The sequence below is a fragment of the Gopherus flavomarginatus genome, chromosome 14 (assembly GCF_025201925.1).
Source record: "Gopherus flavomarginatus isolate rGopFla2 chromosome 14, rGopFla2.mat.asm, whole genome shotgun sequence".
Lineage (NCBI taxonomy): Eukaryota > Metazoa > Chordata > Testudines > Testudinidae > Gopherus > Gopherus flavomarginatus.
This window is the reverse complement of record NC_066630.1, coordinates 23,538,323-23,610,411: the sequence shown is the minus strand read 5'-3', so window position 1 is coordinate 23,610,411 and position 72,089 is coordinate 23,538,323. Positions and strand designations below refer to the sequence as shown.

At 43.6% G+C, this 72,089-nt stretch overlaps 1 protein-coding gene and 1 pseudogene across 3 annotated transcripts; both read left to right on the top strand.

The window, feature by feature from the left end:
• Nucleotides 1-23,705: 23,705 nt before the first annotated feature.
• Nucleotides 23,706-24,912, top strand: LOC127034484 (zinc finger BED domain-containing protein 5-like; annotated as a pseudogene).
• Nucleotides 24,913-26,645: 1,733 nt separating this feature from the next.
• VSTM2B (V-set and transmembrane domain containing 2B) lies at nt 26,646-64,711 on the top strand. 3 transcript variants are annotated; one of them, XM_050923120.1, is made up of 6 exons: nt 26,646-26,769; nt 28,307-29,020; nt 29,825-30,009; nt 31,625-31,654; nt 37,112-37,514; nt 64,090-64,711. In XM_050923120.1, exons 2-6 carry the CDS (start codon nt 28,948-28,950, stop codon nt 64,176-64,178), a joined length of 780 nt encoding a protein of 259 aa, XP_050779077.1. In that variant the 5' UTR covers nt 26,646-26,769; nt 28,307-28,947; the 3' UTR covers nt 64,179-64,711. The 3 variants fall into 3 exon arrangements, with proteins under 3 accessions (XP_050779077.1, XP_050779076.1, XP_050779075.1); XM_050923119.1 differs by lacking the exon at nt 26,646-26,769 and adding an exon at nt 27,683-27,749; XM_050923118.1 differs by lacking the exon at nt 26,646-26,769 and having other exon boundaries at nt 27,864-29,020.
• Nucleotides 64,712-72,089: the final 7,378 nt, after the last annotated feature.

The window sequence follows — 72,089 nt, the reverse complement described above, 5'->3', positions numbered from 1 at the left end:
GAACCTTGCGATGATGGAGGGATGATAAACGGGAATGTGGATATGGAAGTGGATATTACTGCAACTGAGGTAGAGGCCGTACTTGAACAGCTCGATGGGTCGAAGTCGGAGGGCCCGGACAATCTCCACCCGAGGATATTAAAGGAACTGGCGCGTGAAATTGCGAGCCCGTTAGCGAGAATTTTTAAGCGATCGATAATCTCGGGTGTTGTGCCGTATGACTGGAGGATTGCTAATGTAGTTCCTATTTTTAAGAAAGGGAAAAAGAGTGATCCGGGTAATTATAGGCCTGTTAGCTTGACGTCTGTAGTATGTAAGGTCTTGGAAAAAATTTTAAGGGAGAAAGTAGTTAAGGACATAGAGGTCAATGGTAATTGTGACGAATTGCAACACGGATTTACTAAAGGTAGATCGTGCCAAACCAATCTGATCTCCTTCTTTGAGAAGGTGACGGATTACTTAGATAAAGGAAATGCGGTAGATATAATTTACCTAGATTTCAGTAAGGCGTTCGACACGGTTCCGCACGGGGAGCTGTTAGTTAAATTGGAAAAGCTGGGAGTGAATATGAAAGTTGTAAGGTGGATAAGGAACTGGTTAAAGGGGAGACTCCAGAGGGTCGTATTGAAAGGTGAACTGTCGGACTGGAAGGAGGTCACCAGTGGAGTCCCTCAAGGATCGGTTTTGGGACCGATCTTATTTAACCTTTTTATTACTGACCTTGGCACAAAGAGCGGGAATGTGCTAATAAAGTTCGCGGATGACACGAAGCTGGGGGGTATTGCTAACACGGAGAAGGACAGGGATGCTATTCAAGAAGATCTGAACCACCTTGTAAACTGGAGTAATAGAAATAGGATGAAATACAATAGTGAGAAGTGCAAGGTCATGCATTTAGGAACTAATAATAAGAAGTTTGGATATACGTTGGGGGCGCATCAGTTGGAAGCGACGGAAGAAGAGAAGGACCTTGGGGTACTGGTTGATAGCAGGATGACTATGAGTCGCCAATGTGATACGGCTGTTAAAAAAGCAAATGCGATTTTGGGATGCATCAGGCGGGGTATTTCCTGCAAGGATAAGGAGGTGTTAGTACCGTTGTATACGGCGTTGGTGAGACCCCATCTGGAATACTGTGTGCAGTTCTGGTGTCCCATGTTCAAGAAGGATGAATTCAAACTGGAACAGGTTCAGAGACGGGCTACGAGGATGATCCGAGGAATGGAAAAACTGCCTTATGAAAGGAGACTCAAAGAGCTTGGCTTGTTTAGCCTGGCCAAAAGAAGGCTGAGGGGGGATATGCTCGCCCTATATAAATATATCAAGGGGGTTAACGTTAGGGAGGGAGAGGAATTATTTAAGTTTAGTACTAATGTAACCACGAGGACGAATGGGTATAAACTGGATATTAGGAAGTTTAGGCTTGAAATTAGACGAAGGTTTCTGACCATTAGGGGAGTGAAGTTCTGGAATAGCCTTCCGAGGGAAGTAGTAGGGGCAAAAGACTTTCCTGGCTTTAAGACAAAGCTTGATAAATATATGGAGGGGATGTTATGATAGGATCGTTAATTTGGGCAATTGATCTTGAATTACCACCAGACAGGTCTGCTCAATGGTCTGCGGGGAGATGTTGCATGCGATGGGTACTGAGTTGCTGCGGAGAACTCCTTCTTGGGTGCTGGCTGGTGACTCTTGCCCACATGCTCAGGGTTTAGCTGATCGCCATATTTGGGGTCGGGAAGGAATTTTCCTCCAGGGCGGATTGGCAGGTGCCCTGGAGGTTTTTCGCCTTCCCCTGCAGCGTGGGGCACGGGTCGCTTGCTGGTGGTGTCTCTGCAGCTTGAGGTCTTCAAACCATTTTTGAGGATTTCAAAAACTCAATCCTGGGATAGGGGTTGTATAAAATTGGATGGGTGGGGTTCTGTGGCCTGCCTTGTGCAGGAGGTCAGACTAGATGATCAGATTGGTCCCTTCTGACCTATGAGTCTATGAGTCTATGAGTCTATGAGGTTTCTCTCCAATCTCCCTGATACAGGTTCTTATAGATTCAAAATAGTAAGTACTAGGTAGATAAAGCGAGTTAGGCTTATGGTTGTTTTCTTTATTTGCAAACGTGTATTTGGTTGGAAGGAGTTCAAATTGGTATTTTGCTGAAAAGATTTTAATTTGTACTTGTGTACTTAGGCTGGGAGGGTGTTCCCAGTGTCTACACCTGAAAGAGCCTGTACCTATTCCATTTTAAATTTACAAAGATAATTTTTACTGTTTTTTTTTCTTTAATTAAAAGCTTTTCTTGTTTAAGAACCTGATTGTGAGACCCCAGGGGACTGGGTCTGGATCCACCAGGGAATTGGTGGGGAGAAAGGAGGGAAGGGGGAGAGAGAGGCTAATTTCTCTCTGTGTTAGGATTACTGTCTCTCTCAGGGAGAATCTGGGAGGGGAAAAGAGAAGGAGGGAGGAAGGTGAATTGTCCTCTCTGTTTTGTGATTCAAGGAGTTGAATCACACAGTGATCTTCCAGGGTAACCCAGGGAGGGGAAGCCTGGGAGAGGCAACAGTGAGGGAAAGGGTTTAATTTCCTTGTGTTAAGATCCAGAGGGACTGGGTCTTGGGGGTCCCCGGGCAAGGTTTTGTGGGGATCAGAGTGTACCAGGCACTGGAATTCCTGGTTGGTGGCAGCTCTACAGGTTCTAAGCCAGTAATTAGCTTAGAGGAATTCATGCTGGTACCCCATCTTTTGAACGCTAAGGTTCAGAGTGGGGAATTGTACCATGACATGGTAGACAGCGTGTGGGACCAGGATCAATAAGCCAGTGAGGTTTTTATTTCTCTCCTTGCTAGCTATCTGCAGGCAGACTGAGAGGTTTGGGTTTAAAAGCAAAAGCCAGTAGGATTTTTTCTTTCTCTTTCCCTGCTAGCTGTGGGTAAAGCAGGCTAGGGGAGATTGTGTTAAAAGCAAAGGTCTGCAGGTTTTTTGGTCTCTCCCTTATGAGTACTCTGAAGGCAGAGGCACTAGGGTTTAACAAGGATCTTTGTTAAACAAAGGGACTCCAGTTGTGAGTCACCATACACCAGCAAAACAAATTTGCAAATGAATTTTTTTTTCTTTCTAACTCTGTCGGGAATAGCTAGGTAGAAGGAGTTAAAAAAAAACGACTCTGTTACTAAGCAACCCTAAGGAGGCAACAGAGAAGCAGCATTTCAGGCAGTAAACAGCAGAGGGTGCCCCAGCACAAGAAAGCAGAAACCATGACTACCAAAGACACCCTGAAACAGGAACGAGCGAAACTGGAGGCAGAAGAACAAATCAAAGACGCAGACCATACGCGAGACATGGAAAAGAAACAACAAGAACTAGAAATAAAACAAAAAGAAATGGAGCTGAGAGAAAAAGAAATGGAGCTGAGAGAAAGAGAAAGAGTGGCTGCCCACAGGAGAGAGCTGGAGATAAAAGACAGAGAGAGGGAAGAGAAGGAACGACAGAGAAAGCATGAACTGGAATTAGCGCAGGCTAGGCAGCATGCTCCAGTCAACCCTAACAACCCTTCTCCAGTTATTGTTCCACATCCAAAGAAATTTCCCACCTACAAGGCAGGTGATGACACTGAGGCCTTCCTAGAAAATTTTGAAAGGACCTGCCATGGGTACAGCATCTCTGAAGACCAGTAGATGATAGAGCTGAGGCCACTGCTCAGTGGACCCCTAGCAGAGGTGGCGGCTGAAATGCCTAAGGAGAACATGAACGATTATAAACTTTTTCAAACCAAGGCCAGAATCAGAATGGGGCTAACACCTGAGCTTGCCCGTCAAAGGTTCAGAGCCCTAAGGTGGAAACCAGAGGTGTCATTCACCCGACACGCCTATCACATTGGAAAGAATTGTAATGCCTGGATATCAGGAGCCAATGTTAACTCTCTGGATGACATGCACCTCCTAATACAATTGGAGCAGTTCTTAGAGGGTGTTCCTGAAGAAATAGAAAGGTACATCCTAAATGGGAAGCCCAAAACTGTAACTGAGGTGGGGGAGATTGGAGCCAGATGGGTGGAAGTGGCAGAAAAGAAAAAAGCTACTATCAAGGGGAGCGAATATCACAGGAGTCACACCGACAATAAACCCTATACCCAAGGACAACCCAAGACCCCACCTGCAACCCCAGGAAAGCCGCCGACTCCCTATTCTCTCACCTCACCAATCTCCAGTAACCCACCTCGGCCCAGTGACCAGTCAGCTGGGAGATGCTTCAAGTGTAATGAACTGGGACATATAAAGGCTAACTGCCCCAAGAACCCAACCGAGTACAGTTCATTATATCTCCATCACTCCAAAGATCCCCAGGCCCAGATGCCTCTCAAATACCCCTGGAGCGAAGGGAAATTTTGAGAGTGGGCGGAAAGAAGGTTATCGCGTGGAGAGACACGGGGGCACAAGTGTCAGCTATCCACCAATCCTTCGTCGACCCCAAATTCATCAACCCAAAGGCCCAAGTAACAATTTACCCCTTCATATCACAAGTGGTAAACTTGCCTACAGCTAAACTGCCTGTCCAGTACAAAGGCTGGTCAGGAATGTGGACTTTTGCAGTCTATAACAATTATCACATCCCCATGCTACTGGGGGAAGACTTGGCCAACCAGGTAAAGTGGGCCAAGAGGGTGGGAATGGTTACACGCAGCCAAGCCAGGCAATCTTCCAGACCTATCCCTGTTCCCGAACCATCCACAGAGGCCCCGTCTGTGTTAGCAAAGACCCAGACAGAGGTAGTGGACCCGGATTCCCTGCCAACGACTGCAACAGCCACAGTACTTCCAGTCCCAGACCCGGACCTGGAAACACAACCAGCACCAGAACCATTGCCAGCACTGACGCCAGCGCTTGCAAACACATCTTCAACCCCAACGCCAGAGGGCGCCAACGAGCCTGAACTGGCAGAAGCAGCAAACAACCAGACCCCAGAGGCTCAGCCAAAGCCTGAAATACCACCTGGTGCACCAGCGGAGAGCGGTTCACCAGCCACGAAAACAATCCCATCACCTACATTGCTTCCCGAAGGACCAAGCCGAAGTCCACAGTCTGAGGAGGAACTGGTGTCTCAAACCTCCAGGAAACAGTTCCAGACTGAGCAGGAAGCAGATGACAGCCTTCAGAAAGCTTGGGCGGTGGCACGGAGCACCTCACCGCCTCTCAGTTCTTCTAACAAATCTCGGTTTGTTATAGAACAAGGACTTTTATATAGAGAGACTCTTTCTGGTGGACACCGGGAAGACTGGCATCCACAAAAAGAGTTGGTGGTTCCAACTAAGTACCGGGGGAAGCTCTTAAGCTTAGCCCATGATCATCACAGTGGCCATGCTGGGGTGAACAGAACCAAAGACAAGTTGGGGAAGTCCTTCCACTGGGAGGGGATGGGCAAGGATGTTGCCAAGTATGTCCGGTATTGTGAGGTGTGCCAAAGAGTGGGAAAGCCCCAAGACCAGGTCAAGGCCCCTCTCCAGCCACTCCCCATAATAGAGGTCCCATTTCAGCGAGTAGCTGTGGATATTCTGGGTCCTTTCCCAAAAAAGACCCCCAGAGGAAAGCAGTACATACTGACTTTCGTGGACTTTGCTACCCGATGGCCAGAAGCAGTAGCTCTAGGCAACACTAGGGCTAAAACTGTGTGCCAGGCCCTAATAGACATTTTTGCCAGGGTAGGTTGGCCCTCCGATATCCTTATGGATTCAGGGACAAATTTCCTGGCAGGGACCATGAAAGAACTATGGGAAACTCATGGGGTGAATCACTTGGTTGCCAACTCGTACCACCATCAAACCAATGGCCTGGTGGAAAGGTTTATTGGAACTTTGGGGGCCATGATACGTAAATTCGTAAATGAACACTCCAATGACTGGGATCTAGTGTTGCAGCAGTTGCTCTTTGCTTACAGGGCTGTACCACATCCCAGTTTAGGGTTCTCACCATTTGAGCTTGTGTATGACCACAAGGCTAAAGGGCCATTACAGCTGGTAAAGCAGCAATGGGAGGGGTTTACACCCACTCTAGGATCTAACATTCTGGACTTTGTGAGCAACCTGCAGGATACCCTCCGACACTCTTTAGCCCTTGCTAAAGAAAACCTAAAGGATGCTCAAAAAGAGCAAAAGGCCTGGTATGATAGACATACCAGAGAGCATTCCTTCAAGGTAGGAGACCAGGTTATGGTCTTAAAGGCGCAACAGGCCTATAAAATGGAAGCATCATGGGAAGGGCCATTCACGGTCCAAGAGCGCCTAGGAGCTGTTAACTACCTCATAGCATTTCCCAATTCCTCCCTAAAGCCCCGAGTGTACCACGTTAATTCTCTCAAGCCCTTTTATTACAGAAACTTACAGGTTTGTTAGTTCACAGCCCATGGAGGAGATAACGCTGAGTGGCCTGACGGTGTCTACAATAAAGGGAAAAGTAACGGTGGCGTGGGAGAGGTGACCCTCTCCACAACCGGAAAAGGTCTGCAGTGGCAACAGATCAAGAAGTTGATGCACTCTCCTGTGAAAGTTTCCCACAATCAACTGGTTAAACATTGTCCTTACAATGTAAAAAATCTTGTAGTTGTACATAATTAGTAGCATATGTAAGGGTGCATGTGGTTATTGATCTGTTTATTTTAAAGTTCTAGGGAGAAATCACTGCCAGCGTGGTTCCACACTGTCAGTGATTTGGGGGGCGTGTCATAAACAGATAAAAAATGTTAATAGCACAGAAGTACTTTATATCTCTGACTGTAAAGGGTTAACAAGTTCAGTAAGCCTGGCTGTCACCTGACCCGAGGACCAGTCAGGAGACAGGATACTTTCAAATCTTGAGGGAGGGAAGTTTCTGTGTGTGCTGTTAGAATTTGGTTGTTGTTCACTCTGGGGGCTCAGAGGGACCAGACGTGCAACCAGGTTTCTCTCCAATCTCCCTGATACAGGTTCTTATAGATTCAAAATAGTAAGTACTAGGTAGATAAAACGAGTAAGGCATATGTTTGTTTTCTTTATTTGCAAATGTGTATTTGGCTGGAAGGAGTTCAAATTGGTATTTTGCTGAAAAGATTTTAATTTGTACTTGTATACGTAGGCTGGGAGGGTGTTCCCAGTGTCTACAGCTGAAAGAGCCTGTACCTATTCCATTTTAAATTTACAAAGATAATTTTTACTGTTTTTTTTTCTTTAATTAAAAGCTTTTCTTGTTTAAGAACCTGATTGGTTTTTTTTTATTCTGGTGAGACCCCAGGGGACTGGGTCTGTATTCACCAGGGAATTGGCGGGGAGAAAGGAGGGAAGGGGGAGAGAGAGGTTAATTTCTCTCTGTGTCAGGATTACGTTCTCTCTCAGGGAAAGTCTGGGAGGGGGAGAGAGAAGGAGGGAGGAAGGTGAATTGTCCTCTCTGTTTTGTGATTCAAGGAGTTGAATCACACAGTGATCTTCCAGGGTAACTCAGGGAGAGGAAGCCTGGGAGAGGCAACGGTGAGGGAAAGGGTTTACTTTCCTTGTGTTAAGATCCAGAGGGACTGGGTCTTGGGGGTCCCTGGGCAAGGTTTTGTGGGGACCAGAGTGCACCAGGCACTGGAATTCCTGGTTGGTGGCAGCGCTACAGGTTCTAAGCTGGTAATTAGCTTAGAGGAATTCATGCTGGTACTCCATCTTTTGAACGCTAAGGTTCAGAGTGGGGAATTGTACCATGACAGGTACCTGAGACAGCAGTCTCAGTTCGCCTCATCATATGGCCAGCCCTGGGGGATGGAGTGAGCGGGGACAGGGACAGGGCTTTGGAGAAGTGGCAGGGGTGTCACTTCGGAGAAGAGGGCGGAGCAAGTGCTGTGCAGGTGGCCTTGGGGGTCCCTGAAAAATTTTAAATCAAAAGGGGGTTCCTCGGGTTGCTAAATTTTGAGAACCACTGTCCTATTGTATTATGCCTCACACCATCTAATACAGTGTTGGCTGGGAGACTGTTTCACATCCAATATCAGCAAATGTCGGATAGGCTTTAGAACAAAAATCTGGGTAAAATTAATAATGTACATAGAAACAATCTGGCATCATTACACTACCGATTTCAATCCCCATCAAATTTTAATAGTAATAGGAAGAGGGGGTGCTATGGAATTATTAAAAAAAACCCATAATTATATAGGCACCCATGGAGTCACCAGGAGATGTTTGGATTATACTTTCTATAGTTGGGATGATAAAATTTATTCATGAAAATATTGTGCAGTTCAGTTATCAGCTAGAAATTGTGGTTTTGATTTAACTGGGAATTTATCTAAATGGCTCCATCTTTTTATACTAAAAGTGTTGAATCAATAAATATTGTAGTAATCAGTTGGTTAATAACAATATTGTCACCTAGTAGGAGAGTGAGACAAATCACATACTGTTGTTTTGAAAAACATAAGCCCCTTCAAAATGGATCTCTCATTTCAGGAAAAAAATCATACATACCTCCATTCAATTGTCAGGTGTTCCCTATGGTAATGTACTGCAGTCGCAGGGAAAACACATTCTTTATCCGTTTCTCAGTACTGGCACAAGTCAGATATTGAAATGATGATAATTCATGACTGCAATCAGGCCTGCTTTTGGCTTATTTTCACTATCTAGTATTTAACTGAATTTACAGAAGTCTGATGAATCTAACTAGTCGTTAAAATGTGTAATAACAATAACAAAAATGCATGGTTTGAGTGAGCATGCACAAATGTAGATGATGAAGAAAAATAAGTTGAATTTCTAACTCACAGTGAAGCAATTGTGAATAATCTGGCTAGACAGTTTTAGTAATTCGTCATTTATTCATTAACTTATACTGTAACATTCCCTTTACTTATTTTTTAGCATAATGGCAAAGTACAGATGCACAGAATGCAAGCATAATGCTATCTAAAAGATAGCTTTAGGACAGATGGTATCCTAGATTTGTAAGAAGGCTTTTCTATAATTAACAGTTGCACTCATTACATCCAAAAACATTCACTCATGTAATGTGCTTTTGCATATTATCAGTAATATACTAAAACCCATCAATTACATTGCCGTATTTGTAAAAACACAAGAGTTCTGACATGTTTAAAGAGTAAAATACAAGTCATTAGCTCCAACTTTAATTTAACAAGTCTAATTTTATAAATGAGTGAATTTTTCCCAGGCTATAATTTCTAATTATGTATTTACATAAATTCATGATATATGATTGATGAAATATTAATACTAACGGCAATTTTCTGTTGGTGTGGAGCACTGAGGAAAAACTTTTTTCACAGTACAACTTAATATCATATGGAATTATAATCTCAGCACTTGTTCCATGTGTTTATAAGTGGATCAGTATCAAAAGTGCAGCTCTTCTTTTAGCCACTGAAACCACCAGCTAAGTATAGGCAGGTGAACATTTTGGTCTCATCTTAATTTCAGCCATAAGACAACAGTTTGGAAAATCATTCGCTGTTACGTAAGAAAAGGTCAAGAATAAAAGCTGTCAAAAAGCTTGAAGTCCTTGGTGCTGAATATGAAGGTCAATCCAAGTGCAGCCAAAAACAAAATAAACTTTGGGGAAAAAAAGAAATAAGTAGTATTTTTTCTTCTTAAGGTAGAGATATTTGGAGGTGTGGGGAGAAATCCATCCACTTTGATAATACTCCTGTGGACTGGATTCTGTTCTCATTAAAGCTAAGAGGTGGATCACACCCTTCAGGGATACTGCACAGTACGAGTGTCACAATGGTAGGGGTAAAATTCCACATCCTCACAACAGGAAAACTAGCTGAACTAAACCACAGGCTATTACTTTGGTTCTTTTATACTGCACCATTACATGCACTGCCATCTTTGGATTGCTGTCTTCTGATTGTTGCCCAGGATGTTTTAAACTACCCCTAGCAGCGCCAGAATTTGCCCAAAAGTGAACTGCTGTTGGATTCCCACTCAATGGGATATTGTTCTTCCCCCATGAACACCAGTGGGGCAGCTAAGGCCACACTGGTTCCAGGCAGTTGCTGAGCCTGCTTGGTAACTAGCAACACCTGCAGCTGGTTGAAATTTTCCAGACAATTTTTCTTCTTGGGAATTTGTCTTTTCTCTAAAATGAACATATTTCATATAAAACTTGCCTTTTTTCATCATTTCTCATTGTTTCTTGTAACGTTTTTTTAAATCAAAATTATAATAATTTTTTTATTGACAAGTTTTATCACAATTTTTTGTTTGCTAAAAATCCCACATTGGGATAAACCAAAAAAAAATGTCTAACGGGTTCAATTTGGAAAAGAATGTTGAAACATTTACCTCCCCACCCCTACCAAGAAAACCCCACTGCATCCGGCGAAATGAAAACAAGTTCAAAATTGTGATTATTTTATTATTATTATTTATTAACAACCTACTTTACTGCCATTCTCTCTTCTGGGTAGCTCTGAGTACGTATAGTTGTGTTCCCAGCTCTGTTCTCTGTGCATATGCGAAACCACAGATGACTCTGACATGTCCCTTTTTCTCCCCACTGCTGCTCTCCCCTTATTAGACTTAAACAAGCAAACAAAAACCACTGTAGTTAAGACAGGGCTATGCATGGCAAGGCTGAGATTTCAAAGCCAGCTAGGGGATTTAGTCACTCTGAAATGAATGGGAGTTGTGTGGCTAAATCCCCTAGCTGATTTGAAAATCTCTACCACAGAATTAACATCAAAAGCACAGTGTGCAATTCATCAAGAAAATATTCTAGGGCCCTGTAACAGGGTGTACGCACTCAGGAGCTAACTCAGCACCCTGTCACTCAAATCCCCACCAATTTATATCAATTGGGCAGTGACTGAAAGGCAGTTGGCAGAGGAGGCCAATTAACGGAGTGGAGATACAGTTGAGGGGCTAATCAGGTTGCCAGCAGCTAGGGCTATATAAGTAATCAGGAAGCAGTGGTGCTGGAACAATGTTATAGCAGGGGTGCTGATGATGGAACCCATGGATTTGGGGTTTGTTATTACTTCAAGCTGGGAGGGGGGGATGGGCGGTAGCACCCCCAGTACACCGAGTTCCTGCACTATTGCCAAGAAGGAAGTGCTGGGAGGAGAGTTGGGAGCCTGAAGCGATGCAAAAGTAAGCTGGACTAGCTGTTGTGATTGTACCCTTCCCCAGCAGTAAGGGGAGTAGCTGACTATTGACTATCACATATAATAAAGCCTAGTGGTGGTTGAGAACACCTGGAGCGGTTGTGGTCTATGATTAAGGCCTGAAAGGACTCTTGGGACCACCCTGTGACAAGTCCTATCATGCTTTGTCCAGAGCACAGCTTGGGGTGGAAGGGGAATTTAGAGGACAGTTCCTGGAGGCACAGCCTAGCAGACTGCCTCAAGTCGGGCTGGATGAAGTGCTCTCCAGTGATTCCACTTTCTTGCTGGCGATGTAGCACCTTTATTTAACAGTCCACGACCCAGTGCTGAAAGAGAAAAGGCCATGCAACTCCCTAGCCCTGTGAGCTACTGATGGCCCCAACTGTGCCCATCCTTTGAAGTACAAGGAATGGTACTGTTGCTGCTCCCTGTGCAGGCAAGCAAAGACCCTTGTGATGCCTCACCCCATTTGCAACTGCCACATCTGCCACTGCTGCCATTGCTGCTGGTGGAGGGTGGTCCAGGACCACCACTGCTGCTAGGGAACCAGTGCAGCTGGCCCCGGGGCCACCTGAGCTGCTCAGGCGCCCCTGTGGTCAGGCGCCCCGGCAGGCTACAGAAGTCACAGAGGTCATGGAGAGTCACGGAATCCGTGACCTCCGTGATAGGCTCTGTGTAAGGCTGTGAGTCTTTCACAAATAGAAATATTCTAAGGCATAATATACTGATCTTCCACAGAAACTGGTAGAAGTTCAACGCGCTGAGTACAGAACCTGAATGCATCCGCAGCTGTAACAAAATATTATTTTAGTCAGAAAGCTTTGATCAATATTCTATTTTGATTTCTTCTTGTAGAGTTCACCTGCTGAATAACATTGACTGGGTTAATTCTGGTTACCACATCTCTCAATGTCTTCATCACTACCTTCTGGTTTTCTCCTCTTTCCATGATCCCTGAAGACTCTGTAACTGCAGCAACCACTGCTGAGTGCTAGTCAGATCATTTCTATGTGCAAAGTACTCTAAGGGAGAAAACTTATTGCAGTCTACAAGATGATGAGGCTTAACTCCTATAACAGATCAAAATAAAACTTACTCCTTTTGAAGAGTGGAAATCTGTCTCCAGTTAGCAATGTCAGCATATGCAATTTACAAATAATAAATATCTGTTTTGTATGGTTGATTAATCTCTGTTGCTTACTATGTTAAGGGTTTTGCCTTAATATTTATGATGTAGATTTTAAATTATAACATTTTTCTTCAGTAGGGTTGTTTGTTTCCTGCATGTCACAGCTTATCATTACAATTTATACCCTGACTGGTGCTTTTTTGATTCCCTACTTTGTTAGTTGTGATATGTATGAACATGTGTAGCGTTCAAGATTGCTAGAGGCTGGTGGAATCAAAGTACAATTCCTATTGGTACAGTTGAGTTGGACTCAAAATACCACATACTACTTCTGAATACCTGTAATCAGTGGATAACCTTCCTACCAAGTAAACTACGTGACAAATGTTGTCCCTGGGATTTGACACACAGTAACACAAATGAATTCCTAGGACCATGTGAAACTTGTCAGTTTAAATTCATTTGGATCCCTGCACTTTAAATTCACATGAATAAACACAATGAGCTTTTTGTGACTAATCTGTAGATGAAGTATTGATCACTATGGGTGAAATTCACCCCCTGTGCAGAGGTTTAAATGAGACTTACATGATGCAATTTACTGAAAATTTGCAAACCGAATAGGTCTGATTTGTCTGACCAATGGTGTGTTGTGAATTATTGCTCATCTCTAATAATTCATTGGATCCTTTCTTAGAGCATCTTTTGCAACACTGTTTTGAGAATCAACTGCTAAACCCCACTAGTGTAACAGGGATGATAGGAAAGTGTATTAATATTTTATATTGAATTTCTAGCAAGGCATCAACAGCCAATGTATTGTCTGGTTTTCAATTAATTCTTCTTTCCATATGTTCACGAAGTTTCCTGCACTTAACTGGAGTGTCCAGGTTTGTCTGTGATCAGTATTTTTTACCCACTAGCTTTCTAATTTGAAAGCTCCCCTTTATACTGTAATGACTAGTCAATTGTTGTAGCACAAATCTCCTAATCTACACATATTGGTTGTAGGTGAAGTTTTGGTAGTTCCAATTTTTATATGGTGAAAGCATCAAGAAAGTCAGGCCAGAAAACATTCGTCAGAAGGTAACTAACTGATTTTTTTTCCGTCTTGTTTTCATATTAATGCTGATGGGGGGGAAACTGCCATTTCCCCAAATGGGAACACATGAGTGTGATCCACTCTTCAATTTATGTCTCTTCTTTGTTCCTGTTCACCTGGCCTAGCCTGACTGCAAAACACCTCACTGGGAGAGGACATCTCTACTAAAGCCCTTAAACCAAGACTGACTGAGTGGTTTAAGTCCCATGAAGCCTTTATCCTTCAGCATCTCTCCTTTGAGGTTGCAGGAGTCTTTTCTCCTTTGGAAAGAGCAATTAGACACATCTATCCAACCAAAGAATTCCTTCAAATGAGGTTTATTAAAAACATAAAAACCTGATTTAAAATAACAGAAAGTTTGCTTTTCATGACTAGATTTAGCATAAGGCATTGTCAGCTTAGTTACAAAAAGGATGAGAGAACATTATCCGTTCAACGAGCAGGTCCTGCTGACCTCTCCTGCCTTGTGTCTGGGGTCCTTGTGTTTCTTGCCACAGTTCCAGGCCAGAGAGAGAGAAAAACCCCTCTTTTACCAAGAACTCTTTTATTATGTGGTTTAATATACAGAATTGGTGAAGTCAGTTCCTATCAAACGATAACACAAAATATGAACTGGAAACTTTTTTTTTTAAGTATTCTCAAATATGGGCCAGCCCATATGTGGTTGGACTAACAGTCCTTTTGCTCCTAATGTCGTTTATGGTATACGTAAAATCTGCGTAACTTTTTGGTTATGCCTGAAACTTCTTTTTCCCTTAGTCTCTCTCCTTTCCTTTACCAACTAACGCTCATACTGAGAAGTGGGACTACTGCATGTTTTCTTACTTCACTGCTCTAAGGAAGCCAGCTATGACTTGAGCTATATCAGTTAATCAAACTCCCTCCAGCCTTAACAGATGCTTCTTCTCTTGCTATCTCTCTCACTCCCATGAGATATTACAAGAGCAACACATCTAATTAACACATCGTGAACCAAACGCTCAGCAGTGAGGTTTGTTGCATAATCAAATCCCAATTTGGCCAGCGGTTGCAACAAGCTGCACTCATTCACATCATTAACTCCCCCTCCTCTGCACCACTCAAATTGCATTTCTGAAGGTATTTACAACATAGAATCTAACCAAACATTTAAAGAACAATAAACAATGATCAGGCTATGGCAGAGAGCTACTCTGCTTTAACACTGAAAAAATTAAAACAAAACACTTCACTTGTGGTTTGGAAAATGAAGCCAAACATGTGACAGGTTTCCCCTGGGGTCCCACCTGGAACTGGGGTAGCACTGAGCCCTCTGACCCACCAGCCTGAGATCCCTCTCCGACTGTGCTGCTGTGATAAGCTGCAGACCTATTCCCAGTCTTACACTTCCAACAGCATACACACAAGTAGGGACATACCCAGCTGCAGTTTCATGCAGGCTTTCTGATCAGCCGCTGCATGAGCCAACAATAGAGAGGCTACAGCCAAAATAACCCCCAGCTTCCCAGCCTAGGACACTCCCCTTGAAGTATAAACCCAAAATTATACCATCTTGCACTGCACAGGGAACTGTACAGCATAAGCTCACAGTTTGCCACTCCTTCAGTGTGGAGAGGAACTGTAACAGCCCCCCAAGCTGAAGTTCCCAAGAACTTCACTCTAAACTTACTGGTTTAGATTGAAACATAAAATAAGTTTATTAATTAGAAAAAGATAGATTTTAAGTGATTATAAGTGATAGCGAACAGATCAAAGCAGATTACTTAGTAAATAAACAAAAATGCAAACTAAGCTAAACATACTAGAAAGATAGGATTGAATTAACAGTTTCTCATCCTGAGAGATGGTACAAGCAGGCTGCAGATTCTTAAGGGACAAGCTGCACTTTCTATACAGCTTGGAATCCCCAGGTCTTTCATAAACAGGCTAGAAATCCCTTTAACGTGGGTCCAGCACTTCCCCCAGTTCAGTCTTTGTTCCTCAGATGTTTCCAGGAGTGTTCATGTGTGGGGAGTGAAGAACAGCAGATGATGTCATTCCCTACCTTATATAGCTTCAGCATAGGTCAGGAACCCTCTGGTCCCAAACTCAGTTTGTGGAAAAACATTGACATCTCAAGATGAAGTCCAGCGTCATGTGGCCTGGTCACAGGCCCTGGCGTACCTTGCTGAGTCATAGCAGCTATTATGGGCTGTCTGGAACCTTTACAAGAAGGTTCACTGGGTGATGGATAAGCTGCTCCTAAGACCTATTGTTTTCCCTAATGGCTCATTACCCTGAATAGGCCCTTCCCCACCCATTCTTAAGCCTGAAAACATCTTGCCTAGTGGGTGTCACCCAGATGTCACTACATTTGAAATACAGATACATAGTCAATATTCATAACTTGAGACACAAAAATGATACATGCATACAAATAGACTAATCATATTCTGCAAATCATAACGTTTCTGATGACACCTTACATGACCCATCTTGCATAAAATGCATCATAATTATGCTCTAATCATATAATAATATTACTGTGAAGAATATGGGGTGTAATAGCACAAAACTGACAGATCCTGGCAACGTGACCACAAGCCATGGTAGCAGGGATAGTGGTATGTACTTGGATAACCAGTAAACAATAAATCCTGCTGTCACAGGACAAGACATCATGCTGGCTCAGCTCATTTTTCACCACTCCTTTCTGCAGGAGCAATGTTCTCACTGCTATGGGGCCAGTTTGCATTGGCTAGATAGCAACATGGAGACTAACATAATTTTGGGCAAACCACTTCCGTTTTATTCCCTCAAACTAGGGCCGGCTCCAGGCACCAGCATTCCAAGCTGGTGCTTGGGGCAGCAATCTTCAAGGGGCGGCAGTCCCTGTTGTTTTGCCCCCAGCAGCGTGCGGAATTGTCGCTGCAGACGGCGGGGGCAGTCTGCATGCTCTTAGGCCAGCATGTGCGTTTCCGCGGTGGTGGCAATTCGGCAGCAGCTTCTATATTTAGCTGTCCGCTGCGGCTTCAGCTAAACATAGGAGCTGCCGCTGAATTGCCACCGCTGCAGAAACGCTCCTGCCGCCCTAAGGGCACATGGACTGTCCTCGCTGCCTGCGCCGGCAATTCGGTGTACTGCTTGGGGCAGTGAAAACTGTAGAGCTGGTCCTGCCTCAAACAGCACCCTTGTGCCACAAGTACTCCTGTTCTTTTTGCAGATACAGACTAACACGGCTGCTACTCTGAAACCTGTCATTATGAACATTGTATCTGAGGGAAAGATCAGTCCTCGAGCCCCAGATCAGGATATCTTCTGCATACCACAAGCATGTCTTTGCCCTTCAGATACTTGTTATTCTCAAGTCTGAACATGGAGATCTATCTTCCAGGTCTCCAGTTTTATAAACAAGGTATTGTCATCTATTCTGAACTCCCTGTAACTCTCTGATGCTAGAGCCCTTAGCATGAAGCAGCGTGTATGTGGTGGGGTGTTTGAGTTTGTGACGATTTTCTGTTTTTAGTGATGTATAAAGAAGGCTAGCGGGTGGGGAGGAGACTGTGTTTTAAAAGGGGGTTGCTTATTTTTTTTAACCTTAGAAATATCCAATCTGTTTTCCCTGGTTTTGCTGCAGATGTTCTGGGAAGACTCAGAAATATAGATTGGAAGCTGCATCAGCACTTGAATGAAGCAAGATGAACGGTGAGTCTTTAATAGTGACATATTGTCTTCTAATAGTTTTATAGGGCATTTTGAGTTAACAAAAACAAACACTGAATTTTAAGTAACAAATAAAAATCGCCTCTCTACCCCCAATGAATTGGAGGGGTTTTGTACAGCTCCTCCGCACGGTATGGCTTAAACCTCCTCCCTGGTTCTTTCTACTTAGTGGCTTCTCCCCTCTCCTCACATGGGTTGGGTCCTGAGTTGTTTGTGATGCCTGGTGCCTCTCCACAATGTGACTCCTCACTGGGACTAGCCCAGAAGGGGTGCTGGCCCTTGGGAAAACGAATAATGCTACCACTGTTGGCAAGGACTATAAAACCCAGTACACCAGAAACAATATAGTCCATCAACATAAACCCCAGCACCGAAATGACACACTCAAAAATAAGAATAGAGCAAACAGGGACTTTACTGGAAGCAGAAAAATAGGCTCTGGGGAACAGGTTAAAGGTAATTACTATCTCCCACCACTCTCAACTCTTCCCAACCCCAGCACCCTCCCTGGCACCTTCCCAGCTAGCTGGTACACAGAGCATGGGGCTGGAAGCAAGTAATGCAGAGCTGTGAATGCTGGCCAGTTAAACAAACAAAGGGATCCTCTTCATGTCTTCACCACAGGATGCTCTAGAGTCCTATAGGGGTCTCAGCTGGCCCTTGGTAGCTGGTGCCAGGTTGGATCTGCAGTGCTGGAAGGAACTGTCTGACCCTTGCACAAGATCCCGCAGCAGTTCAAAGCCTCCTTTTATGGGAAGGGGAAGTTAGTCAGATTCCCTGAGCTGTTCTGTTTCTCCCTCCGTTCCCACACTCAAAGCTACTCAACCAGTCTCTTTGTCTCTGAGTCAAGCTCTCCCCTCTATTGCGGGGCAGAGCAGCCCTGGCTCATCACTGGCCCAGTAAACTGCCTGACTACATCATCCTATTGAGAAGCCTCCCTATTGGCCTCAGCTGGAGTTTCTAGTCCATTCTGTCACCACAACTGACTCCAAGCATGCTGGGAAATGGTGTCAGAGGGCTCTTGTAGCCACCATTGCTGTTGTCCATAGGGTAGGATGCCCTAGAGGCTCAGTCCAGAATACAGGAGCAAACTCCAAGGGTACAAGAGGGTACATTTGCATGGTATGTGTGGTGTTCCAGTAATTACACTAGTTCTCCCATCATCCAGAGTGTCTTTCTGGCCAAAAGAGAAGGCGTAACCTGAATTTCTAATGCATTTGGAGCAGGAACTGTTGGTACAGCACCTAGCACAAAGGGGTCCCAACAATATTAATAGTAATAACACAAGCCAAACATTAGTTTTTAAAAAACAAAACAAAACGTACTTTCATGCATCTTCATACATCACAGGAAACAAAGAAAAGGGGCACAAAAGAAATCTGTTTTCTATTGCAGGTGACTTTTAAAATCCCGTAGAGATGTTCCCTTCAAGCTCTGCAATTTTAGCAGTACTTTTCTCTAGCTTAGTGTTCAGTGGGCCTACACATGGAGACCAAGAATTCAGTCATTAAGGATTTTCAGGAAGGATTGTCAAGGATCAACCTCCCCACAATCAAATCCAAAAGAACAAAAGGAATTAACTTAATCCTTAAGTACCAACTTTATAAGATCTTATAATGATAAAGAAACATAATAAATAATAACTTCCTTTCTACAGCATAACATGGCTACTTTATAATCCACATACATTATTTTCACAGTTACACATACATAAACAAAGACAAATTAAATCTAAATAGGTCAGTCCACACAGAAACAGTGAGAAGTAAGTCAGAATTCCTAACAGCTTAGGTTGAGTTCATCTGAATCTCCATTAAAGTCTTTGATCCCCAAAATCTATACAGTCTGTTGAGTCAAAAGCACTGCAACTATACTTCTCTCCTCTTGCTTGTAGAAACCTTCATCTGGAATCCATGCAGACTATTCCTCCTCCTCTGCTGAAATCGCTTAGTTAGCTAGTCAGCTAACTAATTAACCAACCACTCAGTTTAAGTATATAGATTAAAAAAACTCCTGCAAAATGCTTCAGAGTTAGGGGAAACAGCCTGCTTTTTCTCATCTTCTCCCAACCCACACAGGGCACATGGCTATTAGTAAAACAGCTGCACTGACTACTTGCCCTCCTGGTTTCTGAGTCCAGCATCAGGGAACTTGTTCAATATACTCAAAACTACTACACCCAATTCCAGAAACTTCTGGCTATGAGTGCTAATGGTACATCTGCCTAGAAACACTGACCTAGCTACAACTCATTCCTACCACTCTCCCACTAATAGATCTCTTAAAGACATATCTTCCTATTAGTTATTTGTGTTACAGTACTTCTTGCAGGCAATGCTTCCCACAGTGGCATTAAAATCTGGCTGACTCTATGCATTTAGCATATTTTTGCAAAGCACGGTGCACTATAAGACACATTACTATTGCCTCATGATAAGCATATGTTGCCGCCTTCTTCCACAAGCTCTTAAAGTGTGCATCTTGTCTTATAACTTTAGATCTTACATTTATTAACAAAGAGCAGATGAGGAAAGCCTGAATGAGATGGAAATGAAAGCCAATAAAAAAATACATTTACTATATAAAGCAAAAATGTAGCTCACCAACTGCAGGAAAGCTCTGTCTTAAGTACCTTGTGTTGAAAGTAAAACAAAACCTAGCACTGAACATTTGATTTGTCTAAAGTGAGAAGATGCTTCATAAATAAACCCACTAAGAAACGCATGGTTTTCTCATTGTTTTAACTCCACTGTGCCAAAACAGGAATAATCAATTGCAGCTAGGAGAATTTTAGATTTCTACCTATTTTCTAAATCCTGGAATTGCTTCAAGACAATGCGGCCCACTGTTTGCTAATAGGAAATAAGAAAATACTCGTGTATATTGAAAATAATGTGGACCCTTTGAACTTGCTGAATTTATGACCTTTTACAAATTTCTTATGGGAATACAAATATCCGGTCACTTTGGTTTTGGTTTGATTGGAATTGAAATCTCATTGGTGAGGGGGAATGAAATAAAGTCTCCTGAATTGATGTTAAACCACTGACATTTTAAAAAGAACCATGCTGGCAGTTGTCAGTCTATTATGAGCTACAGTGAAGCAGAAACTCCACAGTGAAGGTCACAGTGCTGGAAGCAAAGATGTGAACATTTTAGCATCACTTTTTTGGTGGTGGTGTTTGTATCCAGTACAAACTTTTTTGCTCCTCACCTATTTTCTCAAGATAATAGCCTGCAGAAACTTATTAAAATACACTATTGGAGTATTCATATTCCTGGGGACAAACATCAAGTACTAAAGTTTCCTATGAAACCTGTGTCTAAGCTACAGTGGTGCTAGACTGAGTAGTCTGCAAGTGTCTTTCTCACATCAGGGGGTGAGGGCTATATATGAATGGGGCTGCCATTACCAGTATTTGGAATCACCTGGAAAACTAACCTCTCTAGCAATAGCAAAATAGGTCCTTTGTGACTGTAGGGGAAAAAACTTGAGTCTCTAATGAGAAAAAGCCCATAATACAAGTCTAAGGAAAGGGGCTCTAAGGAACAGGACCTATTTCTGACTTCGGGAGAGTGATGGGTGAGGGCAGATTCGATTCGATGAGGTACTACAGGGATGGGCAAACCCAGAGACAAACAGATCTGGGATTTCACATTAAGACAAAAAATGTGATTCACTGTATATGCTGTGGGCATGAGCAATAACTGGGAAAAACTTTGCAGTTTTACTCCTTGTATAGGATGGCCTACTCGCTTTTTTTTTTTCTTCAATGAGTTAACCCCAAACAGCAGAGTGATCTGTTAAACCACAAGGCTCCTGAGCCAGTCGTTTGAAAGTATTTTGAATATTTAAATAATGGACTTGCTGGCTATTAAAAATTTGGGGTGAGGGAGAGGAGAAATGGCCTTAAATGTTATCAGCTACAGATTACTGGTGTCTTTTAATGGGATTTCATATGTTTCTATAAAACACGGTCCAGCAACAGCAAAGGCAAATAATTCACATTAATAATCTTTTTAAAGGGCCAGATACTCAGCTTGTGTTAATCAGCATAGAAAAAGGATGAAAGCACAGGGTCCAATTGAAATCTAATATGGTCCTATAGAAATTATTCTAAAAACTGTTTTCTATGTTTTTGAACCACTTGTAGAATTATACGGCAGGGATGTAATTCTCTATTAAAATCTAATCATTGATTCAGAAAAAAAATCCTATGGAAAAACTGTAGGACGTTTCTATAGAAGCAAGTCATTTCCATTTACTCAGTGGTAACATAGTATGATTATAGTCATGTTTATATTAATATTCACCTACCGCACAAGAGTGCTGTGAGGTTCAACTAATAATTATGAAGTGATTCCTTGCATGGAAAGTACTGTGGGGCCGTGATCTAGTAAGGTACCTAAACACATGCTTCACTTTAAGCATGTGAAAGGGTTGCATTGGGATTTGTTCGAGGGGATCCCACTGAAGGATCCATGCCTAAGTGTGCAGTATATGTTCACAGCTTCTTGTTCCAAGCAATGGCATTCTTGGCTTTCATCACCTGCGTGGTGTAGACATAAGCAGGAAAATGATGGATTTCAGGCTCTGGCAAACCTATTTAGTGGCAGGGTCCAATCAATAGCTAACTCCAAAACTTGTTGACACCATAGAAGCACAATGATGTGCAATAAAATGCTTGCTCCTCAGATTAATATATAATAGTATTATTATTGTTTAGTATTGGATAAATCTCTTCACGTTTGGACTTTTTCCTAGATTAATAATTGTGAAAAATGATACTTGAGTCCACGTTTTCTGTTCTAATTGTATGGAATGATAACGTAACTAGAGCACTCAGTTGTTACATATAAAATCAGATTGGCTGGGTGTGTTACAAACAGGATATCCTAGAGGAGTGTTTTTAATCCAAGGGACACTGTCAATACAAAAGGACATTGCAAATTGTGTCTGTTACTAATAACATTAGATTTATTGCAAATAAAAGGTTCTTTTAAAATTTACATTGCCTTTTTGCTTTTCATATTCTTATTTTTTGTCTGTCTAAGGAGTGAAACTAAATTAATATAGCCTGTTTAGAGTTAATTTAATGCTGCAGTGTTTGAATTGTAAATATTTTGAGGAATACTTTAAATATATTTTTTAATAAAAATCTACGTTTTGGGTAAAACTACTTTATAAATGTCCCTTATAAATATGAAATGTTTGCCATGTTTTCATTAATGCATTTGGCAGTCTGATATGTAAAAATACAGATAAAATCTGAAGACAACTGGATCTGCCAGCCAATGGAGCTTCCTTGGCTAAGTACTGAGGATAAGAAAACAGAAGAAGTTGATTGTAAAGTCAGGGTCATCAGCTACAAAATGCTGCAGCTTTCTCAGTTCTGCAAGGAATTCAAGTAAGTAACTTCTTCCAAGTTATGGAAGATATTTATTTTGAATCTGAATTATAATCTGACGTGACACACTGTTGTCTTGCTAGGTGTTTAATCACCACACTTGTTGGTAAGCGATAAAGCAAGTCATGGAGTTGTACCAATCTATTCCTGCTGAGGATTTCATGCATGTACTATAAAGTCCAACCTACCTACTTCCTAGGATTTGGTTTTATTAGTAACTTGAGTAACAACAACAACACAAACTTTCTCTCCAAACTTACTTTGTCCTAAATTTTCCTTGCAGGATCTATGTGTCCTAAACCATGGTTATCTTTTTTCCTAAGGGAAGCAACATGGCTTAGTGGATACTGGGACCAGACTAGGACTCCCAAGAGCAGGGGAGGGATCTATTCCCAGCAGTGCCACTGGATTGCTGGGTGACTTTGAACAAGTCATTTCACTTCCCTGATACATCCTTAATCTGGGAAATAATGCTTATCTCCTTCACAAAGACCTTGGAGATCAATGGAAGCAAAGTGTTGTGCAAGATTATTGTATTATTATTTATTAGATGGGCTCTTATATCATGGTTGGAGCTAACTGACTCCACCTGCTAGTATAATTCACTGTACTGACAGGAATGGTTCAAGCACCTGATGAACAGGATGACTACAAAGAGGGGCCATGTATTACTATTATATACAGGGTCTTAGATGCTGCCAGCTGTTAGAGGTGTTTTACAAACTTTGTAAATAGCTAAGGTTTACATTGGTATGTGATTAATTGAGCAGGTTAAAAAATTTCCAGTGAATCTAAACAGTCTGTGGGATCATGTTGAGTCCATCAAATCTTTCAGCACAAACCAGACAGGCAGGTTTGATTTCCTGCCATCCTGTCCACCAGCTAGCCAGCTGAAGGAAAGGCAGAGTGATGGGCAATCCAGTTCCCAGGGCTGTCCATCCAGCGGCCAGGTAGGCTACCTGTTCACCAGCCACCCAGCTGATTTGCTGATACCAGTCAGGAAACTAACTGATCAGCCAGCTCAGAAACCATATAGCGCTTGCCAGAGAAGCTCACACTATTGGAGAAACACTTATTAAGCCTTTTGTGAAAGATATTGTAATGTGAATGTTGAGCGAGCAGTCTGGTAAGAAAAAACAAAATTGATGCTGTGCAGTTGTCAAATACTGTTGCATGCCACATTGAAGATCTTGCCGATGACATAGAAAAAGAGCTAGTTTGTCGACTGAAAATTTGCCATGAGTATTAATTGCAGCTAGATATGTCCACAGGACTTGCTGTGCTACTAGTATTTGTCCGATATAGATTTTATAATAATATTGAAGAGGACCTTCACTTATGTGAATCTCTGCTTATCAGAAAGCATGAAATTAGTTGGGGAAAATGTATTGATGTATGTACTGACAGTGCTCGGGCAATGATTGGGAAGGTGAAGGGGGCTGTAACGCAAATCGTAAGTATAGCACCAGAAAGCACTAAGATCCATTGTGTTCTACACAGACAAGCACTTGCAGTTAAAAAAATACCAGCATATCTGAAAATTGTGCTCGATGAAGCAGTACAAATAATCAATTTTGTCAAATCTCGACCACTTCAATCAAGGTTATTTAAAATTTTGTGTGAGGAAATGGGCAGTCAGCACAAAACGCTTCATTTACATATGGAAGCGAGGTGGCTATCCAGAGGAAAAGTGCTTGTGAGGCTTTTTGAGCTTCGTAGTGAACTACTGGTATTCTTCACGTCAGATAATTCTGGTCGAAAATTTAATGACTGTCTGACAAATTCCTTGTGGCTAATGAGACTTGCTTATTTTGCAGATATTTTTGCAAAATTAAATGTAATTAATGTGTCACTGTAAGGAAAGAATGTGACCATTTTTACTACAATGGATAAAATTTCATCATTAAAAAAGAAACCGGAATTCTGGGCATATTCTATAGAACAGAATAACTTTTTGACTGCTTCCCTACAGTACATGAATTTCTGACTGAAATAAATTCTACAATCCATGAAGAAGTTTCCAGCACCATTTTACAGCACTTACGTGACTTGCAGGCCTCTTTACTGGAATATTTTTCTACAACTACTGATGATAATGCTTGGGTTCGAAATCCCTTTGTAACTACAGCCAAACCAGTTGGCTTTTTCTGCGCATGATTATGAAAGCCTAATTGACTTAATTTCTGATTCTGATTTGAAACAGAAGTTTAAGGATCTTCCGCTGAATAATTTTTGGAGCAGCTTAATAGAACAGTACCTTAATGTGGCTAAATGTGCAGTTCGAGTGCTCCTTCCTTTTGCTACAATTTATTTGTGTGAGATAGGATTTTCGTATTATACTGCAAAAAAAAACCAAATATAGGAATAGACTTGATGCTGCGCCTGACATGAGGATTCAACTTTCCAGCATTATTCCTAATATTAAGCGAATTTGTGATAGAAAAATGCAGAAACACCAATCCCATTAAATCCAAATTTGGATTTGTTTATAAAAATAGATTTTCCTAGTAAAAATCTAATTTGTTTGGTGTTTGTGTATATATATAAAACAGTTTTTTTAAGAACACTGTTTTTAATTTTGACTCTTGCACTTGATTTTTGTACTACTTTATACGTGCTTTCCAGTTAGAAATTGTTAGTTCAAGTTATTTTAAATTTGTATTTTTGCATTGTTTTATAAAATATATTTGAGCATAAATAATGCAATTTTTTATTTGAAAACCAAAAAAAAGACTACAAAATAATATTATAGGTGTTCTGTAATAGGCTAAAAAGTGTTCCATGGCCAAAAAGGGTTTGGGAAACGCTGCTATACACTAAGCTTTTGTACTAACAACTTTCTCAGAGTTCCTATGATTGATTCAGTTGTATCAACAATGTAGAAGCTTCTGTACACAGAGCTCTGGTGGCTGCCACTGCTGGTGTCAGCTACTGTGTCTTCAAGATCTGCTCTGAGCAGGGTTAGACGACATCATGGCTGAAACCCTTCCAGCCACTGGAGTCCTGTCTATAGCAGCTCTCCCACTCATGCTACCGAAGTTGAAGATTAACTAGCGGTAGCACCAGTGGGAATTTTTTGGCAAAAAAGAGCTTTGTGTGCATCACCTTTTTCAGACAAACTTCTGTCTGAAAAGAGCCTATATATTGAAAAAACTTGTTCCACCTTTATTAAAAGTGATGACCAGTTTTTTTTTTTTAGTTCCTTTTGTGGTCACTTCATGCAGCTTTTAAATTATTCTTTCCAGCTGGAAATGCAGGGCAAATTTGAATACACAAAATACAATTACTGAGGTACAGTCTGAGTGGGTCCTTCCTCTTTTTTTGTTTTTTTTAAGTCATGGCAAATTTAATGAGTACAGGTGCCCAGATCATCAGTTTCACCTCTCATATGAAAGACACCACCTTCAGCAGCAGAGTGCACCAAGCCACCATTGAGTACTGATTAATCATTGACACAGAAAGAAGAGTGCCACCTGCTGAATTCCCAAAGCAGCTTTCTGCAGCTACTTGGGAGTCTCCCATTCTGACCAAACCGACCATGAAAGATTAGAGAGTGAGCCGTACTAAACTGCATTCAAACCACCATGGTCTCTGCCAATGACAGAGATACAAAGATGCTTCATGCTTAAAAAAACCCTACTGTCAGTTATGAGTTAGTAGTGTGTCCTCTATATCATTCCTTGCACTGGTTGATTACTGCCCTCACAACTCACCACTCACACACATACAGCAGCCATAACCACCTCACCTTCTCTTATCATGCAGGTAGCTGGGGGAAAACTTTTGACTGACAAATATTTAATCAGAAATATCAGTATAATATTAACATTGGGATGTTCCCATTAATTCCGTAATAATAACTGGCTCCTCAAGTAAAAAACTCCAGGCCCCAGCTGTGTGTTAGCCAAAGAAATGTTTATGACCGAGTTGAGAGAGCACTCTGAGGCTATTTGCCAGGTAGTCTCCAACATTTCATGAAAATGGAAGTTTATTGATTAGTACCAATGCAGAAAATCTTCTGAGGCTGCAAATGCACAATAAAAATATTTAAGGTAAATTTTACTAACTCAATAGATGGACAGTCATCTTTTCAGTTAATAAAAAAAATAAAGGATTAAAAAAATTAAGCTTAATGTCTCTAAGAAATAACCTTTCCTGTGACCGCTTTGCCAACACCTTCTATTTCACTTTTTAGTTTGTAGCAAATTTTCAGTGCCAGCTGAAAAGCTCCCTGGAAGTGCGTTTTCTAATGAAGACTGCTGTGAAAGCACTTGTATGGATGACCATATAACGTTGACCAGCACTGGAAAATGCTGCAGATAGAGGTAAGTGGTGTGTGTTGTAATTTATTTAGCAAAATAATTATACTGTCCACAGTACTACAGAGGAGGAGGAGGGGACAAATATAGTCTCTGTCTGGGGCGAGGTAGAGGGTGGAATTCCTTGTCTTTCATCACTCCCGTCTCTTCCAAACACATCCCCACTCCTACTTCCTCGGAATCGCATGAACCAGAACACGCCTAATTCCAGAGAGACTCTGGCCCGGCACTTTATGCTGAGTATCAAGCGTTGTGTAGAGCCAGGGACTCTGATCCCCTCGTTCCTCTCCTGCAGGCAGGTGAAATACACCGCTGGCTGGCCCTGGGCTCGCAGCCTTGCACGCTGTGACATGCCGGGGAAGAGCAGCTAGGCTAGTTCCGTGTGAGCCGCCCGGCCAGCCCCGAAGTGAATGAAGCGCCCGCAGAGATCTGGGAGCCCGGGTCAGTCCCTGGCACCGCCATCGTTATTTCACTTCCCGGAGGTGTTTGCGGCAGGGGCGTTTCTCTGCCCCTGACCGGGCAGGCGAGGCTCGCTCCGGCGAGTCTGTTGGGCTCTTGGCCGCTGCAGGGGGCGAGGGGCGGCTCTGCGCCGCCGGGGACCCGAGTGTGCCCGGGCCAGGCGCCGGAGGGGGCGGACGGCGGGAGGGGGCGCGGGGCCGGGCTGTCTCCCTAGACGAGGGCAGGAAACACCCCCTCCCGCCCGGGGGCCCAACCGGAAATCTGGCTTGTTGCGAATCCACTAGTCTCCCCAGCCCCCGCTCCAGCCCCCGCTCCGGCCCCCGGCTCCGAGCGCGGCACCTGGGCAGGGCAGCGGCTGGGACCCCCGGGCGCCCTCGGGCACCGCTCGCTCGGTCTGTGCGCCCCGGGTCACCGCTGCTGGCTCCGCCGGGCACTTCGGCTGCGTGTTCGCCCCGCCGAGCTTTGCCCAGCATGGGGGGGCAGCAGCCGCGCCGGGCTGGCAGCGGGCGAGGCGGCGGGAGCCCCAGGTAAGGCGGGGGAGACGGGGATTGCGGAGGCTGCGGCTGCCCGGCGGCACCGCCCGGGGGTGCGCGGAGAGAGTGACGGACCAGGCGCCGGGCCGGGGAGTTATTTCTGCCCATTACGGATCCCAGGGGAGTGGGTGTTCAGCGGCGTCCAGGCTGGGCCGGGAGCTTGCCGGGCCTGGTGAACAGCCGCCCAGATGTTGTTCACTTGAAGTCCAGCTGTTCCGGGGGCCCAGCTGCGCCCGGTATTCGCAGGCGATCTGCTCGGCTCGGGGGTAGAGGGGGGACCTGGCTCAATCCTGGAGCGGAGGGAACATCCCCCAGCCGGAGCCCGGCACCCGCGCTAGCAAAGTGTAACTAGACCCGAAGGCGCCTCGGGGGGGGGGGGGATCCTGGTTTTGTCCTGCCTTGTTTGGGGAATTGTCAACACAAACTGCGGGCGCTTTCCGCTGCGCTGCTTGGCTGCAGGGACGGGAGCACAACCCAAGCGGTCTGACTCTCTTTGTGTGTTCGGGGCTGCATTACGCGGGGACGTCAGATCCTGAAATTCCCTCTCATAGGTCGAAGCGCGTGTTGGTGTGAGAGTGGCGGGGGGGAAGCCTGTGGTTTCGTGCCCGGGCCGGGCTGCACAGCGCACCAGAAGCAGGCAGTGGATTTGGACCTGCCATCCCCACCGCCGAAAGAGACACCCCGGGCCACAAACAGGAAAGGCTCGATTGCTCCCCAGATTTAGAGTGAAGCGAATAATCCCCTGCCGCCGCCTCGGACCTTCCTTGAAAATCGAGCTCAGACTGGCCATTGGGATGGGTCTTGGAGAGGAGCTCGGGATCCGGCCCCTGCTTCTGGACGGCAAAAAATCCTGTTCAACACAAGGAAGTTGAATCCCGTTTAGTGTTGGGGAGAATCCGGTGGGGGGAAATACCGGAGACAAGATTTACAATTTCATCCTCAGGAACTACACTTCCTCCTGACAGCACATTCCATCAGCCGGCTGTGGATTTTATACTTGCTTCCAAATTTATTTATTTTTGTAAAGTTAGCTGGGTGGCTGTTGGCTTTTTGGTTTTTGGGAAGAGTCTGACCCCTGCACTAGTGTCGGAGACGCGGCTTCTCTTTGCAATGGGATTGCAGATTTCTTAGCTGTGGTGTGGTCACGCTACATTCCCGACTTGCCCTCCACCCTGAAGTTTCCATATATGAAATGGAAAATCGAGGGCTGTTCGGCGCCCTTGGTTACCTGATGTTCAATGCACCCCTGCTGTTCATAGTCAACGGTAAGTAGCAAACTTTCACTTCTTCCTACAGCAAATCGCCACCCCACATACAGCTTGCTAGAAAGGAAGCCAGTAGAACCGTGCGGGGAGAAATGGAAGGGGGCTAGGAAGGGTTAGTGGCCAGGGGAACCGTGTGTTTGACTCGGTAAAACCTCATTCTCCTTCAGCTAGCAAGCTGTGTTCTGCTATCAGATCCGAGGTTCCTGTCACCGGTCGCTATTGAGCGCAATAGACGTAGTTGGTTTGCACCTTTGTGGTGTAAGAACTTTACTGTTTGTGTAGCGTATGTTGGGGGGGGGTACACAGAAGAGGAGAACGAGGTGACGCTGTGGCTATAGCAGGTGGTCACTGGGGGGTTAGTTCTCTGAAGCCAGGTGGCACAGGGCACGCACCAGGATCTGCGGGACTCCAGCCTTCCTGCGCTCGGCTGCAAGCGCTAGCGGGCTGGCGGGAGGAGAGCGATTTGACACCTGCAGGTGTTGGCTGGCGATTTGTGTGACAGAAACATCCGTCTCCTCATATTCGGAGAGGAGCTTTTCTGTCCAACGCTCCCCAGACTCGTCTCCGTTGTCACTGGCGCGGGTGCACCAGTCCGTGCCCAGGCTGCGGGGTGAAGGAGAACCGAGCTCGCCTGTGTTCTCACTGAGCCAGGCTGCCGAGCTCGGGCTTGAGACGCGAGACGCTCATTTACCCGACAGCGCTTAGCCCTCGAGTTAAGGCAGATCAGATAACGACTAACCGGACTGATTTTGTCTCTTAATCTCTCCTGTTAACCAGCCCTTGTAATTCTATCTTCTCCCCCAGCTACATTTACCGAAGTCCCCAAAGATGTGACTGTTAGGGAGGGAGATGATATTGAGATGCCTTGTGCTTTTCGGGCGAGCGGATCCACCTCTTACTCCTTGGAAATCCAGTGGTGGTACCTTAAAGAACCAGCCAGAGAACTTGCCCATGAATTAGCCATCAGTGCCCCTGGCAGCAGAAGCAAGGTAACGTGCCTATTCATTAAGTGCAACACGCGCAGAGAGAACAGACACTGCCGGGGAAAGGAGCTTCCCCTGTTACATCCCGTAAAGTAGGTAGGAATCCCCGGGTGTCCTAAACTCTCCCGTGGAATGGGAGAATTTGGTGATCATGCGCCCCAGAAAATCTGACAGCACGTTGGGGATTGTAAACATTCTTAGAGAATGGTAAATATCCGTCACACTGCAAACCCCATCGCAGAGAGCAGCTTTAAACTGGTTTATTGTATTACATTACAAAGGGGGGAGAAACAGGAGGCAACTGTGGTAGTCTGAACCGAGCTGGAAATCACCACGAACAAACGTGGGAGAGGTTGATTAAACAAGATGAGCTCCTCTATGTAGATGATTAATAAGAGCAGATGGAGGAGAGAGGGATATGTTCCTAGCTGGAGATCCTGCAGGACAATTCTGCAGTGGGATGATTTATTTACATACTCAAATGAAGTGATTAACATGCCTTAAGGAAAGAAGGTTAAATCTTGTGTATTCTTTCTCAATCCGCAGAAGACCTCTTGGCTTCAATATCGGCCCCAGTCTTAATGTCTAGGCTGCATTTCCCTGACACCCAGTTTATTCTGCAGCCTAGATCTTGGCGCAACACGCTTTATTGGCAGCATAATGCTGCCCACTATATAAACAAGGTTAAACATCAGAGGAGAAGTCTTGAGCAGGAGTTCCAAGATGTGTCTTTCTAAAGTATATACAGCTTCTGACCTTTTCCTAAGACAGAGCCATTAAGCCTGATGATACTCCCTGAGGAGCCTCTGATGCCTACACCAGGTCCTAGCTATATTGCAGGCTTGTTTTCCTGCAAGGCTCAAATATAGATGCAAAGCATATAGACTCCGAACTAATGTGATGCTGTCTAGCGGGGAGAAATGTACGTCTGTTGTCAGAGAGGGAAATAAATCGCTTGGATTTAAATGTCTTCTTTAACCTTATATAAAACTGTGAGCTGCTTTTACAATAAGTGGTGACAGAGAATGCCCAGAAAATGACTATCTCCTTGGGAGGCGCATCAGAGAGATCAGAGGCATCATTTCTTTTTACAAGAAAGTTGATTGTAACAAGGAGATAAATCCGATTCAAAAACTGACGAGCTGCATCTGATCTTGTGCTGTTTAGGGACCTCATCCCTGCACTAAAGCAACTCAGGATCTGGCTTTCCCAAGTCATTTCCATGCGCAACTCTGCCCTGCCATAGCAAACAACCACCCCTACCTACATTGGTTATTTCAAATTTAATTGGGCTTTTTACAATTACCCTGGCTCTGTTTATGCAACAAGTAAACACTCTTCTGCAGATATATATCCCTTAGCAAGGCAAAACTTTCACTACAGGCATCTAATAAGCCCAGTTACATTTTACCAAAGCAATCCTGTTCCTTAAGCACTAATTGATTAAATCAAATCCAAATTCTCCCAATAGTCACGCACAATCAGTTTGAAACAAGTTATGAAAGTTGCGCTGAAGATCTGTCTGTCCTACCATCTGTTTAGCTGGGGATGTGGGTGCTTATAATAATGTTAATATGCTTTAGGAGTCTAATCTAACATATTTCCTTCTCTGCTTTTTTAGGTAGCAAATAAGGATGCAACTAAAATCAGCGTAAGTGCAGATCAAACTGAGTGATGCACAATTTCTATATGTGCATGCTGGTTTTGTAACACCCCAACACATGATTTCAGGCAGTTTAACCCTCTAGAGCAATGGAAATGGTGGAGCACAGTGGGCATGTACATCTTTTCCTCTCCTTGGTGTGCCATATCTCCATCAAAATGTTACCATCTGTTGCTATTTTAACTGTCAAGTTTTATTACTTGCAAATCCAGGCAAGAAGTATTTGTTTTTTCTGCCCTTCTTTGATCTCACCTGGAAAGTACTGGAAGTCAGGTCAAGTGATAATTCTGCTTTTCATTTGGCTGCTTCCAGTACTGAAAACCCACCACTCCCCCCAGAAATGTCAAATTTCTTTATAGCACATTATATCCAATTTCTGTTGATTTCGGGCCAGATCCAGTCACTGATTTCACTGGGAGCATGAGCAGGCCCGTTTGTTTGTTTGGCTTTAATCCCATCACTGTTACTCTTCTGTCTCCATCTGTGCAGGCTAGTGGGAGTAAGAAAAGGGTGTAAGGAAGGTAGGGAGAAGCTTGTAGAGATTAAACACTGCAGTTGGGAGTAAAGATAGATGAGATCTTTTAATTCACTCAGGCTATTAGTCCCACTGAAATTAAAGGCAATCAGTAAAGACAGCAGAATTTGATCCTTCATTCTGTGTTTATAATGGGGTATCTGAGGGTAGAAGGCACTAGATAATAGCTAGGGAGATGGTGTGTGCAGTCTGGCCATCACATAGGAAGGTATTTGGGTATTCTGTGTTGGATTGGGGGTAGGGAGAGATGTATTAGTTAAGGCGTGTATTTTTAGAAGGGAGGGGAAAGGTTGGCTGGGTGGTTTGTAGGGGGTAAGAGAGAGGAAATGCATTATTTTTAGCAGGCTAGGTGTTGGAGTTGGGAGGGGCTGTGTTTCATTTTGGGGGAAGATTATTACTCAGATTTATTTTTAGAAAGGCAATTGGAAGGTTAGTGGCTGACCATTGGTTTTAGATGGGAGATGCCTTTAGTTTTGGAAGGGCAGGATTAGTGGCTTTTTAAAAATAAATGTAGAAAGAAGATGGCATGTTTAATGTATTAACTTTGGGAAGAGGGAGGGACAGAATTAGTGGCTGGTTATTTGAGTGCTGTGGAGAGGTGCATTTAGTTTGGAAGGGAAGAACTGGAATTGGTGGCTGGGTTTTTGACTTAGATGGGGAGATGCAGTGCTGAAAGTGTTTATTTATAGAAGATAATGGAGTAGGAGCAATGGTTGTGTGTTTTTGTGTTTGATTTCCGGGGGGTGGGGGAGAAAGAGATGCATTTACTTCTGGAGCTGAGGGTGGATAAGGCCATGGGTGGGTGCACTGTTGAGTACATTGGAAGTGGTGGATTCGGTAGCTTGGTACTTGACTAGAGTATGCATCACTTACTGCATTTAATTTTGGAAGGGCTGGGATAGGTTCAGTGACTTGGTAATTTTTTGGGGGGGGTCATTTATTTTGAGGAGGAACTGGATGGTTGGGTTATAGAACTAGAGAGATTTGATTATGGAGAGGAGCTGGGGTGGTCTCAGATAATTATACAACCCACAGCACTACAGAGAAGAGGAGGAGGGGACAAATATAGTCTGCTTGGGACGAGGTAGAAGGTGGAATTCTTTGCTGCATGTTTGGTTATTGGGGTGGCGGGGGAGAAGATCCTCCAATTTCTTAAAGATGGTGAAGCAGGTGAGAGGGGAGGTGCATTAATTTCTGGGAGGAGCAGGCTCGAGGCTGGAGCAGGAGGGAAAGGTCAGGTGCACTGGGGCAGGCTTGGGGGCAGAGAGAGGTGCGTTGGGCAGACTCAGGGAGATGCATTGGGGCAGACCCAAGGAGGAAATCAGAGGGGAGGTACACTGGGACGGTGGAGGTACATTGGGGCAGGCCTGGGGAGGTGCATTAGGATGGGGGGATGTGCACTGGGGCAGGACTGGGGAGGTGCACTGGGACGGGTCTGGGGAAGAGATGCGGGGGAGGTACATTGGGGCAGGCTCGAGGAGGTGCACTGGGACAGGCCTGGGGAGGAGATCCAGAGGGAAGGTGCACTGGGGCAGGCTTGGAAGAGATGCATTGGGACGGGGGAGGTGCATCGGGATGGGGGGATGCGCACTGAGGCCGCCCAAGGAGGTGCACTGGGTCGGGGACAGGTGCATGGGGGCAGGCCCAGGGAGGTGCACTGGGATGGGCCCCGAGAGGAGATCAGAGGGGAGATGCACTGGGATGGGGGGACATGCACTGGGGCAGGCCTGGGGAGGTGCACTGGGATGAGCCCAGGGAGGAGATCAGAGGGGAGATGCACTGAGACAGGGGAGGTGCACTGGGATGGGACAGGGAGGAGATCAGAGGGGAGGTGCATTGGGGCAGGCCTGGGGAGGCGATGTGAGGGAGGTGCATTGGGATGGGAGCAGGCCTGGGGAGGTGCACTGGGATGAGCCCGGGGAGGAGATCAGAGGGGAAGTGCACTGGGATAGGGGGAGGTGCGTTGGGATGGGGGTACCTGCACTGGGACAGGCCTGGGGAGGTGCACTGGGACAGCCCTGTGGCGGAGATGCGGGGGAGGTGCACTGGGATGGGGGTACCCGCACTGAGACAGAGGGAGGCGCGCTGGGGCACGCCTGTGGAGGTGCATTGGGACAGGCCTGAGGACGAGATGCGGGGGAGGTGTATCGGGATGGGGGTACCCGCACTGAGACAGAGGGAGGCGCACTGGGACAGGCCCGGGGAGGAGATGCTGGGGAGGTGCATTGGGATGGGGGTATCCGCACTGGGACAGGCCTGGGGAGGTGCACTGGGACAGAGGGAGGTCCATTGGGACAGGCCTGGGGAGGAGATGCAGGGGAGGTGCATTGGGAGGGAGAGTACCCGCACTGGGACACGGAGGCGCACTGGGACAGGCCTGGGGAGGTGCATTGGGACAGGCCTGGGGAGGAGATGCAGGGGAGGTGCATTGGGAGGGAGAGTACCCGCACTGGGACACGGAGGCGCACTGGGACAGGCCTGGGGAGGTGCATTGGGACAGGCCTGGGGAGGAGATGCGGGGGAGGTGCATTGGGACGCGGAGGTGCACTGGGACAGGCCTGGGGAGGTGAATTGGGACAGGCCCAGGGAGGAGATGCGGGGGAGGTGCACTGGGATGGGAGTACCCGCACTGAGACAGAGGGAGGCGCACTGGGGCAGGCCCGGGGAGTAGATACGGGGGAGGTGCATTGGGATGGGGGTACCCGCACTGGGACAGGCCTGGGGAGGCGCACTGGGACAGGCCCGGGGAGGAGATGCGGGGGAGGTGCATTGGGATGGGGGGTACCCGCACTGGGACGCGGAGGCGCACTGGGGCAGGCCCGGGGAGTAGATGCGGGGGAGGTGCATTGGGATGGGGGTACCCGCACTGGGACAGGCCTGGGGAGGTGCACTGGGACAGAGGGAGGTGCATTGGGACAGGCCCGGGGAGGAGATGCGGGGGAGGTGCATTGGGAGGGGGGTTACCCGCACTGAGTCAGAGGGAGGTGCACTGGGACAGGCCCGGGGAGGAGATGCGGGGGAGGTGCATTGGGAGGGGGGGTACCCGCACTGGGACAGGCCTGGGGAGGTGCATTGGGACAGGCCCGGGGAGGAGATGCGGGGGAGGTGCATTGGGAGGAGGGGTCCCCGCACTGGGACAGGCCTGGGGAGGCGCACTGGGACAGGTCCGGGGAGGAGATGCGGGGGAGGTGCATTGGGAGGGGGGTTACCCGCACTGAGTCAGAGGGAGGCGCACTGGGACAGGCCCGGGGAGGAGATGCGGGGGAGGTGCATTGGGAGGGGGGTACCCGCACTGGGACAGGCCCGGGGAGGAGATGCGGGGGAGGTGCATTGGGAGGGGGGTACCCGCACTGGGACAGGCCCGGGGAGGAGATGCGGGGGAGGTGCATTGGGAGGGGGGTACCCGCACTGGGACAGGCCTGGGGAGGTGCACTGGGACAGGCCCGGGGAGGTGATGCGGGGGAGGTGCATTGGGAGGGGGGTACCCGCATTGGGACAGGCCCGGGGAGGAGATGCGGGGGAGGTGCATTGGGAGGGGGGTACCCGCACTCGGACAGGCCTGGGGAGGAGATGCGGGGGAGGGGCATTGGGAGGGGGGTACCCGCACTAGGACAGGCCCGGGGAGGAGATGCGGGGGAGGTGCATTGGGAGGGGGGTTACCTGCACTGGGACGCCGAGGCGCACTGGGACAGGCCCGGGGAGGAGATGCGGGGGAGGTGCATTGGGAGGGGGGTACCCGCACTGGGACAGGCCCGGGGAGGAGATGCGGGGGAGGTGCATTGGGAGGGGGGTACCCGCACTGGGACAGGCCCGGGGAGGAGATGCGGGGGAGGTGAATTGGGAGGGGGGTACCCGCACTGGGACAGGCCTGGGGAGGTGCACTGGGACAGGCCCGGGGAGGTGATGCGGGGGAGGTGCATTGGGAGGGGGGTACCCGCATTGGGACAGGCCCGGGGAGGAGATGCGGGGGAGGTGCATTGGGAGGGGGGTACCCGCACTGGGACAGGCCTGGGGAGGAGATGCGGGGGAGGGGCATTGGGAGGGGGGTACCCGCACTAGGACAGGCCCGGGGAGGAGATGCGGGGGAGGTGCATTGGGAGGGGGGTTACCCGCACTGGGACGCCGAGGCGCACTGGGACAGGCCCGGGGAGGAGATGCGGGGGAGGTGCATTGGGAGGGGGGTACCCGCACTGGGACAGGCCCGGGGAGGAGATGCGGGGGAGATGCATTGGGAGGGGGGTACCCGCACTGGGACATGCCCGGGGAGGAGATGCGGGGGAGGTGCATTGGGAGGGGGGTACCCGCACTGGGACAGGCCTGGGGAGGTGCACTGGGACAGGCCCGGGGAGGTGATGCGGGGGAGGTGCATTGGGAGGGGGGTACCCGCATTGGGACAGGCCCGGGGAGGAGATGCGGGGGAGGTGCATTGGGAGGGGGGTACCCGCACTGGGAGGGGGGTACCCGCACTAGGACAGGCCCGGGGAGGAGATGCGGGGGAGGTGCATCGGGATGGGGGGTACCCGCACTGAGTCAGAGGGAGGGGCACTGGGACAGGCCCGGGGAGGAGATGCGGGGGAGGTGCATTGGGATGGGGGTACCCGCACTGGGACGCGGAGGCGCACTGGGACAGGCCCGGGGAGGAGATGCGGGGGAGGTGCATTGGGAGGGGGGTACCCGCACTGGGACAGGCCCGGGGAGGAGATGCGGGGGAGGTGCATTGGGAGGGGGGTACCCGCATTGGGACAGGCCCGGGGAGGAGATGCGGGGGAGGTGCATTGGGAGGGGGGTACCCGCACTGGGACGCCGTGGCGCACTGGGACAGGCCCAGGGAGGAGATGCAGGGGAGGTGCATTAGGACCGGGACGGGGGCGCTGACCAGTGACCGGCCCGCGGGCTGTGGTCTCTTGCAGACGGTGCGGGTCCAGGGCAATGACATCTCGCACCGGCTGCGGCTGTCCGGCGTGCGGCGGCAGGACGAGGGCGTGTACGAGTGCCGGGTGTCGGACTACAGCGACGACGAGACCCAGGAGCACAGAGCCCAGGCGCTGCTGCGGGTCCTGTCGCGCTTCTCCCCCCCCGACATGCAGGCGGCCGAGGCGGTCTCGCACATCCAGAGCAGCGGCCCGCGCAGGTACAGCCCGGCCAGCAGGGCCACCGCCGAGCCCGGCCTGGAGAAGCGCCTGCTGCCGCCCCAGGGGGCCGGGGCCGGGGCCGGGGCCGCCGCCTCATCCGCCGCCTCCGCCACCGCGGCGTCCTCCTCGGCCTCGCCCCCTCCCGGCAAGGCCGCCATCCTCCGCCAGCAGCACGGATCAGGTAGGTGCCCTGCGGGCTCGGGGAACGCAGCGACACCCAGCGGGGCGCGGGGGGAAGCGCAAGGAGCCGAGCTGGGCTCCGTCTTCTACCCGGAGAAATAAAGGGCCATAAAACTGGCCCTGCCATAAAGTGTGCCCCGGGGTGTTAGGGCTCTGCTCCCGCTTATGATTCAGCGTGGCACACAGTCAAAATCCTCTAAGCAAAAGGGATTTGGGAGCTAAGTAGGGAGCCCAAGTCCGATAGGTTTCAAATGGGGGATTTTGAGGATCAGGGTTGGTTTGTTTGTGGAATACATCGGCATCAGCAAATTATATCTGCTAGTAAAGGGGAAAACTCCATTACTGGCCCCCAGTATTGCAGATTCTTCTGGCCTAGTCATTGTAGCTACCAGAGAGAGTTTCCTGGCCTCTACTATGGGTTTTTGTTTTCAATTGCACCTGTAATAAACATTTACCTTTTACTTCAATGGATGTTCCAGTTGTCTTTAAAGGCTTATCATGGATTTATCTTTCCATAGATAAAAGTAGACCTAAATTGTATTGAAAATAATGGATTAAAATGGGGGTTGCAATTGTGTTTGAATTAAAGGAGAGACAATTTTAAATCGTAATAAAACCTTTACATGTGGGAGTGGTGGAATGGACCAAGTGGCAATAGAGCACTTCAGAGTCTCTGTCATGGCAACATTATAAATAGTTTTAAATTATTATCTTTATTAAAATATAGTAGTGCAGACCAGATGGAGAAAGAAATATAATTAAGGTAGTAAAAACTAAGGGTCCAATTCTGCAAATAGTTAAGTATCTGAGTAAATTTATTTATATATTTAAGTGCTGAAAGAATCATGTTTTAAGACTCAATCCTGCACTATTTTAAAGTCAATGAGAGTTTTGTGGCGAACTCCACTGGGAGTAAGATAGAAACCAGAGCTTTTTATGTAGGTATAAACTACAGTGTTACGTTTTCAAAGTCACTTTCTACATCTGTGCTTTTTGTTTTGGTTTTGAGTAGTAACAACATTCATAAAGTAAAATGTTACAGTTTTTCTGTAGAGGTCTTAAAGCTTCAGTGCTACAAGTTGACCTGTGTGGGCGAGCCATTGATCCCACATTGATCTGTATGCAGAATTCGGACAGAAGAAAGCTAAATGTCAACTGCTTACAAAGAATTCTACATTTTAGATTTTAAAATTAAAAGTGATTATATTACCATTTCTTTTAATAAAACTTGCAAATGCAAACATTAAGCAAACTGAGAAACCTTTCTAAGCTAAGTTAATTTATTTCAGCAGAGTAACTATTACTTATATTATGGCTCAATCCTGCTCCCATTGAGGTCAGTTGTAAAATTCCATTTACTTTAGTGGTAGCAGGATCTGGTCCTTTTTGTTCTGCATTGTGAAGACTGTCAAGATAGTCTGCATTATTCTGCCTGTGTTTGGTTAATGTGTTAGTCACTGCCTTTTACATAATGTAGAGCAAGGGATCATGCCTGTATATATGGAAGATGGCATATGGATAGTTGAGCATGCTCAGAAAAAGAATTGAGGTCACCTCACAGGAGAGTGCTCTTGGAGTGAGACTCATCTTTAAATGGAAATATACACCTTTATTTATTCCCATTTACAATCTTGCATCAAACATTTACAGGCTTTGGATCAGATAATTGAAACCAACCAGGTCAGTTATTACTATCCAGGAACTGTATGTAGCTCACAGATGAACTATCTTCTGTGATTTTTACCTGCCTCTGTTCTTCGTACAGTCAAATGTCATCCTGTGAAATATTTTTATTTTGTTTTGTACCATATGAAAGAGTACTGTGTACTGTTTTGTTGACTAGTCACTTGGGCTAGAGAGGATGGCATGTCATGTGTCTAATAGTGACTTTTCAAGACAAATGAAAAAGTTCCGTCTTAAACCTTTCTGTGTGCACTATTGGTTGTAGACACTCCCATGGCTGACAGTGACACCCAGGAATTAAACTAGAACAATAGAATGCCTGTGAGCCAGTCTTTTCCATTAAACATGTAGATTGTCATTTTAGCAGCCAGAATTGGCTTTGCATGTTATTTTCACGTCTTCCCCTTTCCCCTGCTGATCTAAGTTTAACAGATATGTGGAGGATTAAAAAGTCTTGTGATGCCAGTGTTTCATTGCTGACACATGGAAGGGTCTTGCTATATAAAAGAGATCTCATTTAGGGTATGTACTGTTATGCAACCTGCCCATCTAAGTCAACACTTGCATAGTGCGTATGCCCTGATAAAACAGTCTGATCAAATTGTAATTGGCACAGTGCCACCTTAACAGATGTGCATGAGTGTGTGCAGCGAAGAGAGCATGTTTGCTGTGTCTGTTAGGGCAAGATCTGCTGCCTAGATTATCCAAATTGCTGTCTAGCCTGATTTTTACATGCCTGTTGTTAGGGGATGTGTCACTGCTACATCATTCCTAGACTGGACTCATTTCCAAAAATAAAACACAACTGTTGCAGCCAGATATGGAGATTCTGGGCTCATTTAAATCAAATGAAAGATGGTGGAATGCAGAAAAGCATCTTGTAGTCTTGTCAGGGGGAGTCTCCATCTGGACACCCTTACAAAATAGGCTAAACCAAGATTTGCTGTTGTGACATCCTCTTTGCACAGGCTAGTGCCAATCAACACTGCCACACAATGGCATACAAGCTGGTTACCTTTCAGGAAGAAAGTTGAGGTGGTTCTGTAGAGCTTGGGTAGTTGTTAGTTGCCATGTAGCTTATTTAATAAAGTGTGTAGGAGTCATTATTTGTGTATACCTGCAGAGAATACATTGTGTTTTATATTCTGTGCTTGTGGCTTGTGAAGATAAAAGTGCTTTTCTTCCATTTGACTCAAGAGTCACCAAATGACAAAATTTTACTTTGGTCTGTTACAGTTTCCAAAGTTTTGTACAAGTTGGATCGGCCTAGAATTATTCTGATGATAAAATGTCTGTATGGGAAGGAGATCCATGATATCGTTCAAGGGATTAGTAACATGAAGACTTGGACCTCCAAATTGCTCTTTCTAATGCATTCCAGATTGATAGTGACTGAAAGTTATTGCCATTTGATGGCTATTTGGTGGCCTTTGTGAAACAAATTGATGGTTGCTCTCCGGATTGTAGTGAACTGATGTCCTAAAAATCACAGTTGCAGATGATGCCATCTTTGCTGTAGAGAGAGACAGATTTGGATGGAGCGGTCCCTCCTGCTCAGACCTAAGGCACAAGGGCAAAGCACTTTGGGGGAAAGTGGCATTACCAGTACTAGTGTTTTGCCTGTTTTTGTGGAAAAATAGAAAAGTTTGCACTCTAGGGCTCTTATTTGGACATGTGCTTGCACAAACACTAACATCTCTTAAAATGTATTTAAAGAAACAGTCAGCATCACACTGCAAGGTTTCTAATTAATATTTTAATGGCTGGTGTTTAGCAGATATTTTGGCTGAGGTAATTAGGGTTTTTTCATAAATAATGGCTTCTCTTTCTTTGTCTTGCTTTCAAAAAAGAAGCCATATTTTGAGTTGACCCACTCATGGCAGTTTCTTGTTTAGCTCTTCACTGAATAGGGCTGACAGTCCAAGTCAAACCTCTACGATCAGAGGTGAATGAGCCCACAAAACACTAAATCCTGTGCTAGCTTACAAAGGCTCAGGAGAGTCAATAGCTGTGGAAATACAGGGTATCTTTGGCACAAGTGGGAAAAGCATCTGACAACTCACATTGCTGGGCTCTAACTCCCCATGGATGCTGCAGATTTGTCCTAGGGTATGTGGGAGCTTTCCACAAGGGAAACTAGAAGAGGAAAGTGAGGATGCCTCCCACAAAGAAGGTCTATTCCATATGCAGAAGCACAAATGCTCCGTGTACCGCTGGTGTTTGGTGTAGGAGCTGAGCAGCAGTAACTGGAGATCTATTTGCCTGCATTGCTGCCTGAGCTGAATTCCAAAATGAAGAGCTAAAACCAAAGTTAGCAAGAGGGGATGTAAAGTTTTACACTATGCATGTGCCACCTCGTTACTACACAGTTCTAGGTCTGAAGCTGATGAGTAATGCAATAGGCAAAGCATCCAGAAAGGGTGTGCATATCTTTTTGTTTGGGAAGCCTTCTCATTGTGTCCATACTACCTTCTGCTCCAAGTACATACACACTTGCCTTTCTGGCTCTTCAGTCTGTTCAGCACTCGGTGTGCTCTGGGATATCTTGTTAGCATAGTAGTAATCCCAATTTATTGGAAAATGCAGGATCAGGACCCTTAATAGGTAAAACAGCAAGTGAGGACATGGCATAACATGGTAGAAACATCAGCAGGCAGTAGAGGAAGTTTACAGACCATCAAGAAAGGTGTGAACTGAATAAAAGGAAACTGCACAGGGAAGGAAGGGAGCAAATCCCACTAAATATGAACTTAATAAGACATCTGTTAAAAGTGGTAATATAGGTCACTGCCTTGCAAACCCTATTGCCTGAGTGGATCCATGGGCTTTGATGCCACTATTCATCTAAGTAAGGGTTCCCATTACTGGGCCTGTATTAATAACCTGTAAAGCAATAATTAATTATCCAGTATGTGCTGCTTAAATAAAATGTTATTGACCTAACATACTGAATGGAGTTTGATGGAAAGTAGTCCATTTACCATAAATAATACAATACCTGTTGTAGAAAATATTTTAAAACAAGAAAAACATACGTGTTCTCTCTTGGTTCTGTGGAAATATTGTCCTTTATTAAAGGAAATGCAAAGTGTGACAGTTGAGTGGCAGAAGTTAATCTTTCCACTGTAGCATGAACTATCTGTCTTGCATATCTATTCCATTTAGCAAAATTACACACATATTCTTATGTTGTTCTGGGTTTTGTAAAACACATTGATGGCACTATATAAATAATGTATGTCCAGTTATTTGCACTTTAAAAATATGCACACCATTATTACTAGAATGTTCGTAATGCCATAAGCCCAAAAATATTTTGTAATTATAAAAGACCTAATCTTACTCCTAATATATTATGTGGGATTTTGCCATTGAATAAAAGCAGAAATGGTCCCAAGCACAGGTATATAGTTACCATCATTTTTTAAGAAGAGCTCCTGTTTATTTCAGTGGGCTGTTCAGTGTAAAAGTTGATGACATGATATGAGCTACTGTATGCTGGATAAGTTGGGACGCCGCCTGTTCCCAGTGCAAAAATAGTTTTCTCAATAGTTTCAGTGTAGTGGTACTGTATAGGGCTCCCTCTGTACTATACTCCAACAGTTGTAATTATAGGGTAAATTGCTGCCCTCAGATGTGCCTGTGGGGCTCTTGTTGACTTCAGGGGGAGTCCCACTCATGTATTCAAGGACAAAAATGTCTTTTTTATCTTCTAATTGATTTTAAAGTGGATTAAATGTGGCTGTTCTAGCCATTTTCTAAAGGATACGCAGGGCCAGCGCTTGCATTTAGGCGGCTTAGGCAATCGTCTAGGGCGCCAGCATTATTTAGGGGGCGGCATTTTGCCGGAGGGGGCGGCAGGCGGCTCCAGTGGAGCTGCCGCAGTGGTGCCTGCGGAGGGTCCGCTGGTCCACGGCTCCGGTGGAGCTGCCGCAGTCCTGCCTGCGGACAGTCGGCTGCCTGCGCGGCTGCGGTGGACCTCCCGCAGGCACGACTGCGGCAGCTCCACCGGAGCCATGGGAGCAGCCGACCGTCCGCAGGCAGGACTGCGGAGCCGGGGGACCAGCGCGCGGGGCGGCAAAATGGCCATTCGCCTAGGGCGCTCAAACCCCTAGCGCCAGTCCTGAGGATACGTAGTTCCATTTGACAGACCCAGATCTAAATGGGAAATCCACAATGTGGGGCCTGTAGCAGGGGTGCTGGAACAATGTATAGAATAGGGGTGCTGATGATGGAAACCATGTATTTGGCATTACTACTTCAAGCAAAAGGGGTGCAGGAGTACCCCGACCTTCCCTAGTTCCAGCATCACTGGCATGTAGTTAAAAATAGCATTTAGTGCAAACTTCTGATCAGCTTTGTAAATACAGAAGAGAACAAATCCAATGTTGTTGTAAAACTGTTGCATAATATGTCAAATATTAGCTGGTCAAATAGAAGATTATCTGTAATATTTAAACTAGTATATAAAACAACAGAGCTGTGATCTAATGAGATTTAGAGAGATTATTGCTTGCCTGCCATAAAGGTGGATTATCTAAAGTATTTAAATCAATGTGGAAATTGTTACTTAGACTGTAAGTAAGGCAGGCAATACTACAGATTATCTTTGATAAATGTCTTGTTGTAATACTAGAGTTTATCTGCATGGGCCCCAAAATGCAAAGAAGACCAAAATTCAACTCAATTTAAAAAATAAAAGTTAAATTAGAACTGTAAAATAAAATCAGGCTGAGCAAGTATAACATACAGAGTATTAATGTTTTCAGAAGTGCATCTGTATTTGACTTTATTGTACTGAAATAGCATTTAGTGTATCAGGGCCCCCTTATTCCGGGGATTTGCCCAAGCTGTGGCATAGCTAGACATTGAACCCATGACTCCTGAATTTCAGTCCACTGCCTTAACAAGACAAACCTTACTCTCTGATTAAGTGACAGGCACATATAATCTACATATTTATCTCCCAAAAGACAAGTTGGCTGCATTGTCTGCACAACAGTCTTGTAAAGAATGACCAAAAGGGGCTGCCCGTAAGCTATGTATCATGTTATGGGATGAATGAGTCCTTAATTTTGCATGTTTCAGTGTTACTAGGGAGTAATCACCAAAAAATGTGTCCCGTAATTTATGGATTGCTCAAAATATGTGCCTACGTAATGGCTTTGGGGCAGATTTTAGACGAACCTGTGCTTTGAATGTAGATTACAAACAGGAGTTTCAGAATTCCCTTTTATTTGCTTAATCTCTAGTCACAGAATTCTGAAGCAGAAGCCTTGAAATAAAATAAACAAAGATAAGAATGTGGAACAAGAAGCTATTCTTCTTTATGCTTGAAATGCTCGGAAGTACACTGCAAAACTCAAGCCTGAATGCAGAGATGGATTGTTCATCGTAGGGAAGCCAATGAGTGCAAAAAAAAAAAAAAAAAGCCTTTTCTGGCCAATGCTAAAGAAATCCCTGTTTGTGCCTCATCGGTTGGAGCTTATGTTCTGAGATAATATGGCCAATGAAAGAGCCTAATTCCATAGTCCTTGTGCATGCAATACTCTCTCAGTTCCATTGGTGGGAAGTGCATATATGTAGACAGGCCTTGAGCTGGGATGGGCCATGGAGCCACACAGTTTGGATCAGAGAATCCACTGAGATGAGGAAGATGACGTGAGAGGATATTAGGGCCTGCTATGGGGACTGGGAAGCAGAAGGCATATTGTCAGAGCAGGGAAGCTAGGATGCTATAAGCACTTAGATTTGGAAGCCCTTTGTTCAGATTGCATTTGGGTTCAGTTTGAGACTGGAATTGGGGACAAAAACTACAGTTTGGGTCTAAAGCTCTGCTGAATTTAGTCAGACTCAGGCTGGTCTGATGCATGTCAGTCAAAAGAGTTTCCAGTGGAGCTAATTTATCAGCATCAGTTTTTCATACAGTAACTTGGAAAGGCAAAACCTTGTAACTTCTTATATGGCTCAGTTTCCCCACTCTCCCAGCTCTCCAGTGTCTGCACCTGGTGCTTTCAGTGAGATCACACACCACATTCCAAGAAACTGACTATTGCCATTGCACAATGTAAATGAAATCTTGGTCATATCACCTTTTTCATATACATTAAATACAATACCAAGACACGTTGGGGATAAATGAAATCAGAATAAGCTCCTAAATGTCACTGGGTAATAAAAGTGCAAAAGGAATTTCTCATTAAATACACATCACTAATGTTTTAAAAGCTAAGCATATTAAGGATTCTCTTGGTTTCCAGTAGGGACAAGTGAGGTCAAGTGCTATTTGTTTAATGTGATATTGATTAGTTCATAGACTGGACAAAAGTAAGAACTCTGTTGCAATGTCTTCAGCATAAATGAGTTAGGTCAGGCTAATTATTGTGAAAAATATGATTTATTTGCTTAGCTCTCACATGTAATGCAAAAGTATACTAGCCTATGCTAGACTAGAACAAAGAAATCTAGACATGACTGATTTATTTTAAAATATGTGTAAATTGTAATAAAGAAAAAGTATTGGAAAAATAATGGAAAGTGGGCTGCAGTTTCTTTTTAAATGTTTGGAGAGCCTTATCGATTGTGGCCTACATTTTCAAAGAGCTTTCTTAAATGGTATTTGCATCAACAATACTTGCCCATGTATCAATTTATGAGTGAAAAATGGTCATTTGCGGGTAGAAAACTATGTGCCTAAATGTCTGTCTGTGTACTCAAGCATATAAGCTGCATGGTTTCTGTGCATGCAAACAAATACGCTTTGCAAATTTTGAAGGTACATTTCCAGTAGTGATTTTGCAAAATCAGTCTCTAATGTGTAATACTTGTTCACAATCAGTACTTCTGGCAAGAGAAGCTGGTAATAGATAGTCAAGGATTCCAGTATATTGATATAGAGTTAATGATGTATTTTGGGGGGGGGGGGGCGGTGAATTGTTTTGTAATATTTAATATTGTATTCCCCTAATCTTTAAAGCAGTAGCACACTTAAACTATAACACCAGCATTGGGAGCCAAGAATGTAATAAGCAAACCTAGTTATAAAGAGGATTATTATAGTGAGGTTTGTAGTTGAAAAGCGAAAGTATGACAGCATCTGCTAGAAAATGAGTCTGATAATAGTCCTATAAAGACAGTAGTTTGTCTTTACTTACCAGAGTCTGACAGGACTGTGTTAGTAATAAGATGGCTTCATTATAGGTTTTAATTTAGCTCTGCTAAAGCAGTGAGTACTGTGACAGGTTCACAATTGCTATTTACTATGTGTTGTTAAAATTAGATAATGGCAAAGCAATTCCATGTGTCAATGATAAAATGGGGGTGTCAGCAAAATAGTATTATTTGTCACAACAGCAGTTAACAACCAAGTATTTTGTATTGCTAGGGTATCATCAGTTGGGAGGCAATTGTGTTAGCAGGAAAGTAGAGCAGTTTGGCAGAACAGCAACTGTGTTCTGTGGAGAAGCTGGTGTGTTTGCAATACAGAGCTTATTGTGACACAGTCGGAGAAAAGAAATTTAGTTATGATGTCAAGTGGTTACAATAAATTGCTGAGGCCTGCTCCTATATTTGCATAGATTAGTGGTACGAAGCAGAATCTTCTTTTTATGTACTAATGACGGGTGTTAACCTCAAAACCAATCGAAACAGGATTAACAATTAATTTGATGCTATTTTATGTCTATCATGTTAGTCAATTGTAAAACATACTCTAGCTTACTTTAACTAAAACACATTTTACTAGCCTTGTAGATATAAAAAATCAGTGTGCTTCCAAGTGCTACTAATCTGAATCCTAATTAACCCTTATTACTTTTTTCCATTTTACATAAAAAGATGGCATTCACTGTTATCCCTCTGTCCACACTTTTTCCCTAGCAAGTGTATTGTTGGCTGTTTCTATAAAGATTATATTTCATAGCTCTCAATAGAAAGTGTTACAGCTACTTTCTTTTAATCCAGAAGACGATGGTGGCTGCCCTTTTTATCAGAGTGAGTGCCCTACATAGATTCACCAGTGGAAAGTGTGTGTGCATGCGCACATGTGCGCACACAAACATTTATGAGTGTTTGTATGTATAGACAGAGGAAGAATGATCTCTTCTTCATAGAGAGTGAGATTTGCAGCTTTTAAAATATTTACTTTTCTCACATAGACTGAGGCCTGAGATTTCAAAACTGCTCCTGAACCTCACTCTAGTACTTATTCTTTGACCTATGGAAGGGAGAGAGTTATTGTCTGGAAAATTCCAAAGTAAAAGTACATTGACTTCAGTAATTCAGAAAGTTCCAGATTTAAATTTCCAGGTGGAGGATAGGTTTATCAATGGCAATTAGCCAGGGTGGGCAGGGATGGTGTCCCTAACCTCTGTTTGCCAGAAGCTGGGAATGGGAGACAGGGAATGGATCACTTGATGATTACCTGTTCTGTTCCTTCCCTCTGAGCACCTGGCATTGGCCACTGTCGGAAGACAGGATACTGGGCTAGATGGACCTTTGGTCTGGCCCAGTATGGCCATTCTTATGTTCTAAATGCTGATTAACAATATATAGGGACTTCTCCTGTGAAGTCAAAGCTACTTCACTGATAAGTGTTGGACCCATGAATGGTAAAACCTTGTTTGCTACCTCAGGCCCCACTCCTGTGGGCATGCTAGCTTACTACAGTGAAGATAAATTGCCATATTTTGCAATTTTGTTGTAAGCCTTGCAATAATGATGTTTCTCTTGAAGTCCAGCTCCTGGAGTCATCAGAATACATAAATATCCCAGCTTTCACTTTTAAAATCGTTTCTAGCTGTCATGGTTGCAGAGGAAAGTTTGAAAATGTGTCCCAAGTGCACTGTGAAAACCAGAAGGCAAGTAAAAAACCCCCAAATTTACTGTTTATACAAAATCTCGTTTTTAAGTCAATCTCTTAATTTGGGTGCTGGCTCATTATTTTTGGATGTTTGGAGTTGGCGCATGGCAATGTAACTATTCACAGAAGGAAGCACTAAGCCTAATAGTAAAGTGTTTGCAGACTGGGTCCTAATTTATTAACATTTTAACAACTACTAATGTGGTAATTTATTCTTATTATATCTTTTAAAGCTTATTAGTTGAAGATCAATCTTTCACCAATCTCACTAGTCTTTCCTTTTAAAAAGAATAGCCTATTTTATCCCACATTATCAGAGCTCCAGGGAAAAACTTAATGACACTTATTATTGTTATGTTAGCATCCTAGCCATGCTGCTATAGAAAATTCTATAACTGGCGCACATCCACAGCAATATATTCTTATCTGATTTTTGATGTCTTGGTCCCACATCATGGAGACTTGCCCATGGATACCAGAGCAGAAATCTATTATATTAATTTACCATGAAGAAGAACCTGACTGCAGATCCCAGAAGATGAACTATATTAGTGTTTTTTTTAATTCAGACTGGTATAATAGTATTCTGGCTGTGTAAGCTAGAAAGGACAAATTACCATAGTTTATGTGTAGAGAAACATTTCTCTGCTGGACTTTGTGGATGCAGAGCTCAGACCTGATTCAACGGTTTCCATAATCAAATGCTGGTATTTATGAGAGGCAGAATTAAACTTTCCTTAAGAGTGCTCTGTGTAGCAAATCCTATCCTAAGTGGCACAACTGGCAAGTGGTTGTTTGGGAATAAGAGCACACTGATTCCTTTAAACATGCTCTTCTGATCCTCCTTGAGACTTTTCCTGGGAGCTCGGCTCTACCAAGTTTATTAATACATGATTTGCATATATCCATCCTATCATGGAAGAACAGAGATGCTGTCTCAATTTCCTGCTTTCTTCCTTATGTGCATTCCAGCAAATTTACCAAGCTCATTAGTGTAACTTGCCTCTATTAAATATAACCATTAACAAACAGTAATCAAACAATGGAAACAATGTGCTACATAGGAACATAGCAGTTGTCCTATTAGATGTCCAAAACCAGATGATCCAGCGGAAACTGTAAAAACCTCCTAAAAGGATGACTGATGGACTCTGTACTATACATATATGTTTGGAAGGAATTGTCAGCCCTAATGTTTTGGGAATACAGTATTGTATTTGGCCCTAATAAACTTCAGTTGTAATGAGCTCTACTGTAATCAGAGATCCATCCACTTTTGATAATAGTGGTGACTTACGGAAGATACAATGTACTTTATTTCTCCATTAGTTCCTTGATCTGTCCCTATATAGCCTCACAGGCGTGCAAACAAATTTGCTGCCAGCAAAACATTGTAATGCTTTAGAAAATAAACATTGAAGGCGGAGCCTAACTTTGCTTCATGGCACAAGCTCACAGATTTCCCCCATTGCCTCTCTCCTCTCCTCCTTGCATAATCTGTTTATAGACATCTAATGCATCCATAGCACTAGTATTTAGCTCATAGTGATGCCCCATATTTAAGGCTGCAAGTCTGTCACAGAGATCATGGAGTCCATGATCTTTCCTAATCTCCGTGACTTCTGCAGCGGCTGGTGTTTAGGTGTGTGGGAAGAGGCTTAGGGGATTGGCGGGGGTGCTTATTTGGAGTTGGGGGTCCCCCTGCAGCTCCTAGGTGGCGTATGGGTTCGGGGGGGGGTCTCCGTACCGTGTGCTGCTGGCTCCCACAGGCCCCGCCCCCGCACCTCCCATTAACTGCGGTTCCCGGCCAATGGGAACTACAGCAGCCAACACTTGTGGCAGGAGCAGCTGGCCCCTGCCTTAGCCACCTAGGAACTGCAGGGATTCAGAGCTGGGTAGGGAACTCCGCCAACCCTCCCTCCCCCAGCACCAGTGGGGGTCCCAGGCCCCACACTGCGGCCCAGCCTTCCCCATCCCCAGTACCAGTGGTTCTCCCAGGTCACCTCAAACCCCTCCCGCAGCACCCACAGCGCTCCTGGACCACCCCCCTTCCCCCAAGCCCCACCGCCCAATTTTTAGTCATGGTGGGTATTTTTAGTAAAAGCCATGGACTGGTTACTGGCCTGAATTTTTGTTTATGGCCCGTGACCTGTCTATGACTTTTAGTAAAAGTGAGGGCTGTCAAGCGATTTAAAAAAAATGGTCATGATTAATCACGCTGTTAAACAATAATAAAATACCATTTTATTAAATTTTTTGGGTGTTTTCTACATTTTCAAATATATTGATTTCAGTTACAACACAGAATACAAAGTGTACAGTCTCACTTTTATTTTTTATTACAAATATTTGAACTGGAAAAAAACCCCAAAAAATAGTATTTTAAAATACGCCTAATACAAGTACTGTAGTGCAATCTTTTTATCATGAAAGTTGAACTTACAAATGTAGAACTATGTACAGAGAAAACCTACATTCAAAAAAAACACAATATAAAACTTTACAGACTACAAGTCAATCAGTCCTACTTCTTGTTCAGTCAGTTGCTCAGACAAACAAGTTTGTTTACATTTGCAGAAGATAATGCTTCCTGCTTCTTTACAGTGTCACCTGAACATGAGAACAGGCATGGCACTCTTGTAGCTGGTGTTGCAAGATATTTACATGCCAGATGCACTAAAGATTCATATGTTCCTTCATGCGTCAACCATCATTACAGAGGACATGCGTCCATGCTGATGACGGGTTCTGCTTGATAACCATCCAAAGCAGTGTAGACCGATGCCTGCTTACTTTCATCATCATGAGTCAGATGCCACCAGCAAAGGTTGATTTTCATTTTTGATGGTTTGTGTTCTGTAGTTTCCGCATCAGAGTATTGCTCTTTTAAGACTTCTGAAAGCATGCTCCACACCTGATCCCTCTCAGATTTTCGGAAGGAACTTCAGATTCTTAAACCTTGGGTCGAGTGCTGTAGCTATCTTTAGAAATTTCACATTGGTATCTTCTTTTCATTTTGTCAAATTTGCAGTGAAAGTGTTCTTAAAATGATATTAAAAAGTCATCATCTGAGACTGCCATATATTTCATGTTATAGCAGAATGTGGGTAAAACTGAGCAGGAGACATACAATTCTCCCGCAGGGACTTCAGTCACAAATTTAATGAATACATTTTTTTTAACAAGCGTCATCAGCATGGAAGCATGTTCTCTAGAACGATGGCCGAAGCATGTGAGGCATATGAATCTTTAGCGCATCTGGCACATCAATATCTTGTGATGCCAGCTACAACAGTGCCATGAGAATGCCTCTTCTCACTTTCAGGTGACATTGTAATCAAGAAGTGGGCAGCATTATCTCCCACAAATGTAAACAAACTTATTTCTCTTGGCGATTGGCTGAACAAGAAGTAGGACTGTGTGGACTTGTAGGCTCTAAAGTTTTTGCATTGTTTTGTTTTTGAGTGCAGTTATGTAACAAAAAAACCTACATTTGTAAGTTGCACTTCCATGATAAAGAGATTGTACTATAGTACTCGTATGGGGTGAATTGAAAAATGTTATTTCTTTTGTTTATCATTTTTACAGTACAAATATTTGTAATAAAAATAATATAAAGTGAGCACTGTACACTTTGTATTCTGTGTTGTAACTGAAATATATTTGAAAATGTAGAAAAGCATCCAAAATATTTAATAAATTTCAGTTGATATTCTATTTTTTAACCATGTGATTAATTTTTTTGAGTTAATCGCGTGAGATAACTACAGTTACTCGACAGCCTTACTAAAAATAGCTGTGACTAAAACGTAGCCTTATCCTTTTTTCATATAAAAGCAGAGCATCCACCAAGACACCAACATCTTCCACCTGCTGAAGGAGCAAACAAAATAAAAAGGCAACTGTTGTACAGATCTAATATTTTTTCACAAAAATATGATTTTTCACCAGTGTTGTGCAGTCCTCTACATAATCTCTGCAAAACCCTTTATATCCTCTCTAATCAACCTCAGCCCCCATGTTTTTCCCCGACCCAGCACCATAGTACTGTGATGGGTAAACCTCAAAATGCTTTTTCAGATAAATACTGAATTGTCCAGATGCTATTTCAAACCTTATCTGAAGTGTCAGAATCTTTGAGTCTGTGCAGTTGGGCTGGAAATATCACTAGAATAATTTTTCTTAGGCTATTTTTGTATTTTTTGTATTTTTCCACTATAACTAGAGGATGGACATGATTAATAAGTACAATAAGGCTATGCTGAGATGCAAACAGCTTCGGAGTAAGTTGAGGAGTGGAACTGGGTGTGATTGAAGAGATTTGAGATGATGATGCAAGATTTACCAGGTCTGTTGGCAAATAAAATGAACTTCTATTTCTTTGAGGAGTTTGAGGTGTGGGCAAGTGGGAGGGACATGGGGGATGGACTTCTTACTCTTTCAGGAACCTACAAAAACAGAAAATAAGAATATCTTTCATCCAGACATATAAGAGGGTCTGTTGGTGACCTGGGAAACCACAGCAATAGGCAGAAGAGAGAGAGAGATGGACCATCATTTGCATTCTCTTTCACAGCTGCATAGGAATGTAAATCCAGTCTGATGTGAAGTAGCTTTCTCAAGACAACATAGTCATGGAAGGAGATTTAGAAATCTAAGTCATAAACAGAAGTGTGCAGCGGGTCAAAAACTCATTACATCACTTCTTCATGCTTCATCTCATGTGGCTCAATATGGATTCATCCCATTCAGTGGTTTAAGAACATGTGGGAGGACAGCCTTCTATCAGCCAAATCTAGGCCCCAATTCTGCTTCTGGCTGCGCAGTGGCGCTTATCTAGAATGTGCAGGATCCAACTCTGCAGAGCCAGTTGGAAGTCCGGACCTGAAACCAGTGGAGTGCAGAGAGTTTATTAGCCTTGCATGAATGAACCTTCATGTTACCAAAAGCAGGGAATAATTTTGTGACAGTGGAGCACCTGCTTTTTACTGGTGGTGTACTAGGATTTCACTGGCAGATTGCATTAGGTTAATGAGTGATGCAGATAAATCCCTCTGCACCACACTGAAAATGTTGTGCTTGCCAAGCAGTAGTAAAGCTGGGATACCAGCTGTGGGGCTTGAACTTTCAAAGACTCAGTGATAGTAAAGCAATACTGTGCTGATGTCAATGTACATATATAAAGATGGAATTAGAGTGTATTCAGCTTGCAAAATTACTTCTCAGACTACAAAGTCATTCAAATGTAGTGTAGCCTATTACAGTGTGGTGTAATCATTTAATTAAAGGGATCATGTCAAGTTAAAATTTATGGGCTTGATTTTTCTTTTCATTCAGACTGGTGTGAAACTGGAGTAATTCCAGTCACTTCAGTAGACTTACTCCAGATTTATATTAGAGTAAGAAAACAAAATCAGACCCATTGTATTTCTTTTTGTTAATAATAACATTTTACATCATCAGAGTGCAATAATCGTTCATAGCTAGTTCACTTTCCTCATCGATGCTGTTCATCTAATTTTTGCATTTCATTCAACTTGGACACTGAAATTAGACTGAACAATTTAATTTTTTGGTTCTAATGCTCTATGCTGTTATGTCTCAGTTTCCAACACTTCAATGGACTATTCAGACTCCTAAATAAAACCCTTCATGCTGACATTTAAAAATAATTAACATTGATAATTAATAACTTATTATAATTGTATCTGTATTAATTACAATAGCACCTACAGGTTCCAGCCAGGGTCAGGACCTCACTGTTCTGCTAATGACAGTTCTAAAATAAGACGGTCCCAGCGCAAAAAAGAGGAGAGGAAGGATGAGAGGAAAAATATTTGGTTCTGAATATCTTGACTTTGTTTTGTTTGTGAGAGTGCTTGTGATGGTGTTGGACTGATGTCCTGGAAGATGAAAGCTTCTATTTCTCTGAGTCTACAGCATAGTTACATAAGTGACTGAGGTGCAAACTTCCCCACTAATGTGTCTCAATCATGGCCTGAAGTGGCTGCTTCTGGGGTGAAAGAATAATTCAGTCTCCGGCCTCTTCAAAACTGTGTGCTGTTTTCATGTACTGTTTGCAGGGTAATAACCTGAGAGAACTCCATGCTTGTAAAATTAGAGAGAACTTTTTACAGAGATGCTGCAACTGCAGCTAGTGTTCAAAATGTGCATCTAGACTAACTTCCTGGTGCCTCTTGCAATCTGTGCTCCTCCCTACAAATCCCATGCAGTTTGCAGCATCTTTCTTTTCAGTAATGTTTGTTGCATCTTCTGTGCAAGCATTTGCTGACTTGCTGGGGCCACAGGTTTCCAGTATGTAGCCCACCCATGGGAAATAGCCTTTACTGGAAGCCCATTGTGGCCTGTTAGGCCTCACAGTTATTCCAGTATAGTGGTCTTTGAACCAGTCGTCTTGTTTTTGTTATCGCTGTTGGTGGGGGACTTGTTTCTACCCCATTGCTGCTTTCATTCTTTTGCTCCTCTGTATTTCTGTTATGCCAGCTCATGGCTGAGGCTCGTTATAAATCCTCCTGGTCTTGGTCTTGGCCCTGTCTGAGCATGCCAGCTGTCTGCTGCTACTCTGCAGTTGTCTTGGGTTTCATCTCCACTGCTGTACTGAGTCTGTAGCTACCTCATATAATGCATACCCCACTGTTATCTTTTGCCATTGCCTTGTGTGGCTCTTTGATGGTTGGACCCAGCCCTGCTTATCTGTTTGTAATGGCCTCAAATCCTTGACTGTTTTGTTGTAGCAGGCTGCTGGTTAGCTTGGCATTCTCTTAACAGCTTCTTGTCCTGGCAGTTGTTCCTCTGCTGGGCTGCCCCTCACAGGAAGCCCAGTTTTGGTCTTCTGATCCACCAGTCCCTGTGCTAGGCAACTATCTAGTCCCTGGGACAATGCATTGTGATGGTCCAATATAGCCAGGTAACGACCCTTTCTGATCTGTTTTGCTTTTACCATTGGTCTCTTTGCTGCCTTTACTGCCCACTCTGCCTTCCCATTGCTTTGTGGGTACCCAGGGGAAGACATCTTGTGCTGAATCATTTGAATCCTGCTGCAGTGTATTGTGGTCTGTTTGTCTGAGCATAGCATGTCAGGAATGCCAGATGTTGCAAAATGCATTTTCAGTTGCCTGATCACAGTTCTCCAGATAGTCCAACACACAAAAATTGGAATGACCTACTGTGACCGTGTTCCTTTCATTAAAAATGGACAGGTTTATTCTGACCTTTTCCCAGCATTGGGTTGAGATTTCATTCAATTGTAGAGCCCCCTGCAGTTGTTGATTGCTATGCTCTTTTTGCACACCTTGCAACGCTTCCGTGTGCTCTCTCAAATGAGCATTCATGTCTGGCCAGTAGAAACTTTGCTTGGCTCATCTCAGGTATACCTCCGTACCCAAGTGCGAAGTGTGTCTTCGTCTCACAACGTCAACTCTTAATTTTGCTGGGATTACTACTTAGTACTGCTCTTTGAAATTTCACATTTCTGTTTTGCAGGAAATTTTGACATTTTGAAATTTGTTTTCTTTCCAAATTGGAGTATTTTCAAAATTTCCAGCAAAACAGAAATTATGAAGAAGAAAAAATGTTTTGAAAGCTTAGTTTAAAAAAATTTAAATTTCATTTAAAAACATTTCATTTAAATAAAATGTTTGATATTTTTTATTTTTACATTATTTCATGACACTTCAGTAGTTGTAGTACATATGTCATGTTTTTACATGTACATTTTCTATATTATGCTTTCTCTTTAAACCACCATAGATTTTTAAAAAATCAAACTTTTAAATATTTAGTTACATATGTTTGTATGATAGCAATAAAAATATAAAAATAGCAAATATATATCAAAAAATAAAATGAAATTTCAACTTCCAAGTGTCTGCACTACAGAAGTAACTGCATAGAGACAGGTTTCATCTCAATTATCACTTCAAAAGTTTTTTTTCTCCTGCTGATGATAGCTCATCTCAATTGATTAGACTCTTCCTGTTGGTATGCATACTTCCACCTTTTCATGTTCTCTGTATGTATAAATATCTCCTGTCTGTGTGTTCCATTCTATGCTTCCGAAGAAGTGAGCTGTAGCTCATTGAAAGCTTATGCTGAAATAAATTTGTTAGTCTCTAAGGTGCCACAAGTACTCCTGTTCTTTTTGCATAAAGACAGATACCCCTGGTCGGGATCCTTGGTGAAGTAGTTTGCTACTTTCAAATCTGGATCCAATCCCACAGTTCTTTCTCATGGCAAAATCCTGATAATCTGGGTCCAGGTACTGCTCAATTACAGCTGGGCTTCTCAAGTAACTTGCTGAAGTAAATTAAGGGTCATCCCACTGACTTCAAGGGAAATACTTAGATTTACACTGATGCAACTGAAAGCAGAGTTTAGCTCACTGAATTCAAGTAGCCTGTAATAATTGTTAAAAGCAGTAAGGAGTATTGGGCAAGCTGAACAAGAGGCAAGCTAATGAGAGTTGTGCATTTGACCCAATCTTGCTTCTTCCAAAGTTAATGCCACCTGAATCTCCTTTCAGAACAGTTTTACATACATAACTTCATTGATTTCAGTGGGTTTGCTTACACTGGTATGAAAGGAAAATTTGGTCTTGGGGTTTAAATAGAGAAATCTACCTTTCATCAAAAATAATCAACCAAAAAAAAGTTTCTTTAACTCTAACTGCTAAAATTAATTGTGAAATAAGCAAGCTCAGATGATCTTAAAAGGGTTATGAATTGTTCTCCTTTAAAAATCAGACGGGAATATGTGTAAAAACATGGAGATTTCAAGTTTTTCACTCGCACATAAAGTGCTAAATATTGGTTTTAATTTAGAGGTTTAAATTAGATTTAAACCAGATTAGGAGTATTTAGAATTTAAAATTTGCCACGGCAGATCTTATAAATTTACAGTTGTTATACATAGTTACAGCTGATGGTTGTTTGGCATAAGAAGAGAAATCCTAACCAGGTGCTTTTGGCCCCACTTCAGAATACCCGTTAAAAGACCAAATTTATAGACAATCAGTTCTTAGCTGCTGTTTCAAGGGGATTTTCCCATTTATTAAAATTCTCCTTTTTCTTTTTCCTTAAATGAACTGTAGCAACCCTAGAAATCAAAGTCCTATTTATTCACTGAACAGGTTTGATGCCAGCGGTAGCAGTGCTCCTTTACCCAAGCTTAGATTTTAATAACATACTAAATATACCAGGTCACATCCTCACCTTAGTGCTATGCAGGTGTGGAGCTGGCTGACTGGCTGTGCCCTGGCAAGCTTTACATAGCCATCAAGAGCTGCCACTTGCCTCCGAGGCAGAGTCTTAGGCTTCACTGCAGATGGACATATACAGTAACTATGGCACTTCTGTGGGAGACGATGAATCCTATATGCCCTAGTTCAAGGGCTGGCCCCTCCAAAGCTGTTAGAATGGTCCAGGCATGAGACGAGGCTGCTGGCAGTTTGGAAATGGTGGTGTCAGTTGGAACCCATGATACCAGTGATTTCAATGCATACAGTAAGTGTAGAGATACTGTTTATTTTTATTTATAATTAAACATTAGGCTTAAAGTGGGATGTTGAGGTGGTCACGTTTTTACATTTTACATTTGCTATATTATACTTTCTCTTTAAAACACAAATAATTAAACAGATTTTTTAAAATATCAAACATTTAACTATTTAGTTACATCTGATGGTATGATAGCAATAAGAATATAAACATAGCAAAGAGAATGGCAGTAAAGGATGTGATCGACTTAACAGCTTCTCTGGTCAATTTAACTTTGCATTTTCTGTTGATGCATTTATGTTTTCAGACATCACTATGTTTCAGCATATACATATTTGTGCACAGACTCTGCTTTAAGGAAAAATTTGGAGAACGGCTGTTGATCATGTATATCAGTAAACACATTATACATAGGGCTGATCCTGTAACCACTGACATTCAAATCTCCTGTTGCTGTAAGCAAGAGTTTAGAATGTGTGTAATATGCATGCTTGGGCCCTTAGCACCGAGACCTGCCAAGTGCTGAACGCCTTCAGTTCCCATTTGGATCAGTGTGTTTCAAAGACACTTGGAAGTTATAGGAGCCTTTCGGCACCTCAGAGGATTGGGCTCACTGTGCCTTTATTTTAATGTGCACAATGTATTAATGTCAGCAACTGCAGTATGATATTCTGCATTTATTTGACTGAGTTTTAACTGTATTTGGCCCCTCTGTTGAATTCAGTGCTCCTGTATGTGTATGGGATCATATATAGAAGTAAACAGAGTCCTGTTTATGTGTAATGCACAGAGCTCCAGACAGCCCGACATGAAAAGAATGCCTGGAATGGGAACTGTCCCCCGAAGTTATTTCTCAACTATAGTCCTTTCTACATGCCTTGTCCCTAGACCTGCCCCGGGTTTCCCTAAACAGAACATTTGTGAGTTATAGAAGCATAGACACAAATCTGGAAAACATATTGATATGAAAACTTCCTTACGTTTCCAGCTCTTCTTGAATGACTTCTCCACCTCGCCCCCCAAATTTTTTTCTTTGGGCAAAGAACAAGCATGAGAGAGGTCTCTCCAAAGGGAGGAGGGAAGAAGAGAGGCTCTTACACCAGGTAACCCCTGTCCCAACTGACAGAGCAGCCTTTGGAGTCTGTCATGGGGACATGTCTGGTGTCCAAAGCCATTCCTGTATACAGGTTCCATTCATCCCAGGTACTGTTACTCTGACTGGCTTGTCGCAGGCCTTCATTGACCAGACACTCGGGGCAGGATTCTGACTGGGGGATGAGGAGGCCCACTGCCTCAACAGGAGCTCCTTGAGGCAGTACAAAGGGAGTATGTCTGCTGAGACGTCCTTCAAAAGTGTTAACTATGTACTCTCCCTTGCATGGAGGTAGCTCTGCTGGTTCATGCAAGGTTTTGGGGGTGAGTATCATCCCATCTCCTCTTTGCCCATTTTAGGGAAGTCTTACAGTGTTGTCAATGCAAATCTTGCCAGAGTCCTTGTGCTTTCTGAGTGCAAGGACTGGGGATGTACCCAGCCCCTCCAAAGGGACAGAAAGGCACAGGCTCCTTGCACCTGACCATTACCTAGCCCTTTGTGCTTCCACAGGGCTGTCACATGCTGGCCCTTGGAGCAAAATAGTTACGCGTTTCCTATATTAGGCTCATTCGCTGCTTCATGAAGTTTAGTTGGTTTAGATGTACAAAGTGTGACCCTTTCTCTTTGGGAGCTTGTACCTTCCATCTCCCTCGCAGCAACACACAATTATAGGACAGAAGATGACCAGGAAGTACCTTTGAGCTCTTGAGTTTATACAGCTATGCCGTGCTTGCTGTCTTCCCTCCTTTCACGCACATCTCTAATGCCCTTGAAAAACAACTTTATGAATTGCTTCTTTTGCTGCCTTAGTTAATTGCATTTGTTAATGATTTTCTGTAAAAATTTCTTTTCATGCTCAGCTGTTACTTAGTTGATGGTCTCATGTACAAGTTTACATGGAATGACTTAAATTAAAATGCCAGTAACTGAAGGCAAGCAGCATTCATTCAAGGTGGCTTCTCATAAACTCATTGGAGTCTGGAAACTAGATGGTGTGAAAATTAGTTCTTAATAGCATCCTGGCAGATCTGTGATTTGAATATTTTGCTATTGAATAGTAATGTATCTGTGCTGGCGAGGCAAATGTAGGCCAGGAGTTAATTTGAGCGGTGGTGCCATGTTTACAGAAGAGCATTTCCAAGTATTCCCTTTGACTGAACCACAGAACACACATGGAGAGACTCACAATGCATGCAAACCTGTGTAATAACCCCAGACTAACATTTTCATAATAGGTTATATAAAGCTTGGCTCCCAAATTAAAATTGGACTGATTTTTTTCAGAGATACTGAGTGCCTACAGGTCCCACTTGAAGGCTTCCTCTCTGAAAAGTGACTGTAAATACAGGTGGTTCCCTGTTTGTCTCTCAGTGACTCCATAATTAATGTGCTTGGTAGTTTACAGGGGTAAAGCTGTTTCTTCTGCCAACCCTGCAAACTCAACCTGGTATCTGAGGGTCAAGCTGGGATCTTTCTGTCTTTTGCATTATCTCCAGTAATAAAGGTTCCACAGAGCAAACTAGGTCTTCAGCTACACTTATGCAACCGCCATTGCCTTCCAATTATGGCCGCCAAGTCCATTGCCTTCAGTAGGCTTGCATAGCTGTAACTGATTGTGTAACTGCCAATAAATAGATGATGCAGACAAATCCAGCTCACATTGTCTCAGTTATGTTGGCTCTGAAGCAGTAATAACTCACCCTGCAGATAGGATTGTGAATTAACAAAAGAAGCAGATCTGGTGAGTAAGAAGGTGCCATTTTTCACATTCACTTCTCTGGGAAGAACTGAGCTGTAAAGGGTGTAGAAATAACCATGATCCCCACGCAGCTCTAGTGGGTATTAGTTCCCAGTCACAGTGTGTCCAGGAGCTTCTTCTAAAGCAGTGGTTCCCAAACTGGGGTTGTGAACCCCTGGGGGTTCGCAACATGTTACAGGGGGTTCTCGGGACAAAAATTCCCTAATGACGGCCAGAGCTGTCCCTAGGAACCCTGGGAAGAATGGGGCCAGCAGCCTGGAGTCCCTGGACTTCCAAGAGCTAAGCAGAGCAAAACCAGCATATCTATCACACTGAGGAGATTGAAACTCCAAGACTCCTTATAAGAAATGGAAAGGGGGGGTGGGTATTTTTGGCTGTTTTTAAAATGAAATAGGCATCTAGTATTGTTTTTAAAATTATTATGAAGAATAAGTTTAAGCTTTGTTTGTTTGCCTGGACTGCTCAAGACCTGAATGCTTTTGTAGGAGGAACTCTTTGAGTTGGCTTCTTAAATACCTTCATGCTGTTTCACATCAAATACTCCTTGACGAAACATAGGAGCCTGTCTTATAACAGGCTTATTCAAAGTGATACAAGCTACAAAAGTGAGAACTTGGACAAGTGTTGCTGTTTTCATAATGTAATAAAAATAATATCATGATAAATAATAATAAATACTCTGTAATAAGCATGTCACAAAAACAAATTTTATATTTCTGAGATCACTGCTTTTATAATTTATACTCAGGTAAAGGAGAAAATCATTTTTCATTTTTAGGAAACATTCATTTTTAAGAGGGGGTTTGCGATACTTGACAGTTTGGTGAAAGGAGTTCACAGGTTGTTAAAGTTTGGGAACCACTGTTCTAGAGCAGGGCACCTCTACACTACCCTTAATAGGGGATTGGGTCTTGTAGCACAATGTAAATTTGTTTCTTTTTAATGCGGTAGTTAATGAATAGAAAATAAACAAGTATTTTATCACATTTTTAGAAATATTTCTGTGCAAACTCTTTGCCTTTTATGATTCATGGAAAGGGGTTGGCTATGGGAAGAATCATTTGCAACCTCTCTGCATTGTTATAAAGTTAAACATTTAACTTGTAGACTCTCTATATTAAAAGCTCCAGCACTTACTAGTGCATCCAGCAGCTATTAAGGCAGAGGGACACACTTAAGAAGCAGTAATGCCTAAAGGTGATAGTGGACAGCAAACTAGATATGAGTTGGGAATATAATAAAATAGCAGGGAGGACCCAGTTTTGATCTACAACATAACAACCTGTAGCAGGGCAGTTATACTCCTTGGTGCCTCTGCTGACGATAGGGTTGCCAGGTGTCTGGTTTTCGACCAGAATGCTTGGTCGAAAAGGGACTTTGGTGGCTCCAGTCAGCACAGCTGACTGGGCCACTAAAAGTCCAATTGGCTGCAGCTGCCGGCTCCGTGCAGCTCCAAGAAGTGGCCGGCATGTCTCTCCACCTCCCAGGCACAGAGGTGGCCGGGGGGACTCCACGCATTGCCCTGTCTGCGGCACAGGTGCCACCCTGAGCACCAGCTCTGCAGCTCCCATTAGCTGGGAACCGCAGACAATGGGAGCTGCAGGGGCAGCACCTGAAGATGGGGGCAGCACACAGAACCCCCTGGCCACCCCACTGCCTAGGAGCTAGAGAGACATGCCAGCTGCTTCCGGGAGCTGTCTGAGGTAAGTGCTGGCGGGAGCCCACACCCTGAACTCCTTCTCACACGCCCCAGCTTTGAGCCCCCAGCCCTGAACCCTCTCCCTCACCCAAACTCCCTCCCAGATCCTGCACCCTCTAATGCACCCCAACCCCCTGCCCCATCCTTGAGCTCCCTCCTGCACTTCAAACCCCTCGGCCCTGGCCCAGAGCCCCCTCTCGCACCCTGAACTCCTCATTTCTGGCCCTACCCGGAGACCACACCCCCAGGCCAGAGCCCATCCCCCTTCCCATACTCCTGCCCCAGCTCGGAACCCCCTCCCACACTCTGAACCCTTCGGCCCTCACTCTCAGCCCAGAGTCCCCTCCTACACCTCAAACCTCTCATCCTCGACCCCACCCCAGAGCCCACACTCTCAGCCAGAGCCTTCACTCCCTCCTGCACCCCAACCCCCTGTCCCAGCCCAGTGAGAATGAGCGAGCAAGTGAGTGACGGAGGGAGGGGGAATGGAGTGAGCAGAGGCAGGGGGCGGGACAGGGGTGTTTGGTTTTCTGCAGTCAGAAAGTTGGCAACCTCAGCTGACAATACCTTGAATTCAGTGCTCCAGTACGCTCTTTGTGACTCTCGTGAGAAAACTCCTTATGTACTCATTCCAGGGTTTTATCCTCTCTGTGGACCAGATTCTTACACTCTTACAGTGATAGCCTCTGGTTCAGTCTTGCTCACATCAGTGAGAACGCTGGTGGAAAGAGGCACTACTTCACATAAGGGCAGCAGAATCTGCCTCTCTATGGGTTCTCTCTAGTGCAAGAGCCTTGGTGCTAATTGCAGGAACACCTCCCCTCCCATTCACCGTCACAGATCACTTGCCATCTGTATAACATCCTTGTGGCATCTAAAGCAATGTCTTACATGGAAAAGTAAATATAGGAAAATACTTTATGTGACAGAGTAGATGGAAACCAGGAGGGGAGCCCGCACCATGCAACCAGCCAGCTTTCCACAGGCCACCAGCAAGTGGTTCACAGGCTCCAGTTTGAGAATCCCTGCCGTTTTGAGTCCTGGGCACTTTGTTACTGGAATGATTAAGACAAATTGGGCGGGTGGGGGGAATTTAGAGAACAGCAATAAAAAAGAGTCAGAAATTAGAAACTGACTTGCAGGGAATGATTTAAAAGAATTAAATATACTTGGCTAAGAGACAATTTCCTGGGATCATAACTGATTATACCTTTTGAGTACTTGTAAACATCACAGAGAGAAGAATTATTTAAGATAGCACAAGGTAATAGATAAAAGAAATTTTATCTGTATGTGAGAAAATTCTTCTTAACTATGAGATCTACTAGATGGTGGAGAAGTCCCAAGAGTCAGGATGAAAATCCCATCAGTTGTGGCATTTAAAACTAATCGGGATAAAGGATTTGAGATAATACTGAATAAAACAATGTTGCCCTTCCCAGGATTTGGACTAGATGACTTTAAAAGGTCTCTTCCACAGCTGACTTTTCTAGATATTGCTCTTTATGTGTAGAAGGTGAACAAAATGCAGGGTCTTGCTGTCTCAATTCCAGACAAAACTGGTACATGTCTTGTTGATCAAGGAATGTTGCAGAGTACAGCCACAGCATTTGTCATTTTCTTTTAAAGTGATGGGTGGTTGATACCTGTCATCTGTCAGGAAATGGTATAATGGATTAAGGTATATTTATAGCAGTCTCAATTGCTGCTATACCAGATGCCAAGTTTAGGCCATACCATTAGTAATGCATAATGAAATGACCTATGTGAGAGGCAGGCTTTGGGGAATAAAGGCATTTGAGCTAGATAGCTCTAGTATGTGATCTTACTATTAAAATTAAGCGTCTGGCCTCTGACTGAAATGATGAAAATAAATCCTTTTATATTGTTCTATATTAAGAAGCTATGTATGTTTTTAAAGACAGAATATTAATCTCTCCCTCTCCTCTTGTCTTTTTCTTTTCTAGGTACAGGACCTATTTATGCTACAGACCCACTCCTATATATGTTCCTGTTAATATTGCATAAGCTTGTACACTTACTAGTAAACCACTGATGGACTATTTTATCCAATATTCCTAAGCCAAACAAAAAGGAACCTATTTAAAAACAAAACAAACCCTTGATAAGAACTGTAGTTTTAAAGATGGACAGAGAGAGACTGAAAGAAGCATGATAAATGGTACATGGGGAGGGGGGAACATATTTTTGGGGATGTTACACAAAATAAACCACCTAAAATAATGCATCTACTTTCCAGATTATATGGTGTAAAGCCATGCTCTGTGCATGGCACCTATGATTTCTCTATTTTAATGTAATATTTTTTCTTTTCTAAACCTTCCTTCTGACTATTCGTTTTGCACGAACTGTTGAGCAGTTATCTTTATGATAAAATGTAAAGATGTTGAGTCAAAGCCCTTCTAAAGAAGGGCAATATTTTTAGTAGATTATTGTGTTTAGGTTTTTTGGATTTCCTTTTTCTGTTTTTTAATTAAATTATTTCTTTTTGAGACATTTTGATTAAAAAAGGCACATCTTACCATAATTAATATTCACTGTCAATAATATTTATTTTTAAATAAAGATTGGAAGCAAGGTAAGACATTTGTTTATAAACTGTATTGTATATTGCTGAATAACAGTTGAATAAAAAGATTTTGAAATAATGTTTCTACAGCTGTGTATGAGTTTTAATGCCTTTATACATAGACAGTACTGAATTGCTACATAGATTGTGTGTTCCTCCTTCAGTCACAATTCATGGCTGTTTGCCTGCTTTATGAAGCACTCAGAACATCCAAGAATCTTGCTATCTCCTGCCTGTTTACAACAAGCAGGGCAAAGGAATGATGGTGCAACATATAACTGTATATTAAATCTATATCAAAAAGGAATCTCGTGCCAGGTGTGTTTCACTTTGCTGATAACTTCAGTTTGGGGAAGTTGCTACATTATGCAAAGTCAGAAGGACCATTAAACAATTTGGAATGTTGAAGGTAGGTTACGTTTTGGGTGTATCCGTTTCTACAATATCCTTGCAGAAACAGCGGAATGGAAAAAAAATTGCATTCTCAAATGTGCAATATTAATAAAATAAAAACTAATAATGTATTGTGTGGCATAGATAATACTTAGTTCTGCCAGGAGTGCAGAAGACTGGACTAGATGACCTCTGAAGGTCCCTTCCAGTCCTATGATTCTGTGATATAAGTAGGGCCTGAACCAACATGCATTGACTGCAATGGGTTCTGGATCAGGCTCTTAGATTTCTGTTGACAAATACCAAATAGAGCTGGTTGACTTTTTTTGAATGAAAAGGTCCCCTTCCCCCCCACACAAAAAAAGGACTGTTTGAAACAAACAATTTTTTTTCACTAAAAAATGGTTTGAAAAAAATTTCATTAACAAAAATGTCATCTCTTTAAAAAAAAAGAGAATGGTTATTGAAATTTCATCTTTACTGAAAAATGGTTATATGGAGGAAAGGTCAACTTCAAACACTGAGATTGGTTTGAAACTGGGATAAGGTTTGACTGTGCAAGCCTTGCTTTACATCAGAGCAGTGCAGCTATACTAGGGGTTTAGACAACACCCCTAAATATTGTAAATCCTCTATTTTTTTAAACTGTTACTGCTTAATTCAGTGGTGTTTGTAACTGATATAATTTGTTTACATCATTATGCAATATTTCCATTTATATGTTTAAATTTCTGTCAAAGAGTAGGGAATTTATATTTAATATGCTTACAGTTATGGAATTTTTGAGGCAAATATTTACAAACAAAATAGGTTAATCTTTTTACATTTGAACAACGTATTCATTTATCTTAAAGCCCTAGTGTGATGAATCTCAATAGGCTTCACTAATGGTCAAATGGAGTTGGATTTTTAAAAAGAGGAAAATAATCTTACCAATATAAAGAAAAACAGCCCATAACATAAATAAGGAGTTGCCTGCTAAATGCCAGTACCCATGGCTCATACTTTGTTGATGCATTAATCTGTTTCAGATTTCATTCATATCGATCAGTAATACATCTAGCTGTAAATGTAATCTTGTTTTTTGGAGATAAAGTGAACCTGACCTGAAGGATATATGATTTTTTAAATAGTTCATTCAATACTGCATTGTGCTAATGTCAGATTAAAGAGTTAGCTATTATTATTATCTGGGGGACCAGAAGGGCTGGATAGTGAAACAGCAAAATCTGTTTGTTTCATTTTCTGAGAAAGGGATATTGTTGGAGTGTCCTCTGCTTGCAAAAGAAACACACTGAGTTGATATTTCAAGAGCTACATTTCCTACAGATGTGTTTTATTTCTAGAAAGATTTGCCTGAGGAAGCAGATGTACAATATTCACTTAAAGTACTTCATTAAGGATGCTGCTGCACCATGTCTGGATATCTCTTTACAAAGAGAAGACAGTTGTAGCTACAAGACTGAATCCTAAAAAAGAAATAACCAGGTGGCAGCGGCAAAAATGGTGGTAGGTCGATTGACTTCAGCAGGTGTTGAGGATGTTCAGTTCCTTGCAATTGATTTTTTAGGTGTTTTTGATTAGCAGGAAATAAATGAGGTTTTTAAAGTTCTTTAGTGACCATGCAGTCCTCTGCAACCATGTACATGCAGTATTGGAGATGCAGCTCTTGATGTTTCATTCAAACAATGAAGGATTCTATATAACTCTTGCTCAGTCAGCTTTAGTGTTTTAACATTAGAGTAGAAATTGGAGTATTTACTATACCTAAACACTTAGATGTGAATCTTATTCCAGAATTTCTTCCTTTGGAACAATTCTGTGCTCCACTCTGCACAGGTCAGCAGCAAATATACTCATTCAAATATTTGTTGTATGCTAAAATGCAAATATTTAATGGACTCTTCCTAATGTGTTAAACTGGTAAATAAACACACACTCTCTTACCTGGCAGAATCTGGCAGAGTGCTTCTGAGAGTTCATGGGGACTGGCTATGGTTTTATTGCTTGCTTTAGTTTATATATTTAAAAATAAATGAATCTAGTGCTCATGACAGGTGCTATATTTACCCCGATGGAGTCAACAAGCTTCTGTCATCAGAACAGGTACAGCAAAGGCAATAATTTGTGCAAGCTTCCTCAGACTATCTACGTGAATCCTCTTTTGGAGGGACTACCAGAGAGCGAAAGGGTTGTTCAGTCTCACTGCATATTAAGACTCTGGCTTCTCTGATGAGGTTGCCAATCATCGTGATGGATTTGTAATGAAAACTTCTCAGCTGGCCATTGGATTGAAACACCAGCTCATTTCCTATATACCGCCATGTGGTGATAACTTTGAGTCACTACCTCATTGTGCTAAACTCAGGCTGGTGAGTCCATATCACAGTACTCATGCCCTTAAATCCATTCAGTCTTTCATGGGTTTGCAGTAGATACATCGATACAAAAAGCAGAACTTTGGAAGCCCATGTGGTGGAAACAGTAACTGAGGTTCTGGAGCCTGGAACAGCCTATACATCATCACTGTTCTAAGATGGTGGAAAAGGGACACTCCTGCTTTCAGAAAATGGAAGTGAGTGGGATTCTCCTTTACAGGGGGGAAGAAAAGAAGGAGTGAAAAGAAAAGAGGTGATGCTAGATGCTGCCTAAATTAATACTAGCATTTAATTAATGACCAGAACATTGTTCATGGACAGTTATTTCATCTGAAAGTACTTTGTGGGCATGCTAATGTTAACGAGCTTCGATAATCTACTGATTAAGTCAGGGTGGGCAAACTTTTTGGCCTGAGGGCCACATCGGGGTTCCGAAACTATATGGAGGGTTAGAGGGGTGAAAACATGATCTAAGTTGCTCCTGGTAGGAATGTGCTACTTCCGGTGTACTACTTACAGCTGCCAGTCCTGGTGCTCTGAGCAGCATGGTAAGGGGGTGGAGAGCAGGGGGGTTGGATAAGGGCAGAGTGTCCCGGGGTTGGTCAGGGAACGGGGGATTGGATAGGCGTGGGAGTCCCGGGGGGCCTATCAGGAGTGGGGGTGGGAGTGTGAATAGGGGTCGGGGCAGTTGGGACAGGGAGCAGGGGGGATTGTATAGGGGATGGGGTCCTGGGGAGACAGCTGGGGGGGGACCAGGAGGGGGCAGTCATGGGACAAGGAGTGGGTGGTTAGATGGGTCGGGGATTCTGAGGCGGGCAGTAGGGGGAAGGAAATGGGAGGATGCTGATCGGGGCGGGGGCCAGGCAGTTTTGGGGGGTATAGGCTTCCCTACCCAGGTGTAGTGTATTAAATTGTTCCCCATAGGAATGTGCTACTTACAGTTGCCTGTCCTGGCGCTCCGTAAACAGCACATTCCTATGAGAAGCATTTTAATACACTACTCCTGGCGGCTCTCATAGCCCCGCCGCCCAGAGCGCTGGCGGCATGGCCAGCCGAGGCTGCGGGGGAGGAGCCAGGGGTTAGCCTCCCCCGCCAGGAGCTCAAGGGCCAGGCAGGACAGTCTCATGGGCCAGATGTGGCCCGCGGGCTGTAGTTTGCCCACCTCTGGATTTTAACTGAGTTCCTTAGATGAGCTCAATAATATTCTGGTGAGGATGGCAAAAAACTTCTCACAGGAAGAAGTAGAAGAAGGGGGCAAGAAAAGGGTAAATAGTTGAAGCATAAAGTGATGGAATGTTCTAGTCCAATTCTTAGACTACATTCATCAGCGTAGTATCTGATCATATAACATGATTTGCAGGAGATAGGAATGCAATACATCTCATAACAATTGCCCTTGACTTTATATTTTGGTCACAGAACATGTACCTGCAGAGGACTTTGACATCAATTAAAAGCTTTGTGGGAAAAAAATGAAATTACCAAGATTTGTAATGTTTCCAACTTTAATCACATCTTTATTATTACTGAGATGAGAATTAAATTAGACTAATGTAGGAAATAAGAAGAGTTTCAGACCGCAATTTGAAAAGTGAAACAGTAACCAGAGGATTGAGTGAAAAAATTTTATTAGAAAAGTATGAATCTTAAATACAGTTAAATCTATTGGGCCAAATTCTGGATTTTTTTCATTCTATGAGACATGACTGTACTCTACCACGGCATCTTCAGTACTTGGATTCTGACCTGACTAGCCCAAGCCCTGCCTCCCATGCAGGGCTGGCATTGCTGCTCACCCAGCCCCCTCCCTGCATGTTCCTCAGTTGGCAAGAGCAAATGGGACAAATGCATAGTTTTGCCAAAATAAGTCAGGACAGCTGGGACAGGGCTTAAAAAAGGGACTGCCCCGGCCAAAATGGAACGTATGGTCACCTTATTCCTAGAGAAAAGTGCAGCAGTTCTATCTCACTTGGCCAGCTCTTTCCTCAAATACACGTTCCTAGAAGCAGCAACTTGGAGTTGGCCCAATATTTTGAGAGTAGTACAGGGGAGCGTTAGCTGAAAAACATGGAGGCAGCACTGGTTATAATATAGTTTCTTAAAACTAAATGTAATGATAAATATTCAGAAGGAAAATGGCACTAATACCTGACAATCTTAAAACGTATGTATGTTGGGAGGAGGGTTTACAGCTTTATTGCTTCTGAATGTGTTGGGGATTTTTACTAAAACATCTTTCCTTTGAGAGTGCTACTTCCTTGAAAAGGGAAATGACTTCGCTTCTCCTGATCATATTCACAAAGGGCAACATACCTCCACAGTTTCTGCGTTAGTTTTAATGGCCAAAGCCTTGCAGCAAATTATGCTCTTTCATAAAATTCAGTAATCCTGATGGTGTGTGCTGTCAGTGTCCATTATGAATAGGTACTGTGTACTATACAGCTTTCAGAGGGTTTTGTTTCTTCCAATTGCCTACCATAATAAGTCAGAAGAACCTTCAGAACCCAAAACTAGGTTAATTGAATCTTTGACATGATACATCAAATCCAACTGCTGTGGGCGTTTTTTGAACATTACTTCTAATATCATGGGACAGTGACACAACTCCTGGGCTACTGCAGTGCCACTGTGCGCTAAGCATAAGCAATGATTTTTATATACCAAGGATAATAACCCAGTCCACAGTTTCACTGAAAAATTAATGGAACTTTGCACTTTTCATCATAATGGCTCCAGGTTGCATCGTCACTAGTGTCAATCCCCTGACATAAACAGAGTTAACTCCAGATTTACACCAGTGTTACAGATCAAATCTGGCCCTGTGTGTACTCAAAATGCACAGGACAAATTAGCTTTTGCAATACATATGTGTAGGGATCTATTTAAATCATGTTACACATCTGCAAAATTTGGTATTTATGCTGTGACCAACCTGTGAAAAATTTGTGGTTTCTCTACAGCATTTCTCAAAAGGGGGTCGCAAGTCTATTAAGGGGTTGTGGTATTGCCACCCTTACTTCTCTGCTTCTGCTGGCAGTGGTGGTGCTGCCTTCAGAGCTGGGCGCCCAGTCAGCAGCTGCCACTGTCCACTTTGTCTTCAGAGCTGGGCAGCCAGAGACCAGATTTCACAGTCCATGATGCAATTTTCACAGCCATGAATTTGGTAGACCCCTATATATATAATCTTTAAAGATCAAAGAAATATAGCCTACAAGCTGTTAGTATAGTGTTACAGAGTATCTATCTGATGCACTTACATTTTTTTAATGTCTTCCAAGCCTACATCAGGCAAAACTACCAAAGAAGGCAGTGGATGAGATCCCTCTACTGACGTCAATGGCAAAAAAACTCATGGACTTTAGTAGAGCCAGGATTCCACTCAATAAGGAAGGATAGCAGATTTAGGCCTTCCGTTAAGAATGTAAAAAAGACATTCGAGAACATCTTCATTTTTCATTTCTAACATGAAATCAGGTTGTAAGATTTATTTTAGTTGAAATTTAGAAAATAAATAAACTGCTACATTGTGGAGAACTTGTATGGCAAAAACAAGTTGGTAATGTAAGTGCTGCTTCCATAGCATCTTTTTCTAAACAATAAATTTTGTGCTTAGCCAGAGGCTGACTAAGTTCATTATTCATCATCCCGAATCTTTGGGCAGTTATTATTCAAACTCCCTCAGTACTTCTATTTAATAAAAAAGGACAGAACATTGATGGGATCAAAAATGTTAGTCTTAATGCTTTTAGCAGACAGATTCAAGGGGTGCTTTTCTGAGAATATTAATTTGTAACTTACTGGTTTTAAATAGAATGTTCTCCTTATCAGTACAAAGTAATACAGAGCCTGCTCCTTCAGGGTGAGTTTTGCCTGAATGAGGACTGCAACTTTTGGTCCATAATTTGGTTGATTTATTATCCCTGGAATATACCAACTGCCTCTGAGACCTGGGTTTCTGCACATCAGGATAAAAGCATTTAACAGCATTACATGGTTAGCATTACAAATCCTGGGAGACCACTGATATACCAAATGAATGCAAATTAATTCAAATTGAGATAAAGAGCATTTAGATGGGGTGACATTCAATTTCATCAGAGAAAGGATGATTTTTTTCTAGTAAGCTCCTAGTACTGTAAATCACTAAACTCAATTAATTCAAGAGGTTAATCATCGATTAGGTAGGGCCATATTCTGCTTGCTTTATGGGTGTGACTTGTCCTGATGACATGAATGGGGCTGCTACTGGTGTACGTGTGCCACAGAGGCCCATTGGTGCCAGCTGACAAAGAGTTCTCTACTCTGTGTCAGCAACTCCTGACAGTCACTACACCTAGCATAGTGTTTGTATAGTATTTATCCATAAAGAATATCATGTAAGATATCCAAAAAAAGCTTGTGTCATATTGAGTCTCATAACTGATGGGAGATGTATGTACAGATGACATTTCAAGAGTTGTGTATGGGTGCTGAAATCTGTGTCCAAGTCAGAGTTCACTAACAGATTTGGATCAAGGGTTGTTGATTCATCTGTCTCTGTTGGCTATGTAATTTAACATTGTAAGCCAACACAACAAAAGCCAAATCTGCACATGGAATAAACAGG

What these genes read in the sequence shown, in the direction of transcription:
- VSTM2B (XM_050923120.1), top strand. Translation starts at nt 28,948, where the DNA reads ATGGAAAATCGAGGGCTGTTCGGCGCCCTTGGTTACCTGATGTTCAAT. An exon ending in CCTGCTGTTCATAGTCAACG is followed by an intron (nt 29,021 to 29,824) that starts GTAAGTAGCAAA and finishes CTTCTCCCCCAG; the next exon opens with CTACATTTACCGAAGTCCCC. An exon ending in AGGATGCAACTAAAATCAGC is followed by an intron (nt 31,655 to 37,111) that starts GTAAGTGCAGAT and finishes GGTCTCTTGCAG; the next exon opens with ACGGTGCGGGTCCAGGGCAA.